Source organism: Oppia nitens, unplaced genomic scaffold (genome assembly GCF_028296485.1).
Source record: "Oppia nitens isolate AA-2021 unplaced genomic scaffold, nextdenovo-longstitch-racon4-pilon3 scaffold9_pilon_pilon_pilon, whole genome shotgun sequence".
Classification (NCBI taxonomy): Eukaryota; Metazoa; Arthropoda; class Arachnida; order Sarcoptiformes; family Oppiidae; genus Oppia; species Oppia nitens.
In genome coordinates this window covers 2,891,747-2,952,694 of record NW_026533253.1, presented here as the reverse complement: position 1 = coordinate 2,952,694, position 60,948 = coordinate 2,891,747, and the positions used below count along the sequence as shown (strand labels likewise).

The window sequence follows — 60,948 nt, the reverse complement described above, 5'->3', positions numbered from 1 at the left end:
TATCATAAATTATATTTATTCGTTGTAAAGATAAAAGTTTTTAAATAAAAGCAAATATATTTTATAATATTTGTGTTTTTACTAACGATCAGAGTATTATATATTTTTCTGAAATGTGAAAAAATAATAAAAACAATTTGTTCACTTAATAATTTTTACATTTTTTTTGAAAACTAATATATAAAACTAAATGTTAAACACTAAACGAATACATAATTAGTTTACTATTATTACAACCAACAAAATATGTTATATTTATATTTAATATTAAATATCACTATATATTTGTATTGTTATTATATATTATTTAATTCTTAGTTTTCAAATTATTCCGTCGCGTCAGACAATTAAAAAAAAAGAAGAGAAGAAAACACAGTTGGGATTCATATAGTGGTAAGTCGTCTATAATTTTATTATATTATAGTTAAAATTATTTTAAAAACAATTTTTCTTATATCAAACTAATGTTACAATTTATGCGCTTTTTATGACTATTTTTCTATGTTTGCATTTTATCTAAATAATGATTATCAATTCTTCAATTAACAAAAATAACAATAATCATGAACTGTATGATAGATTTATGGATATAATTAACAAAGCAATTAATTTGTTACCTAAATATATACTGTAGTATATCATTATTATGTACCGGTAATGTAATTTTTGTGACTCGCTTTGCAAACAAATACAAAATTTGTCAATAATTCAAACAAAATAATTTTAGTATAAATACAAAGTATAGCGAAATCCAATTCTTAAAGAATATTCTTTGGGAAATAATATATATATATATATATATATATATATATACTTATAATAATCTTATTTATAAATATATTCTTCAAATATTTCATTAGTATTTCATTACAGATTCATTTTATGTTTCTGTGTTTGGATTTTCCTTTTTATTCAATCTATATATTATATATAAATAATATAAGAGTCAAAAAATCCATTTTGCTTATTATATTTGAAAATTATATAAAAATATTTTATTATTGTATAAATACAGTGAACAAGTTTTATATTATCCAATTTAATTTATCAAATTGTTGCAAAGCATTCAAATATTTACTGTATAATATAACAATATATATAAACAGACTTTTAATTTTATTGTAATTTATATTTTTAATGATACTTTTATAATATTGCTAATAATTAACTGAATCTTTATTAATAATTAGTTTTATAATTGTTTGCCATTTACTAAAAAAGATTTACTTTATTTTAATTAAAAATTTTCATTTGAATATTTACTGCATATGTCAAATAAATTAATATTGGATAAAATGCATATAATTTCTACTAAATACAGTAATATTTGATATAAATTATTGATTCATTTGTAATCAAAAATGCATTGTAATAATAAATGAAATACTCATAAATATGAAAATAAGCATTTCATAAAAAAGATATCGTATATGAATTTGCATTATATTAATGTTAACATATAAATATAATTTGTTAATCAGTCATTTTTTAGGCACAAAAACGATTTATTTAAATGATTTTTCTCGTCAATCGATATATAATCGGTATAAATATAATTCCTTATTATTATTGATTATTATTACAATAATCAGTGGTTAACATATTTTTTAGAAAATATCAATAAATATTGTAAAAATGAAAAATAATGAAAAAATCAATCATTTAAACTATAATGTGAACCAAAAAAAACGTATGAATTTTGTGTAAAAATAAAAATATATATGAAATCATTTGAAATACTATAAAATAGTCAGCATTACATATATTTGTTATATTAATACTTTTATTGGTAAATCATTTTTTATATAAAATTTCATTTTTGAGAGATTGAGGCAATTGATGTTATGAGTATTTATTATTATTGTCTAAACATCTTTTAGGTCAAAGGTCAAGTAAAAAATGCTTATATTAGTGAAATGGGTTCTTATAATAAATATATGCTCTTCTAATAAAAATAATTAAACTAAAATATAAATTCATTTATAAAATATACTTATATAATATAAGTATACAAATACAATATATAATATTGTATAAAAATTTTAAATTAATTATATAATCATTGAAATTATATGCATGACTTGTCTTTTATATTATATCTATATTTTGTTATCTTATATATGCATATTCAGTATAATACCACAAAAAATGCAACCTTTTTTATACTAATTTTGCACAAATAGCACATAATAAACTTTGAATGTATTGTAATTTTATAATTTGTATACTATTTCTCGCTAACTATATATTAGATTAATTATAAGATATAATCTATAAAACAGTACGACTTTAGTAACTTCACTATAACTATAATACACTAATCAATAGTTCATTGGTGTAAAAGTTCAGTTGTCTCGCAATCTTTATCTCAATCTTTACTCTTAACTATACAGTTGTGTTGATGTCATTGCTATTAATTGATGCTATTTCGGTGACTCTCTCTCTCTCTCTCTCTCTCTCTCTCTCTCTCTCTCTCTCAAGATTTTATATATTGCAGAGCTTGAAAAAACTACACAAATATATAGACACTTCACATATATTATGAGACACAAGCATATTGTTTGTGTGTTTGTTAGACATATAAAAAGCAAAACAAGAGAAAAATAATGAAATGATTACAAATCTATTAAATCAGTTGATTGGCGACAACAAACTGGTCGACACATATAATGTTTGCCAATAAATCAATTCTTTGTTTTATTCTTTCATCTAATCATTTCTCACATTTCACTGATTTTTTATTTTTTTGCTACAAATATTAAACCATTAATATATGTGAGTATTTTTATATAATATATTTATAGTTATAAATGATTATTAATAATAAATAACATTAAAATTGTTTCCCACTATTGGAACTATTAGTAACTCAAAACAAAATAATATAAAACAATATGTGTTGATATTTATATAAAATATATACTACTAATAATAATAATATACTTAAAATATGCATATTACATATTATTAAACTAATAAGTATTTTTATTGTTGAAAAATGATAAAAAGTGTTGTATAATCCTTGATTATAATGTTTATTGTTTCAAATGTTTATATAATTAAAATGTATCTTGTACTTTTTACGTAATTAAAAACTTAGTCAATTTTTTACACATAGTCTAAACCTAATTACAAAATAGTTGACTACTTTTTTTTACTAATAAATTATAAAATAATGCTTAATTTTATATTGTAGATTAAAATTTATAAGATAAATGTTTTTTTGTACAATTTTAGCAGTTTCAATTAATTTTGCCAATAAGATTTAGATTTAAAAAATTAAATTTAAATTGTTATAATTTATTTTAATTATTATTATATTTTTGCATTAGTGATATAAACTCTAAATTTTTGTTTAACAATCTTTTCTATTTAACTTAAACTAAAACAATTACAATACAAACAATTACAATAGATTAGTTTAAACAAATTTGATATAACTACTAGTCTTAAACATTTTTACACAGTTTTGTCCTCAAATACTATTGTTATAATTAAATTAATTTTCATAAATGTTTTGAAGAAATTTTGTAATTTCATAATAAAACTCGACAAATACTTTATAAAATATTATCAAAAAAATGTTTTAACTGTTTTACAATTAGATCTTTATTGGATCAATAACACAGTTTTATTTTTAAAATCAATCATAAATATGTCATTTATGGGAATTTTAAAACAACATATATATTGTTTTATGGATTATTATCATATATAAGCTCATATAAAGAGGATCTTTATATTACAAAATGACATTTAAGGCAATACTTGAGTCGCCTATGGTTTCGATTGGCTTTTCCTTATTATTATTATTATTTGATACCAATTAATTATTATTAAATTTAATGATAAACTATATGTAATATAAAACAAGATTGAAGTATTTAAACGACAATTTATTGTTGATAATATTTATGTATTTATCTCAATAATTTTCTTTATACATTTAAACAAAAATGATAATTAAGTATTTAATTACTTCTCTCACTTTACTCTCTATCTCTCTTTCTTTCTTTCTTTCTTTCTTTTCTATCTCATACACACATATCTAATGAACTGAAATTAATTTTATGACTACTGTAAACAAAAAACACATAATAATTAACCAAAAGTATTATTTATACTATTGTATATAAAATATTATTCAGTACTGTATAATATTATTCCATATATATATATATACTGTTCATAATTTTGTAAATTTTTTTAGCATAACAATAAGTTTAAATAGACATTTCCTTTAAAATGACAAACATAAGTACTATTATATATATATATACATTTAGTCAATAAATTATATTTTCTATGATTAATATGTGGTGTAATTTGCATATAAATTGGTTGATACCAAATGATAGGAAAATAGACGTTTATTTCTTAAGTTATATAAAATATAGACTAATCTAAGGAATATGACTTAACAATTGTTTGCGTTTTTTGTGCATTTTGTTGAATGTCTCAAATTAATTGTTTTTGTCTCATAACTCATAGGAGCAAACATTAACAATAAGTTAATGTCTTTAAATGATTGCATTGAGTTAGTCAGTGAAAGTAGTGGCAAAACACATAACTGTCTTTCTCTTCCAACAAATAATAATTTTTATTAGACATTATTATATTAAGTTAGAATTGATTTTTTTCTTTTAATAGATAAATATAAATATAAAAAGTAAAAACATATGATTTGTTTCATTTCAATGCTTTTGTTGTTTTTATATCCTATATAAATATTTAACACATAAATAGCATGAATTGGCAAATGTGAATTCAAGTGTTATAGAAATGGTACATAAGTTATTGAAAATTGTAAAAATTGTATAATTTTTATATGTATTAATGTCTTGAAGGGACATATATTTCATGACAATATTGTTGCAAATATTTCAATTTGAAATAATTTCCAAAAAATACATTAAAACTAACGTCTTATGTAATATATGCTCTAATATGAAAAATAAAGCACTTTTATTTAACTTTACAATAATTCAGACTTTACAGAAATTTATGCTTAAAAACCTCACTTGACTTATATATCATTGCTATACTAATATATACAGTAATTTGTAGACATAATTTTATAATGTTATATAACTATTGTACACAATATTGTACTGTATTTTACAGTATATATGCCGGCAGTGAATGAAAAGAGAAACGATTGCAATGCTATACTATTTTTATTTAATAAAAAGTGCATTTATTTCTAGAAACTTAATTCAATGTTTTTACTGAATACTCAACTAAATTACTGTTAAAATTGCAATAAAAAGTGAAAACATAAGGAGAGAATGAAAGTGCTTTTGTAATACTAAAGGAGTTATACAAACACAACACAATCTCTCTCTCTTTCTTTCTTTCTCTCTCTCTATCTCTCTCTCTCTCTCTCTCTCTCTCTCTCTCTCTCTCTCTCTCTCTCTCTCTCTCTCTCTCTCTCTCTCTCTCTCTCTCTCTCTCTCTCTATCCCTATCTTTATATACACACATATATTTATATTTATTGAAATCTCTATCTATTTATTTCAATGGCAGTGTATTATATAAATAGTAGCGAGAATTAAGTTGTTGTTCATCAATATAAACAATACAATAGACAAACACAATACACAAACATCAATATATATTGAAAAAAAATTGTAAAGATTTTGAAACAAAAGTAAAGAAGAAGAGATGGTTTACTTCTTGTAGTTGTGTTTCATGTGTTTCATGTGTTTCATGTGTTGTACAATCAAATTATGTCAATACTCGGATCGTGTGCTCTAAATAAATAACTAGTCTTTCACTAAACACTTTCACTTAAACATTACAACCATCTCTATTGAGCTACCAGTGCTACTACTGGTCAACACTGGACAACCATTCATTGTATTTTATAATAAATTTAAGTAACTCTATATACTATTATATACAATATATGAGATATTTTTTTTTTATTTATTTCACCTCATTTTTTCTTTTATTAAATGCTCCAAACATATGAAAGCAATTATTTTATGTACACTGTTATGCCATTTAATATACTGTACATAAAGTATTATATTGTATTATACATTATAAATATATATTTCTATAACTACAGTTGTATTTACTTGATTTTTTGGTTATATATTTTATCCATTATATCTGTATAATGTAATTACATATATATATATATATATATATATATATATACAGTATATATATATGTTTGTATTTTATGTACATTATAATCTCAATCTTATTTTCTATTAAGCAAAAATAAATTATAAGTAATTTTTTTAATTTATAATTAAAAACATTATAAACTAATAAAGATATTAACATATATACTGTATATCAAATGTAACGATCAAAATTAAGCAACATTTTGTTGGTTATTAATATTTCCTATTACTATATTACTACTTTTGTTTGTTTGTTTATATTTTTATAATATTATATTATTTTAAAATCGTAATTTATATTATATTTTAAATATTTATATCAAGTATATTTAACTATATTTAAATATATTAATTATTGATGATATTTAAAAATATAATTTAGTATATTTTAAGATACAAATCGTTTGTCTTTTATAAGTTAAACATTTATGCATATCATAACAGAATAATATCAATAATATCATTACAAATAGTGAAAAGTTTCTAAAATTTATTTATAATAATATTCTATTAATATAAGAATTATAATTATTTATAAAATTTATATACAGTATGTATAAAACGTAAAACTTAATATTTTTATAAATATGTAAAAAATAATTCAAGATTTAAAATATTAAATTATTAATACATTATATAATTATAAGTAATATTTGTGGTTAAACTATCTATCATAAAATTAATATTTGAATTTATGTAATACAATAATTATTGTTATTTGTATGTTTATAGATTATTAGAATCACAAAGTCTGCTACATTAGTTTATATAAATTTTTTTTATTAATTTTATTAATGATTTAAAATGTTTGTTTACTTAATGTACATTATATACTATATATATATATATATATTAAGTGTTACACATCACTGCCCATAAATACATGAATGAGTCCACTCTATAAGCCCTTAGATTCTCTACCTTTAGTTTATAATTATTAATGCATTGAATTGAAAGCAAAATAATTGCTTTACTTTAGATTTTATTTTTATAATCTTTTTAAATTTTTTATGACATATTTTATATTATATTTTTATACTTTTAAAAAATATATTATTGTAAAAATTTAATTTAATTTTTTTTCTATACTTCAAATATATAAAACTACAAAAAATATGATCCAATATATAGTGTATATTAAATAAATTTAGAGTAAATTAAAAGCATTTTTATTTAATACAAAACACAAAAAATGTAATTTTTATATCACTTTAATAACAAAGAGTTGTGTATAAAGTGTTGGCAAAAAAAGAAAAATTTCTAAAATAATAAAGAAATTTCTAGAAATTTGTTAAAAAGAAATTTCTGTTTATATAATGACCATTTAATTTTTGTACTCTCAATATTTGTCATACATTATAATCACAAATAATAACTAAATATTATTAATAGTAATTTAATAATATTGAAAGTAAAAAAATAATCTATTACATTAAACTAAAAATATAACTAATTGATAAATAAAATTTAAAAAACAAAAATTATTATTAATATTATAGTTATAGTAATTTTATATATAGGTATCCCATACGTATAGTAAAGTAGTGTATAATATATCATGTTTTATTAATACTGTAGTATTACAATAGCTATAAATATGGAGATCCCATAGTATAATAATAAGATAAAATTACTATAGAAAATTATTCCTGAGAAATTTACTAATTTTTTTATGGAAATTTATTAGAAATTTCTATTTACCCATCTCTAGTGTCTAGTAGCCCAACTACTGTATAAATTTTCTCAACAAAACTTTTAAAATAATGTTTTTAAAACAAAGTTATTCACTATCAGTGATATATTTAACATAAAGTAAACATATTTATTTAATAGTAAACATTATAAAGTATAAAACTAACAAAAATTAAAAATTTAGTACGTTTTACATAAACTGAAATTGATTAACTTATTTGATGTTCAGTACTAAACAATTAATATATAATACTATACTCTAGTTTATTGGTATAAATGAATAAATTATTTCTTATAGATTTATTTGTTATATTTAAAATAACCAATAAATTGTGATTTTTATTAAATTTATTTAATCAATGTCAAATATTTGTCCAATCATTAGACATATTATTAATACGTTATTTTGTATTATTCTAAAACTACAGTATTATATTCAATACTAATTTTTAAAAATGTGTAAATTAACGTTTATAGGTAACAATGTTATATTTGCATTCAAATTTTTGATCTAACCGATAATATAACAAAATGTATTTTATTATTTATTTTTAGAAAATTAGTATCCTGCTCTAATTTTTTAATTTTCATTATTTATTATTATTATTTATTATTTAAATTATAACGTTAATTAAAAAATGATTATAATTAAATTTATTTCATTTAACTACTACACAAAGTATTTTTATTATTTAAATATAAATATAATTAATTAATTAATTGTATAAAGCTATTTATAATTTACTGGAAATAATATATATATTTATATAAATTAAAATTTTTATAAATGCAATTAAGAGTTTATATGCATATAAATCATTATTTTATTAAAAGGACATTTAATTAACTATAATTTATATTGAGTTATATCAGCTTATATTTAGTAAATTTTGAGAATTAACAGGTTAAATGATAAATACAGTTTAGTATTGTAAATATTATCTTATAATTATAAAATTTATTAAGCTTATTATTTTATAATAAGTTTAAAAACAAAATATAGTAATCTATATTAAATAACTATGCCTTTGATAAAATCTTAATGATTACATTTTATTCTTATAATAAAACGTATAAAAATTGCGATTATTATACAGTAGTGAACAGCATTTTGTTATATTTATACTGTATTTACAAAAAACTTTTTAAAAACGGAAAACAACAAACAATATTTTAAAAAGCAAATCTCAACAAATAAATAATGTAATAAAATAAAAGTTTATTTCTTAAATGTCAAATATAAAGACTTTTTTCTACATATAATAAAGTAAAAGTCAGTTATATTATGTGGTGATGTAATATATGGATACATTTGTCGCACATACTATAAGGTTATATAATTAAGTTTATGCCAACAATTATTGAGGAAAGAAATAAAAATGTTATTATTTTTGCGGATATCCCTCAAGGCTTAAGAGGTGGCAAAATGATGGTGTCATCACTAAACACATTCATATTATTTTCACATAAAAATAGGAGTCGACTATAATTAGATCTACGCTTTTATTTATATATTAAGACATCACTGGAAATACATGTCTCGTTCAAACCACAACAGCATACATATCATTGATTATCACATCTATTATTATATAAGTTATAACCGTTTAGATACACATATAATACATGTATTGTCAGTCAGTTTTAATGGCAGAAATACACACATTTTATGAGACACACTGGCCGTCAAAATTGGATTATTTGGTCTATAGATTAAAACATGTTTAATAAGCAGTGATGCAAACAAATAATTCAAACACTAAAATACTATATAATAAAACTGTTTTCTATAGTATCTCCACTACAACCAGTGTTTTTGGCAATTATATTATAAATATAATAATATTAACATTTAATAATTATTTAATAATTTGTAATTACAGCAATATAATCAATATTAAAATATAAATTTAACACATCAGTAAAAATTAAAAATTAATAACTTTATAAACGTATTCATAATTAACAATGTTTTATTTATCAAATTTTAAATGCTTCCATAAAATAATAATAATAATAATGAAATTTCTTTGGAAATATTACTCATGAAAATATTTTTTACAATATTTAACTATAACTATAACTAAATTTATAATTACAATAAAATTAATACAGTATAAACATAAATTGCATATTAACAGTTGCATTGAATAGTTGAATATAAATCATATACTGAACATTAATTCATTGACTAGTATTTGAATATTAATAAAATGCAAACATTCGTTAATAAAAATATTATGCAATTAAATGCTTTGCAATGAAAAAATAATAATTAATTATTCAAAAAATGCTTAATACTTAATATACATACCAAATATATATCTATTACTTTTTACATAAAGTGTTTTATGGAAAATGATATGTTAATGAATGATAAAGTCTCTCTCTTTTTCATTATGAAAATAAACTTAAGTATATTATATTAAATGTGATTTCTATAGCTTCGACGATGTTATTGTTATTATTACGGTATTATTATTATTATTATTATTGTTGGAAATGATTGTCTCGTTTTAGCGAATCAACAGAATCTTCACTCAAGAATTTAATGGATTTCTTTACTCTAAGAGATTTGCATTGAAGTGAACGCTAAGAACTCTTCCATTATTGTCATTGTTATTGTAATTGTCATCAAAGTTGTTGAGTAGACGTTGAGTTATATCGTTGTTATCGTTATTATATAGTTATTGGCCTCAAAATCTTTGGCATTTTACTCATCAATCTGTGTATTAGTCTATTTACAGTTGTTTTGGTGATTCAATTCATTTACTGTTTACTGATTCAAATACTTATAAATCCAATTCATATACGAGAAAACATTGGAGTATAATCCAGGCATTAGTGGTCGGGCACAGCCTATTGTCAATGAAATTTAATATAAAATCATTGAATAAACATATAATTATATAATAATATACTGCATATAAAAGTATACATTATATAAATCATCAAACATATACAACATATACAACAAATGCTAAATATAAAATATTTAAGATCTCAGTGTTATCAATTATTAATGTTAAATAATGGTTATTAAATTCTCTCTCTCTCTCTCTCTCTCTCTCTCTTTCTCTCACTTTCTCTCACTCACTCATTTACTTAACAAATAGTATCTTAATTTCAAACAATATGACTAACAGTATATTAAAATAATTAATTATATGACAAACCGATTCCCGTCGATACGATTCCGGCAACAAAATAATATTCCTGTCCTCCTGAAGCTGTAATATACATGTCTATATGTTTTTAAATTTATTATAACTACTCACTACTACTATATATTATATTATTAAAGTCTGATAAATTAATTATTGTCATTAATTAATTTTTTGCAATTAGTTAACAAAATTAGCAGAAAAATGTAAAAAGACATAAAATTATAAAACTTACGGCTTTGATGTTTGAGAAGTAGAGGTCCACCTGAATCTCCGTGACAGGCGTCGCGACCGCCAACCTTATAACCGGCACATATGAGTCGATCGTGTATTTGCATATCCCTACCGGCCATACGGAACCATTGTTCACATATTTTGTTGTCAATAATAGACAGTTTGACTTTTTGCAATTTGTCACTATAATTATCACTTTTCTCTGTCTTTTTGCCCCAACCAACTACTATACCTTCCCGACCGGCCAGTGATTGGACATCAGTGGGCGGGAAGCATACGGGCCACGCGTACTCATTCCAGTGAATGTCTCCGTGTGTTTTCAGTAATGCTATGTCAGCGTTGTTAATGTTTGCACTTTTGAAGCCTGAATTACGACTGTAATTGTCGTGTATAACAATCCTCTCAACGGTGTAGTCACGTGTGTTGTGGTCGGCCCGGTGCAGGTCATACTCGCCGATGCGGACAATAAAATTGGTGCTCAGCTGACTTTGGACACAGTGGGCGGCTGTTAATATCCAGCGCTGGCCTATTATGACACCTCCACACTAAATATTAAATTCAAGTTTAAAAAGTTAATAATAGGCCAGAAAAACATTTCATAAAATATGTTAGAAATATAAGATAGATATAAGTAAAAATGACTGTATGACAACCCATTAAATTAATAAAAAAAACGTGTAAAGTTAGTGAGTAAGAGAGAGAGAGAGAGAGAGAGAGAGAGAGAGAGAGAGAGAGAGAGAGAGAGAGAGAGAGAGAGAGAGAGTTAATGAAGAAAAGTAAAACAGAGAAAAAAGAAGAGAAACGTTAGTGTTTTAAGTAGTGGTAATAATGACAGACGTGATGATTGCCGTTTCTGCGTATGGATACAGTCCACGGGAACTCTCCATCATAGCTATGATTACCACCGACTACTTTGGATGTCCTTATGATTTGTTGTTTACCACATCCCGACGCTCTTGTGTCGACTCCTATGCTATTTAATGAATATATGAGAAGCACTAATAAGACGAAGAGCATCCTTATTATTAGTGAAACAAATGATTTTCATTATTATCATTGAAAGGTTCAAACTATTTATACAACAAAAATGATTATAATATATATGGTGTAAATGTCTTATTTTACTGAGTTTAAGGGCTGTCAGCCCCTGAATAAAAAGCATTGGTGTTGTCGTGTTGTCGTAAGTCAAGTCCCACTAACCTCATTATAACCTCATTCCCCTCTCTGCGATCAATCAATCAATCTATATATAGAAAATTACTAAATTATAGTCATAATAAAAGTGATATTTTATAAATAAAATTGAAGTTTTCATTATTACCTTTAATAAAACCATTTAATTTTAGAAAGTCTAACACAAATATTAAGTTTATTATTAAAAAAATGTTTGTGTATTTAAAAAGTTAGCTGAACTTAGAAATTATAAGAGTGTTTAGAAATTGTTTGAGAAATATCATACAAACATATGTAGAGAGAGTTAATTTTAAATGTTGTTTATAATCGCCAATAAAACTACAAACAAATACAAAAATTATTTTTATAATTATCCGGTATATTACAAAATATATTATTTATAAAATACTATATGATATTATTTTAGCTATTTATTGTAATAGATTTAATTATATTGCGAAAGTCATTTTGGATTTTACAAATATCTAATAATATAATTAAAGTAAATATAATTGTTATTTATTTATTTGCTATTTGATACTATATAAAAATTACACCATTTTTATGGATTATTTAAAAATTGTTTTTACAGACATTATAAAACTCTCAAGTTTTTATATTTGATGCGAAAGGCAACAAATGCTTTAAAAATAGTGATTGAAATGTCAAAAAACTTTTCAATATTGTTATTTTGTTTTTTCTAAATAACTTATTGATAATAATAATAATATATGATATTTCTGTGTTTGTCGACCCAATATAAACGATATCTAAATTGATTTGTTTGGTAGTTAAACGGCAATAAGGGCTGTCATCTTATAGACCGCCTTTCAGTGTAAAGTATTATTATATAATATTAAACCTAAAATCATATTTTTAAAGTTCATTGTGTGTCTCTTTTTTTGTCTTTATGTAAACGTAAAGATTTATATATAAATCTATATATTACAAGATGTATAGTAGAGTATATATTATATATAAAAAATAAAGTGTCTCTCTATTGTCAATAAGTTTTCAATTTTGACTGAATTTTGTATTTTGTCTTTTATTGCTTATAACATATTATTTGTTTTTATGCTTTACTTAAATCTAATATACTGTATATTGTTTTTATATTGTTTTAACACTTAGATATGAATATTTTGAATGATTTATTAATAAAAGTGCTATTATATTACTAATATATAACTATATCATATCAAAAAGATACTTGTGTATTATATATATATATATATATATAATATTTCTATTTCTAACTATATTATTATTTTTGCTTTTAATATATATTGTTATTAATCTTATTTTATTAGGTTTATATATTAATATTAGATTGAATAATATGCAAAAATTAAATTTTTAAAAATCTGCATTATATTTACAATATCTTTTACATATGAATTGGTATTTTTATTTTATTTACTATTTATATGATATTATATTATGAATAGTATATTTTGTAAAGTTCAGAGGTAACAGTGCACTACACTCGTGGTGATGACTGCACTACTGTTTGTATGCCTGTGTTGTGTTCAACAGCCTAAACAACGTTAGGCATGTCTGACCTAAATAGGAGACAAACATTTTTAATATACCATATACTGTATAATATTATAGTATATAAATTTATATATAGTATAGCTATATTATTATCCATATAATAAACATTTATAAGAAAATTTCTCTTATTTTTATGTGAATTTATTAAACAAACAAATTTATAATATTATATAACATTTTTAATGCAATAAACCTAAACATTGACTATATTTATGACATCCGTTCCTTTTTTCTAAGGCTTAACACTTTCATATGATTTAATGTTTTATGCATTTCTAATGTTTTCACTGAAATTTTACGCATTCGTGTGATTTTATGGTTAAAATTTTCTCTCGCTCTCTATTTCTATAATATAAGACTTTATCTAAATTGAAGACTCAGTCATCTATAACCAACAATTTTGAATTATTTTTCATATATATATATAAGCTTTTTTAAAGCTATTTATTAAATATTATAATATATTAATAGTATCACATAAAACTTATTAAATGACATTAATAATTAAATTCGTGAGTTATTCTATGATTTGCACAAAACATTAATAAAAATATTTATTTATATTTATTATTTTTTCTATAGTTAAAATTGTAAATCCTTATTTTACTGTTAAGTTTTTATTATATAATAAAATGATTCAATATATGTAATTATTTTATGAATAAATTTTATGCTATTACTGTTTTTTATAAAAATAGAATAATTTTAAAAATATATTAAATTAAATCAAATATAAAAAACTTTCAGAAAATCTCATCATTTAATTTCTAGTGTAAACTCAACGATGAAATCTCTCTTTTATTTCCTTTTATTTATATAAGAATTGATGTCTTTTGTATACATATTACACACAAATATTTGTTTCATTTGTCATTTCAATTCATTCAACGATTTTTATTCATTCACTGATTATTATTTTATCAAATATTCTGACTAAATATCAATGTTTAATATAATAATAAATTATATAAACAAAAAAAAAATCTATATAGATTGAAATATATAAATTAGATCATTATTATTATATTATTTTTTTTAGATAAATTAATTTATTTTATATTAATAAATTTAGTATTTATAGTTTTATGTATCATATGTATAATATTTATCCTATATTGTATTAACAGCAAAATCAAAATATTTAAAACAAAAAGAAAAATGATATTAATTTTGTAATAAATATTTATATAGATATAATGGATTATTATGAATATAAGATTTTTATGTATAAAAATATCATTTATTATTCAATACATGTATATAAATATTTAAAGCTTTGTGTTGTTGGAAAGTATATACGATATATAATATATTTTATTATTGTATTCTACAGTATATATATGCGTTAATTACTACTTTTCATTATAATACAGTACTTTAATTAATATGTAATAACATATTAAACTTAACAAAAAATTATTTATTGGTATTAATTAATTAAATGTTATATAAGATCTTAAAATGTCTATATAAAACTAATCAATACATATTAAATTATGATTTAAGTCCAAATAACAAATCATAAAAAATAGTCAAAACATTAGCAATCAGTGATACAGACATCAAAATTATGTATTTTTGTTTGAATATAAAGTAATGCATTTGTCAGACAAATATATTTTACAAAAAAGCATTTTTAAAGATTGATTGCCAAAGCAAACAATTTTGTATTTTTATTATATATTTATCATTCATTGGATTCAAACAATGTCTGTATCAGTATATTATAAATATATATCTGCATTTTATATATTTTATACATATTGTATAAATAATATGGGTTTGTTATATAAATTATAGCTTAAAAAATAAAGTGGATTTTGATTTGACTCATTTTTTGTAAACTTATATCATATGTTATTATATTATATTTAAATTATATATGCATAAATATAAATTTACAAACATTACTTTTTATGTTATTGTTATTTATTAAAAAGTTGTTTTAGAAAAATGATATATATATATATAAAGTTAGTTTATTTGAATTTTCTTATTTTTTACCAAATACACTATTTCAAATGATAAATAACTATAATATAGTCTATCAAGAAAATTAATAAATTGTTTAAAAATAAAAAATATATTTACTATAATTAATATTTCTAAAAACAATTAAAAATATATTTTAATACAATGCATGACCATAAATATATTGATTAAATGTTTTAAATTATAGTTGTCAAATATTATTTAATTGTGAATATAATGCTAAATTTAGAAATCAAACATAAAAATAATATCAAATAACTTTCAGGTGTTACCTGTGTTTACAATAATCTCTAACTAAGCATTGATTGATAATGTTTATAAAAAACAAGTATTCACATAGTTTTTAAACATTATTTTTAAAAATCCAATTTGTTTCAATAAAATCTAATTTTTAGAGTATTATTTGTTTATTTTATCAATTAACATATTCAGTGCATATCAGAACATATTATTTATTTATAAAAAAATTTTACAGTAAATAAATTTAAATTGTTAAATAATTTTATTTTAATGGTTAATACATGTAATAATTAAGAATATATTCTATAAAATGTTTATAATTAAATTCAGTGTTGCTAAAGGTTTTCAAACCCAAATGGTAGTCAAATGGCATAAATCTTGGGGTATAATGGGGTGTAGTTTTTATTAAATTTTAATAAATTCACTAAAAAAGAAAAAATATTACAAATTTAATTGTTTAATACTCGCAAAATATTTTCTTATACTAATAACATTTTTTTACAAAAGATTAGAAAATAATGAATAGTTTTGCATAAAAATATTTAAAAAGTTAAAAATGAATTATAATAATTATTTATTTTTAAATTTGAAAATTATAATAGTTAATTAAATATATAATGAACATCTGATACTTAAAAAATTACAATGATGGTAATAATGATTAAATAATAATAATGTTAAAAATAATATTGTATTTATTATTAAACCAGTTGAGAATGCTTCAAAAGCATTTCCATACGAATTCCTTAACTTAAAAAAGAAAAAGAATCAAAAAAAAGTTTTTGACACTATTTTCTCTATGTTCCTAATAAAATAAACTTAAAAAAATTTCAAAAAATCAAAAATTTTTTAGTTAATTATTGGACACCATTTTCTTGAAAAATAAACTTAAAAAATCACAAAAAAAATGTGTAGCTGAATGTGGATTCGAACCTATGTCCTCGTGGGACAGACAGACAGACAGACAGACTTATAGAATGCATATACGTATTCCTTTCAGGAATTCGTGAAAAAGAAATTAGTACAATAATAATATACTAATAAAAATTTCAATTAAATTATTAATATAAATAAATAATTTGGGAATATAATGTATAATATATCATATATAAAATATTAAATATTAAAGTACATATATCAAATTGTCTATTGAGTAGTGTAAAAAATTTTACAACTATACATTATAATAAAATTTATGCTAAAAATGTGAGTTTTTGACTTATTTATTGAATTATGATATAACGATCTGAAAAAAGAAAATAAAATATTTGCTTTATTTTCCGGGAAAATTCAATGGAATTATTTGGAGTTTAGGAAACTTTATTTTGAAGTTTTTCCCAAACTCTATATATAAAATATTTTTTAATATAATAAGTATTATTACTTTAAAAACATATTTTACGTTAATTAATAAATAAAATTTATTTTTATGTTTTATACAATTAATTTATTTTATATTGTTTTTATTTATTCATTTACTTAAAATAATGTTATATTGATGTAATCATTTTTTGAGTATTTAACTACTTTTAATTTATTTATATTAAAAATCATTAGGATTATAATTTTATTGTTTAACCCCCCCCCCCTCAAAAAAACTCGATCTAATTTTTGTAAGATGGCTTACCCTCTATTCCCCTGTATTTTAATTAGCAACCCTGATTAAATTATACATTATTAATATTTTGATTTCTTAAACTTTTAAAACATGTATCATATATGCATTCATACAATTTTAGTATTTTTTAGATTTATTTAATGAATTTTGTTTAATTATTAATGTCTAAATCTAAACACTAAAGTCGTATGAATAATACTTTTGAATACTTAAGTTACACTAAATGCATAAAAGGATAAAAATTAATTGATTTTTGAATATAAAAGTTTAATTAATTTGATTTCTATTAGTTTTTAAAAAATGTTTACACGTTTAAGTAAATAATATAAAAATAAAATTTCGTAATTCGTAAAAATATTATTTCGTCTATAATTTTTAAATAATGCAATGCAAATTCCATACAATAATATTTTTATTAAAAATAAAATTTCAATCAATAATATGATATACTTGATATACACTAAGTGTCAGTAATGGGTTTATACTGTAAATACCAATATATTTAGTAAATGCTATACAATTTTTTTTTTATTATAATAATATTAGTATTATTATTATATAAATATTTGCAACTTCAATAAAAGCTTTAAAATTATTTAATAGTTATTTAATACATTTAATGTAAATAAAAATAAATATATAAATATTGTTACAAAATTAAAAAAATTAAATTAATAAAAAATAAAATACAATAATTTTGTTTATATGATAGTTATTCGACCCATTAATATAAGTGCTGATGAATTGGTTTCAATGATCATATAAATGAAGGGTCGGTTTGCTATGAATTCTGATTCTATGGAAACTTGTTTTTCACTTCCTGTCGATTCTGTGTTTATCGAGCCGTGAAATATAGGGTTATTATTATTAGGTCTTTTGAATTCAAAGTACGACTCGTGATATATACGATTAATATACAGGTTTTCGGCGGTTAATTTGGTCAGTTGACTGGTCTCTGATTGAAACACTGATTTAACACCAATATGTGGTAATATGCGGTCCAATCTGAGACAATTGCTTACTATAAACGATTGCGGTATCATTGCATTGACTACCCGTGCCGTCATATTATTTAACTCATTAAACAGTATGTTAGGTGTAGAAAATATCTGTCTTTCGGTTGACTCTAAGCTATGATTATGGTTGGGTAGTACTATAATTAGCTCAAATTTCTTGTTAACCGTAACCGTATCCGACTGGAGAGGTATTTTCAGTATTGAGCTGTTGAGGCGCGCACTGGTGGTTATATTGGCTAACTTTGTCCATTGAATGTACTCTGTTTTTATAGGACGCCAACCAAATGCGAAAAAATCACTTTTGATGAATAAACCATTGCTAAAGTCAATGGCATTCATGTATAGATTGCTCATTACTAGCATAGCTGTGTCTTCACGAAGGGGGTCTAACCTAATCTTATGACTTATTAGCTGCGATCGGGTACTGTTTTCCAACCATTTGGCCAATTTCTGGTCAGTTATGTTTCGGGCCAATCGGAAATTGATTGCTTTGATTTTAGCTGCAAAATACTTGTCTGCGTCAGACATGAAGTTAGTGATGATTTTAGTGCCATCTCTTAAACAGATTCTGTTATTTAACTTCAATTCATTGTTGGCCATCGATTCTGTAGCTATTGGTGTCTGCAAATAGTTTAGGACATTCTCAACGCATTCCTCCAGTTCTTGTATGTTATCAATACTATGATAACTGACATTTAATTGTAAGACATCGTGTATTTCATTGTATGACTGACCAGACGATGTTCGCAATAGTAATGCCATCATTACTGATATACTTATCGGTGAAAATAAAAAGTTTGGATAGACTTCGCACATAAACTGATATAACTTTAATCCAAACCCATTACTCATGTCTACAAAAGCTTTAATTCTAGTATAGATGCGATGAATCTTATTTATGCCTATTAAATGGTCAAATGTACCAGTACCATTAACAATTGTATGGTTATTATCATCACTAGTACTACTATTATAGATATTATCACTACTATTATTTGATAAGAGATCCAATTTACTATTCATTAAGTTTGATGATGACATTAATTGTGTATTATTAGTGCCATTACGTGAACCAACATAACTACCGTTTTCAGTGTTCATCTCATGTTTACTATCACTACCAATAATAGTGTCATTTACTGAACAATTTATATTCAATATTTGGCTAACATTCTGCAGCACCGTTTGATTTTCCAATTTATTACCTAAATATTACATATATTTATAATTTATAGATTATTATATTGTTTTTTAGTTAACTAATATCATAATTTTTTTTCAAAAAAAACATGAAAAATAATATTAGATTAATATTAAAAATTCTATTTAAACTTAACAAATTGTAATAATATTTATACAAACACATATATAAACTACCGTAATTATAAATATTAATTATATTGTTTAAAACATTTCATTAATCTAAGTATATATTAAATATTTGAACAATTTAAAATAATATTAATTTGCACATATAGTTTACCACTAAAATAGCTTCGCATTTATATATATATACAGTATATAGTTTATTTGACTACATTTTTTGATAAGCAAATTAAAATAACTGAATGAATATCATAATTGAAAGCCAACTGCTGACCCATTATTATCTCTTTAATGTCCATTTCGTGTGCATTTTTACTGCAAAGTCTGCTTTTGTTGACAAAATAATAAGTGTTTTAACCCATTATAAAGAGGTATTCACTATTAAAACACATCAGATATACTATTTTATTATATGACTAAATTCTGTGTATTATTCAATTCAATGCACTTTTAGTATTTGTAATGAATTTTTCTCAATTGATTCTTACAAAAAAAGTCCGCAATTTTTTTATACTCGATTGACTTTCATTACAATTTAAGCGACAAATTGTTTGGCTTTGCATTCAATTATTGCAGTTTCATATTTTATTATATATTGTGTATATATATATAGAAATGCGGTAGAAATTTATAAAACACCAACAAAAGCAATTATTGCTAAAATTAATTACTAACAAAATGAGTTTCAATAATAATATTGTTGTATTATTAAAAATTAATTTCCCAAATTTAGTGAAATGTTTATTGAAAATCTCTATTACTTACTGACTATAATTTTTAAATATAAAAAACTTAATTTTATATTTAATTGTTTCACTCATTTAATTAATATTTAATATACATGTATTAAAAATAATAATAAATATACCGAATGTTTGGATGCCATTAGTTTTATTGATAAAATTGGTATTATTTACCAAATTGTATGTATGGTTGTTGTTGTTTTCAAATACATGTAATATTGTAACTAAATTTAAATTATTTATACAAATTATAATTAGATTTTTAGCATTTATATAATTTTAATGAAATATTTTTTAATAAATATCTTACAATTATTAGATGTTGTATTAGATGTTGTGCTAGAATTTGAACCAATAGTTTGATTTATGGTCGATAAACAAATTAATGTTTGCAAATACATGTATTTTATAATTACAATTACGGCAATAGTTTTTAATATATTTATTAATGCCATTGATGATGGGTATCAAATAACAATATGATTGGGAAATCAATATTTTTTTAATCAATTAACAATTCAAAAAAATAATATATTATATTTTATTAATAATATTTTATTAAAATTTATATTTAATAAAAACCATAATTAATAAAATAATAATTTGTTATTATGTAATTATCGTTTCAATTTTTATTATCATATTATTAAAATATACATTTTTAGTTAACAATAATAAGAGTAAATTAAATGATATTGATAATTTTACTAATATTATTTATTTAAACTCAATTTTACACATTTATAATTTATAATCAAATATACAGTAGAAGTTATAAGTATGCATTAAATTACGTTTAAAGTATAACATTTGGTTTAAGTGACAGTAATTATTATTATACTTTAATAATAATATTATAAAATGTTTATTTAAGTTTTATATCAAATGATATTGATGTTTTTAAATGCCAAGTTTAATAAATTTTTTTATTAATCATTAATTTTAAATTACAAGTTAAACATTGAAACTTAGATATTTATATGAATTTTTAAAAATAACTTATAACTTATGATTTAGATATACAGTCATCTGATAACTATTGTTATTATACAACAAATTAGATATTTGATTCAAATAAAATACCAGTATATGAATGTTAATTATTTTATTATGCTTAAATTGACAAAATTAAGTGTATAATATGAAAGCATACGAAAATGGTTTAATTTAAAATTTTCTCATACGGATTATTTAAATATTAAAGTTTATTGCTATTATCAATACTATTATAATCCTTATTTAATGTTGTTTAATATATATATATATATATAAATCATTATTCTGGACAATTGTCAACCATATTATAAAGCCGATATACTGTACACACAAACATTATTTACATTAATTTAACATTTTTTTCAATTAGACTTAACTAAATTGTCTTACAATATATACTATAATTATGTTGTCAATGATTTAGAGATCATAATGCTAATATAATAATATATTTATATATTTAATTTCCCATTGGATTAATTATTAATGGTCACAAACAACTAACTTTATAGTGCCCTTGCTAGTTTATTTTCAGTTAAATTAGTGTAAACTTATATCATTGCTTTAATTACAATTATTTATGTTAGAGATAGAAATTAAAAAAATCTGTTATTACTTAAAATAAAAAAAAACCAAAGTATTGTTTTGCATTTTTGTTAGCATAACATAACTCTTTTGTTTGTCATATAATAAATTGTTATTAAAATCATTTGAATAAATTGCAAATGACAGCTAAATCGATAAAAAAAATCTCATTTAATGAGTAGTAATAATTTGAATTTGAGAAATTTTCTTATGAAATTTTTTAGAAATTTCTATTTTCTCATCTTTGATCATATTTTGTATTAAATGTTTGTAATATTTTTGATTAAATCTAATAAATACATTTTATTCATAATTAAATACTCTTAAATATATATCTTAATATTGTATACGTTTTATGTATGACATTAATTTGCATTACAATTAACATGGAAAATATACTAAAAGGTCGTCCAAAATTCTAATTGATTTTTGATATATTTTTGTATATAAAGGTGTTATTTAATATTATTTATAGAACGTCTAAATAGTGTTTCCATATTTTTTTAATTCTGATTTATTATAAAAAAATATATCAGTAAAAATGTTTCAAACAAAATATAAATAATATTTAATAGCGTGGCTTAACGTAATTAAAAATTTAATATTAAAATTGCATATATAGTACTTAATGAACGATTTTAAGCATAAAATAATACCTATTTTACATATTTTTATGGTTTTATATAAGACATAAATATTTATTGTACTTAATAGTAAAAATTTATGTGTATGATTTAATGATTATTAGTGTTTTAACTTTCACATTTTGAAATTAACACAAAATATTTATATTTATATGTGTTAATTGTAATATGAATTAATCTATATTAATAATAATTAATAATAATAGAGCAAATTTGTTTCTATGATTTAATTAATTTATATATTATAAATTTATATGGTATGAAAATTATTTACCATTTTTCTAAAATGTTAATCACTTAATGGATAATTTATGTTTTTATATTATAGTATAATAAAATATAAAAAATTATTTATGTGTTTATAATAAATAAATTTATTTAAACTATATATGTAATTGACTAATGTCAAAATTTATGTTATTATTATGTTTTTTAATTTTAATCATTATAAAAGTTTAATTTGAATGTCATAATAATTTAATTATATATTTAATTTATATGTTATATTAAATTTAGATGAACAATGTATGTGTTTATTAAAGATATTACATTACGGTTTACTCTAATTTATATTTTGCATCTTATATAAACAGTATAATTGTAACAATAATTAAATTTTTATTAATTCCAGTTTAGTTGATTCAAATAGATTTTACTTTAAAAAACATTTAATTAATAAAAATAATTATTTTTTAATAAAGAAATTTTATTTTTAAGCGAAAATATGTGCAAATTGTTAGCCAATTTATAATTAGTTGTTGTTATAACAACAAATTTTATGTCAATTTTATTTGTTTTGATCGCATTTAAGTAATTTTTGCACTGAAAGCCTTCACCAAAAATTCTACAAAACTCTTATAATAATAACAATAAAGAATATTCTCTATCATTCAATACTGACACTCAAAATCTAAAGCGCTTCTCCAAACAATTTGTTGGGAAAACTGTAGTTATTAGAGCACTGTTAGCGCAGGTCTTAACCACTATAATTGTTAGGGTCTTCTGGGAGTCATGTCTGTAGTCATTGTTATGATCAACGGCATCGGTGATGGTATATGTGTGCAACAGGCGGACATAAATGTATGACAGTGTACTGTCATTTAGCACTGTTAGATGAATCAGTTTATAAGGCACTACCAGTGCTGTCATTTTATCCAACCAACTCTTCTGTCATTATCGCACATACTTGAGAAACATATTTCATAAGTGAAAGTTAAAATTATTACTAAAAAAATTGTCAAACATTTTATTTATTAGTGTTATAAACGCAGAAATCAATTTAATTAAAAAATACATAAAAATGTGTATTTCACATAATTTTTTATAACAACTTTAATAACAATTGACATATTTTCTTTCTCTCTCTTTCTCTCTAATGCTTCCAATTTGTTGCTTATAATTACAATTGTTTTTGATGACTATTTGTTGTCTAATTTTGTGACTTTTTATGATTAATATTTTTAAACTAATGTATTGCCATTTTAAGAGTAACAACATTTTTGTATTAATTTTTTTATCAACTATACTCCATAATTGTATTTAAAAATGTAAAGTGTTTTATAAAGCTACTGTGCTTTAATAAAACTTTGTAAGCATTTTTTAATATTATCAAATATTAAAATAATATTGGTTTACAATGTTATTCATAAATGTTCAAAACTTTAATACAAAATGATTGTTAATAAATAAAAATGTTACTGACATTTAATGTTTATTTAACTGATTAACAATTAAAACATTTTGTTGTGTTTGCCAAACCCTTGATAACAAATAAGTTATGTTGTGTTTAATGAACACATATTTGCTTATTAACTGATTAGACAAAAATGAATAATAAGAAATCAATACTAATAAGGGATGGCCTTTGACTCTAATCATAGACACGGACTGACAAAATAATGTCACGAGAAAAGAGACTAAACACAAGACCCTGTGTTTGTAAATTTGTTTTTAACAGTTAACCAACAAAACAGTTGATTGTCATAATGTATAGCGGAATGACATCAACACTGTCTTCGGGTCGCAAACTGCGGCACCGGTCAGACACTCAGTCCTGTCGACAATCTGCAGGACAACACAGCAAACTATTAACACAAAGTGTGATTAAAACTAGAGAAAAATCAGTGACACGTCGGGTAATGGCCTACTTGAAGGAGGCCTGGAATGGACCCATAGAGGAGGGTAAGAGTCCTTCACTTCCACTCATATGTTTCAACAATTTTTTAAATAATTAAATCATTTCTTTTCATAACAATATTTTTTGTATTGTATTTAAATACATGTAATTATTATCATATTATTTTTTAAAGATAATTATTAAACAACAATGTTAATATTTTTATTATTGTAAATTATGGTAAAAGTTGTTATCATGAGTAAGACAATAGCCATAATTATAAATTTACATAAATTGTATTATATTTAAAATAAAAATATTAATAATAATTTTTAGTAACTCTTATTTACTTATTTTAGTAAATACATACAAACATAATTTAGTTGATATTTGATTTATATAATTTTATTGTTATAGCATTTTCTCGAAATAATGATTTATTTAAGTAAAATTATTATAAAACATTTGTGTCTTTAATTGACTTTCTATTTCTAAATTTCTTTTATTTTTATAATAATTTCTATTTCGTGTATTGGATAATATAATAAAAGCACAAATGTATAGTTTTTATTTATGGTCAAATGGTAAGTCCCTTTACTAACAGGAAATATAATCAAAATCATAATCAATTTTCTATAAGAAATTAATATAATGCCATTAGTTTCAAGTTTCCCAAACATGAAATCGGTTGTGCAGTAAATCAATTTGATTAGATTATTGAATACATTATAATATAATACAGTATATAATATGTAACTTTATTATGAAACAGATTGTATTAATTTATGTTATTGATATATATAAACTATTATTAATGTTATATTTTTACTGTATTTTAAATGTATTAGTTATTACGATATTTGCATTATAATTATAGTCAGTATTAATGTAAATCTAAATGATTGCAGTGTTTCTCAAAGAAACAAAAATTAATAACTAATTGATTTAGTAAATAAATTAAAAGTAATAGAAAAAAATGTTGATAAATAGTTAATACTTTTATTGATAATTTTTATGCTACTATTACCAGTGTTGGCAGAGACTAAATGTTTGCATAATACAAAGCGTATTATACAGTATAATACATAACCAATTTGACTTACAAAAAAATTAGCGTCACCTAGTGCTAAAAGCATTGAGTAAAGCAAAGCAAATCATGTTTTATAATAAATATAGATTTAATATTATTTTTTTATTGAATTTCATTTTTTATATTAAATTATTTGATTATTATAACTTAGAAACGACGATAATAATGAATTTCTARCAATTATTTTTTACTAAATATTTTAAAGTGATTTTTTAAGTATATTCACTTTTTAAAGTGATATTAGTTTTAAAACTTGTATAATACATACAGTATTATATTTTACTGTATTATACAAAGTAAAAATTCAAAACTTTGTATTTTTCCAACCCTGACTATTACTATTATTATTGCTAATAATACTACTACTACTGTACTTTATATAGTGTACACTATATTATAAACTATAAAATTATATTACTGTATAACTTGATTTATAATTGTAAAAGAAACAAAACAAAATTATTTTTATTAATAAACAGTAAGTTTTTCTTAGATTTAGTTAACTGAGAAATTGAAAGAATTATTTCCAAAACTTTATTTTTATTATGACTGTAACATCCAATTGGGAAAAATCAACTAATTTATAGCATAAAACTTGTTTTTCAGTGACTAATACAAAAACATTGAATAATAATAATAATAATAATACAAAATAAAAGAATCAAAATATTTAATGAAAATATAAACTGAAAATTTCATTCACTGTTTATTCTTTTAAGTATTTTCTATACAATAATAATCTCTATTGTGTTGTTACAAAAAAAAACTTTTTTCTCTTATTTCATTTTTTCACAAAAAAACTTAAATCCATTTTTAAGGATTACTTCTACTGTTTGTTGTCCTAAAAGTTTGACGAATTAGATCTTTCTTATTAACGTTTAGACAATATTTAGTTTGTATAATATATAATATAAATAATATATTTCATTATGTACTCAAAAACACAATGTTTTATAGTCAAAATCTAAAGTATCTAAAAAATAATATATAGCATAAAGTAGATATCTAATTTCCACTAAAATAAAAGCCACATTTGATGCAAAAATGCATGATATGTATACAAAAAATAGATTAAGATATATCTCTTTGTATTTGTAGTTTATATCACAAACTATAACCAAACAAATATTAAAAATTTTAGTGATCTATAAAATTGGTGATACATTGAAATCTAATACAACATTTTATAACAAAATACAACGACAACTAATAAATATATGTATATATTTATAAAGTTTCGAAACAAATTGAATTTTTTATATTTTTCTGTTTTTATGGTTGACTTATTTTGATGTTTTCTTTTGCTTAAATATAAAATACAGCATTTATTTACTGTTATATATATATATATATATATTATATATATATAGTTTTGCCAATATATATACAGTATATATATATATATATATTTAACTTAACTTACAGTACAAAAACGTTATTAAAAGGAATATTAAAAATATATATTTTATTATTTATTGTTTTATAATTGTTTATAATTAATAGTTATTTATTTATTTTAACATTTATTTATAATAATAGTTTTTTAAATTAAAAAATTATCATCATTTAAAATTAAATAATATTCAATAATATAACATATGCAGCATTTTTTAAGTAAAATATATTTTTTATTTATTGGTGTCGTAAGCACTCAAATAATGCATAATTTATAAGACTTAATACAATACAATCCAAGTTTTGATAATCACACCCTTAATATTATTAATATTTTTGATGATTAAATATATTAAATTTATAGGCAATGATCATATAAAGTTTATAATTAAAGGTTATATAATATGTACATATAAATATTATTATATTTAATATTTATTACTATTATGATAAATATTATAATAATATGTATTATAGATTAACAATTCAGTCATTTATATATATAACTCGGTTTTCCTGAATTTCACTTTCTCTATATTATTAACCCTTTTTAGTCTTTTTGAATCTAATTAATAGATATAATTATTGCATAATATTAATGAAATTTAAACAAAGATGTGATGCTTTTGTTTACAAAATTTTGAGACTTTCTATGACTTCATACGGAAAATAACAAAAAATATCTTTTCTATTGAAATGTAAAAATATAAGATTTCTCTCTTGTTTTGTTGACCATATTATATCAGTTATATAACAAACATTATATTTATGAAAGTTTTTCAAACCCTTATTGTTTTATTTATGAAATAAACGACAAAATTCATGTTTATATTTGAAATTTTATAATTATATTTTTCTTGTTTTAAACTCAATGGTTATCATACAGTATTCAGTTTATATGTTGTACAGAATGTAAATTTATAGTCAGCTATCACTGCATATATTTATTTGTTGCAAAAATGTTAATTTAAAAGGATGTCAGTTATCATTTGCAATCATTACGACAATCCGTTTAACTTGTATTATAAGATTTGTTGTTTTAAAAATATAAATGAAAACTTAATTTTATAAAATTTTGCTGATTTCTAATGCCTTAAATATAAATAGTGATAATAGTAATAACGTATATTACAATAAATATTTTAGTTATTTAAAACAATAAAATAAATTTTTATAGCAAAAAATTCATTAAAAACAAACGTACTGCATAATAATATTAAATAATATATATTATTGTTTATATTTGCTAATTTAAATTAAGGTGATTTAAATTGTATTTGTTAATACATATTTACAGTATATTTCATCATACAGTATAGTATGTACAATATATATTAAAATTTCTTAAAATGAAAAATATATATTTTTTAAATTTGTTGTCATGGAATCAATTTTTATCTTTAATATTTTTATTTTGTATATTATTATTATTTGTGTAGAATTTTTTCAATGGCTTCTAGGCTTTCCGTTTTTTGAGAGTTTATAAACATATATTTATATCCAGTATTTCATTACAATACAGTATATATACAGTACTGTAATATATATTATGCTTATATTTTATTATTAGTGTTGACAAAAAAGATAAATTTCTAAAATAGCTGAAAAATTTCTAGAAAGTTTTAAAAGAAATTTCTGTTTATAGAATGCACAAATTGATTTTGTTTTTCGATATTCTTGTAACAATTCATAGTTATTACATAATACATAATAATTATAATTGTTATTAAATATTATTTTTAGAATTTTAGTTAACAAATAGAGTAAACATTAAACTTAAAATATAATTAAATAATGAATAAAATCTTATTATAATTATACTGTAATTGTTTTATATATAGGGATCTAATTTGTATAGTAAGTAGTTTATAGTAAAGGTATATAAGACTATACGACTTCAAAAGTGTATTGCGGCAAATGGCGACCGAATTAATTATTGATTTTTTAAAAATTAATTATATTATTATAATTATTATATTTTTTATTTTTAATAATAAATTATTAAATAAATTTAGTTATAAATAATTATATTTAATTGAAATCTCATTTTATCTGAAACTAAGTTTACAGTATGTTATATGTCTCACTTATATAGTATTAAAATAGCTTTAGATATGGGGATTCCATAGTACATTAATAAAACAAAATTTCTATAAAAATTTATTATTGAGCAATTTACTAGAAATTTTCTCATGGAAATTTATTAGAAATTTCTATTTGCCAATTTATACTTATTATACATTAAGTATAAATACTTATTCCATCAAAATATAAATATTTTTAGTATTGTTGTATCGATTCTATGTATTTGAAAATTTGTTGTAATTTATAAAAGTAATATTATTGACAAAATATATAATTAATATAATATAATATATTGATAATTAATATTATATTAATAGTCTATTATAGACATTTAATAAAATTTAGAGTTTTGTTTTCTACTTTAAAATAAAATTTTAAGTTAATAATTAAAATTTTCATCATATAATTTCATCATGAGTCATATAATCACTTATAATTTAATTTTCACGAATTCCTGAAAGGAATACGTATATGAATTCTATAAGTCGGTCTGTCGGTCTGTCTGTCCCATTCGAATCCAGGCTCAGCTACGCATTTTTTTGTTTTTTTTTATTTTTTTTATTTATTAAGTTTATTTTTAAGCAAAAAAACAAAATGGTGTCCAATAATTAATAATAAAAAAACTTTTTTGAATTTTTTTGAATTTTTTTTAAATTTTTTTAAAGTTTATTTTATCAAGAACATAGAGAAAATTGTGTTAAAATTTTTAAGTTTAGATTTTTGTAAATTACTAATTAAAATTAAAAAAGTAAGTAAATTTCATATATTTTAAATGTTTATTTTAAATAATAATGTTAAATAAATTAAAAAAAGTACTTGTTTAAAATGAACAATTTTATTAAATTAATTAGTATAGAATTATTTGAAAAATTAAAAATTGAGTTATAAAAAATAATATCTTGCTAGTACTTTCCATAAACTCTGACGTAATAGTAAGTGTAGTACGTTTATAGTAATTTTCCATGAACTTTGATGTCATAGTAATTGTCGTAATTTTCTTGTCACGAATTCCTGAAAGGAATCCGTATATGCATTCTATAAGTCGGTCTGTCGGTCTGTCTGTCCCACGAGGACATAGGTTGGAATCCAGGCTCAGCTACGATTTTTTTTGTTTTTTTTTATTTTTTTTATTTTTTAAGTTTATTTTTAAGCAAAAAAACAAAATGGTGTCCAATAATTAATAATAATAAAAAATTTAAAACTTTTGAATTTTTTTAAATTTTTTTTTAAATTTTTTTAAAGTTTATTTTATTAGGAACATAGAGAAAATTGTGTGAAAAAATTTTTTTTTTGATTTTTTCTTTTTTAAGTTAAGGAATTCGTATGGAAATGCTTTTGAAGCATTCTCAACTGGTTTATAATACTTTTTTATAATATATTTTACTAATAATATTATTAAAGTTACACTTATTAACAAATAATTACTATTTTTATAAAATTAATGTATGAACACAATGCAACAAAATATATTAAAACATTTTATATAAAATTCCATATGTTTTGTATTTTATAAAGTATGTTATATACAATTACATAATAAAATTTATATTTATATTACTAATATAATATTAAACTGATAACTGTGCACAAATTTTTATCATCAAATAACATATATATAGTATTATTTGAAAACTTTAAATAAAGTTTTTCAAAAATTGAATTGAATTGAATACACTATACTATATATAAGTCAAATATATTAAATCCATACAATTTATTATAACTTTATAACATTTTTTATATATAGCTTTTCAAAACTAGTATTAAATTCATACATTTTATCAAAAATTGTAATAAAATTTCAAAATGCGTTTTATTATGAAGTTGACAACAAATAATTGAGAAATTTCTAAATAAATTAATATAATAATCATTATATTATTATATTTTATAATACTGTCAAGTAATATATGTCGATTTGGTTTGGTTTCTCAAAATGATTGGTTCCGGTATCTAATGGAAATTAATTTGTATAAAACAATTTTTAATCTTTAATATTATTAAGTTAATATGATTAACATTTGGTTTGATTAACATATATTAATAATAATTTAAATGTAACTTTATGTACAATTTATGTTTTATTTGTGCCAAACATTTATAGAAATATTTTACTTTAGTTACTAATGTTTAGTAGATTTAATTATTAAAAATTAGTAACAAAAAACATAAAAATACGTCAAACAACTAGTGATAAATATATGGCATATATTATATGCCATTTAAATAAATAAAAACTGTTTTATTAGAATCTAATTATAATTATATTAAGCGCATTCTCATTATATACATCTTAGTATATATTTAATAGAGTTTACGATTTACATCATAAAAGTTACCATTTTATATGTACTCTATGTTATAATGGGAAAAAAATTGAGAGTTTGACAACTATTTAGGATTAAAACAACTTTATAACTGATGTAAACTTTGAAGAGAGAGAGAGAGAGAGAGAGAGAGAGAGAGAGAGAGAGAGAGAGAGAGAGAGAGAGAGAGACTGTGTGGTCTCAAAATAGTTACACCAAATTTAATAGTATTATTATAATTATTATAAAGCAATCTATTTGTTGTGACTTATATTAAAAACGGTTACTTTTTTTCTCTCTCTTTTCTCATCACAACTCGTTAGTAAGGAGTTCTCTCACAGGAAAAACAGTTACAATATTAACTAATTAAGTGATATAAACTAATCATTACATTAGTTACAACTATATTATATTAAATTTGTGTTTTGGGGTTTTCAAAATTGTGTAAAAATTTTTTATTGGACAACAAATCAAATGTGTTTTTTTTAATTTTGCTGACAATTGCCAAACAATGCAAAGCGTTCGCTGTAATGTCGGATCAAATATTAAGTCAAAAGAGAGAAAGAAAAACGATTCGTCTGATAACTCATTACTGAGTATTTAATTACAATTAATTGCTAATTATATATATATATATATATATATATATATATATATATATATATATATATATACTGTATATATTATTATTTAGATAATTATAAAAGTTGTTAATAATATAATTTTGTCATATTATTAAATTCATTTAGGCTGTAAATATTGAATATATATTAATTAATTTTTATATTTATATATTTAAACAGACAGTGATTTTGAGGACTTGGATGGCCAACACACCCATTTCCGACCCGAAGCAATAGACACATTATGTCAAATGACCAAGTTCAATAAACGAGAGCTTCAATTAATGTATAGAGGATTTAAACAGGTATGTTATGTTTATAAAGCTATTAGTAATTTAATGTTTGTATTGGCTATAATTTTATCATCACATTAATTATATCACTATTGGATATTATAAAATCCAATTGGCATTTATGTCTGGATGAAATATTGATGTTAACTATAATATGTTAAATGAGATAAACTACACAAAAATCATTATTCATTTAAGCTATTTATATACAATATTTTCATTAAAATGTTGTTTAAATAAAAAAGTTTTGGTCATAAATATTGTTTAGTTGGCCCACATATTGCAATCTACTTAACAACACTTTCGTAGCGATCTATCAATAAATTCAAATAATTAAAGCAATAAACAGTAGTGAAACTATCAACAAAATACATTATTTATCAAATTATAAATTATGATTAATATTATATTTATCTGAAAATATTTAATGAAACCTTTTAATGGATACTGTTTGTGATTAATGATGAATTGTTGCTAATTTTATAGAAAATTTATTAAGTAATGATAAATTTGTCAATATTTTTTAAAAGTATGATAATTTAAATAATGAACATTAGTTATTGAGTTAATATTTTGTAAGTATTAAGTATATTAATTATTTATAAGCTTATAATATTAAAATAAATTACTCACTATATAGTTAGTACTATATTTACAAGTTATTCAATTAATTTTGATTCAATATATTTTTTAATTTATAATCAAAAAATTTTTGAACTTTTATATCATCAATTTATTAGCATTTAATAAACACAAACTTCAATAAAGATTAAATAAATGCCAAATAATTATATTGCTAAGCATTTAGTTGATAGTATTTTTACTTTTCAATTACTTTATCGTTTAATATAATTTTATAAAAAGTCTTTAAAAATACTGTTTTTATATTTTTTAAAAGACAAATCCATTAAAACTAATCGAAAACTAAAATTTTATAATAATCACTATATTATGTCTCTATAGTACAGATATACCGATATATATATTTTTCTTAACATTTTCAATAACGTTAACAACAGATGCAATAGTAAAGCAATTTTTAAGGCATTGATTTTTCAGTGAATATTATTTATACTCTCGGGATATAATCTATGCTCTCAATTACCGGCACTCAAAAGCATATCAAATAATTGCAACTCATAAACATAATTGAGACGACACCGAGATTTTCTTATGAGTGAGTGAGTGAGTGAGTGAGTGAGTGAGTGAGTGAGTGAGTGAGTGAGTGAGTGAGTGAGTGAGTGAGTGAGTGAGTGAGTGAGTGAGTGAGTGAGTGAGTGAGTGAGTGAGTGACTAACTGACTGACTGACTGAGTGTTAGCGCATAAGGAAACTGATAAGAACCGGGAGTTTATTAAAATTTATCGCAAAAATACTATATATTATTATATCAATAGTAGCTGTTGTTGTTGTTGTCATTTTTTTAACTTTATATATATATAAAATGCATCCAACTTTGAATATCAAAATAAAGTTATACTAATAAAAAACTTGTGTTTAGTAATATAACTAATAATAATGTATGATATATACAGTACAGTATATAAATAATATATAATTAATACAAACAAAAACAGTGGTTTTAGGTTATATCGTCATTATTATTGTTATATCTTGTGGCAGATTATTATTTGTATAACAAAATTTTTATGATGTATAAAACTTTTAAGACTACTATTAACGCATAATTTTGTAATTTATATTCATAATAAATTTGTCTTCAATTAATATAAATATGTTTAATTAAAATGTGTTACAATAATATAAAAAACTATTTTATTTATTAATTTTATTTCTAGTTTTGAGTTCGATTTATATATAATTGTTGTTTTGTTTTATTATTTAGTATAAAGTTTTTTTTGAAAAATTAGAAAAGAAAAAATAATAATTTTAAAAAACTTTTATATACATGTCTCAAATTATATTTATTGCTTGCATTGAAATTAATTTATAAATAATTCAAATCTTGAAATTTTGTACTGTTTATGAATTCCGCTATATTTTTTTAATGGCAATAGTTTTTATTTGCATAATATTGTGTGTATATTATTCAATGCACATACATTTAGAGATTATTATAAGTATAATATTTTATTGGCGATGAGTTAGTTATGTTGAAAAATTGTCTTTACTTTTACACAAAACTATTACAGAATATAATAATATAAATAATCATATAATAAATGCTTAATGGTTTATCACATAAAATAATTTTTATGTTTTTTATTTTTTATTTAGAAATCTAGTCTTTTAATCAATAATAAAATAGTTATCAAATTACAGTATAGTACTATTACTTGATTTTTTAAAATTTATTCCCGAAAAATTAAAAAATAAATGTTGTTTTAAACATTAAATTAATTTTTGGTTAAAAATAATATTAACAAAAAATTATATATAAAAAGAATTTTTTAAAATTATAATAAAAAATTATGTATAATTCATTAAATCCTGTGTAAAATTGATGAATTTATTTGTTTTTCAAATATTTCCAATGATTTTCATATTCTTTATATTTCTATTGCAAACATAGTTATAACATATTAAGCTAAATATTAGTATTAAGCTAAACATAGTCTACACAATTGAATTTAAATTGATTTTTCAAGTTTGAAAATAAATTTAAGAAAATAATATATTCTGTACTCAAGTTAACTACAAATTTAGTGGAAATTTATATTCAATTCAGTCATTTGCAGTATTTTGTTAGTTTATATATATGTATAATACAGTTTTCAAAAAATTCAATAACAATTTCTAGTCAATAATATAAAAGATAAATTGTGTGTAAAAAAGTAATTAAAGAGTCAAACTCAATATCCGAGAAATTTATAGCCATTAATTATTTACACAAAAAAAAGAAATTTGCAATTATTATATATGAGACTTAATCAAAACACTGGATTATTGTTAACTAAAACAGGAGGCGCCCAGTGGTGTAGTCCGTGAGGAGACGTTTAAGTTAATATATGCACAATTCTTCCCGAAGGGTGCGGACACCACCCAATACGCTCATTACGTGTTCCAGACCTTCGATCCCGACCACACCGGAGCCATCACTTTCACCGTTAGTTTTGTCAATAATATTATCACATTTTTCTAAAATCATTAATCAATTTATAACAATATATTTTAATTAAACCGATTATTAATGATTTTAGAGTTAATAGTTTACCCGATCTCTTGTTTTGTTAGGATTTTGTGATAGGACTGTCAGTATTAGCGAGAGGTACCATAAAAGACAAACTTCGCTGGACTTTCAGTCTCTACGATATCAATAACGACGGAATGATCACTAAAGACGAATTGTCGCGAATTGTTTCATCCATTTATGATTTGATGGGAAAGTCAGTCGAGCCTATGATTGAAGAACAAACATCCAAAGATCACGTCGAAAGAGTATTTCAAGTATATATTGAAATGGCATTCCTTTTCTACTACCCGTCCCTTTCCCTCCCATTTCTATCTAATCTCTCATTCCTTTCCAATACGTATTCATTTTCTTTAGTCAAAAAAAACTTTTTTTATTACAACAAATCAACTTTCATTTTTGGTCAAAGATTTTCATTTTATGAATGACATGTTTTATACACATATGTTGTTATTGTTGTTGTTATTATCGATGATATATTTAATATATTAATTCGTGTATTTTTTTCGAGGAAATGACTTCTTTTGATGTCATGAATCTCAAGAATTTATAGCCATTTATAATATACAGTATATATTCAATAACAGATTTATTTATAATAACTTAAAATTAAAATACTAAAAAATTATTTATTGAAAGTTGATTTATTTTTATTTTTATAAAAAAGTGTATAATTATTTCCACATAATATTTGTTAACCACATACTATTAAATTAATGTTATTATTGTTTGTATTACAGAAATTAGATATCAATAATGATGGATTCGTAACAGTCGATCAATTTCTTGACTATTGTCTTAAAGTGAGTGCATTTTAATTTATTGTGATTGTCTTTTTTAAATTTATTTATAGTTAAACAAGTTTATATTTTCATAATATGATATAAAATGGCAACATTATTAAAAATATTGTTGAATTAATTTTTTATACAATGATATACACTATATAAATGTATATGATTAAGTATCAAAATAAATTTACTTTTTTTAGATTTTTATGTGTATCAAAATATATTTAATTTGTTTAGCCAGTGTCTGAAGTAGTTTTATTTTAATTTAAAAGTAAACTATTTGTGAACTTATATGACTGCAAATATAAATATTTGAAACAATTAGTTAAAAATCTTTCAGTTTATTACAAATAATTTTACTAACCCTTCCGTTTGTCTTTTTACCCGACTCGCCAACTCCTAGTCCACTCAATTTACTCCAATCACCCCAACCTAACCTAACCTTAATAAATAAATATATAATAACTATACATACTTTCCAACTAACTGTACAATATAACAATATTAATAGTTATAAAATTAGTGAATTTATTGACGCTTGAAAGTACAATAATCTATGAATAGAAAATATCAAAATTATATCAAATATTTTTTGTATTTAATTACAATTAAAGTATAAATAATAATTATTAAATTTGTCTTATTTATTGCATTAAAGTATTTTTATTAACACAGACAAAAAATCAATTACAGACATAAACAACATAAAATTATTATTGTATTATTAGCGAAAAATACATTTCATTTTACAATACTTGTAATTAAATTTATAATACGTTTATTTTCATGTAATATATACTTTAATATTTAATTAAAAACATATTTTCAAAAAATAAATTTATTTGAATTTCCAACTACTGATATTCAGAAATATAAAAAACAAACTAAAAACTAGTAATTATAGTAATTGTTATATTAATTATAGTCTATTATATCATTTGATAGGACGAGACGATAACGCGTTCACTGGAGGTATTCAATACAATGCTGTGATTAATTGGGAGTCAAAAAAACTATAGACTAAATAAATGGATCGCAAATAACTTACTGCCGGTTCTGTGATGCGATCACATCATTATCGTAGAGGAAAATTGCTTTATGTTTTAGAGATGCGATGATTTGTCCGATAATATTAATAAACTTATGAATATAAGTAATATATGGACTGTTTTTATGATCTAAATATTAATGGATTTGCTCACAGAATCGTATAGATATATCATATAATTTTTATTATAAAAATGATAAGAAATACTACTATTTTTTTCTTTTATGTATCGACACTAATATTGTTGTATAATTAAAACAATTTCCATGTGAATGATTTAGTTGAATCAACAAATTAATACACAAAACAATAGTGTTTAAAATAAAGTTTAATTTCTGTTATGATCTGATTATAATGACAATACATAACAATTAATGATTGTATTAATTGGAAAAAGTTATGCAAACTTTTGATGTATTAAAAACAAGTTTGATATTCAAGTTTTAAAAAGTAATTGTTTATCGAAACAACAATTTTGTCGCAATCTGACGATGAATTTGATGACATACGATACATAACCATTGGACCAAACAATTGAATAATACTCTACAATAAAATGCTATTTGATATAAATATAAAAATCATGAGATTTAATAAAATTAAACCATAAGACAATCTAATCCAATGGGTTATATGACTATCAATATAACTGAACCATTCAATGCGCTATTTAAAGATTTTATGATTGGATCCGACGATGCGACTGACTGTCCATTTCTCACATAATACATGCGGTCATTAGTTTCGGACCATCGATTCGGCAACCAATTGGCTATAGTTTTCAAGTGATCCAAAACAAACAATAAGACAACTAATTTTATTTTTTTTTTGCTAAATAAAATTTTTAAAAACTCAAATTTATAAACATTGAGAAAATTTGTTTTAAATATATACATTAATAAATTATAATTTATATCAATAATAAATCAATCAGTTAATCATATTACCAAATAACGTGTTCACTGAGACCAATACAGTATTGTATATAAATTGCAATTTATTTCAATATTGAATTAATTACAGTATTTCCAGCCTAGAATTGATCTATTTTATTGTGATTTCAAACTACTCTGGGATCGAACTCCGGTCCTTTGATCACAATAACAATTGATGCTATATTAGCATTAATTTATCAGCCAATTAAATCAATCATTGAGTTAAATAGAAATAATGCTAACATTTAACAAAATGTTTTAATCTACAAATGCTTCAATTAAATCAAATTGTTATAATAATAATAATATTTAAATAATTGTATTTAAAAAAAATTCTCTCATTGCCATTATATATATATCATTAAAAATTAATTAACTAATAAATAATGTTAAATATTTAAAATTTTCATTTATTTTTACATCATTGTTATATAAATTATTGATTCTTATTTTTCTTTTTTTTATTTAATGGTTTAATTAAATAAATTATTGATATTATTACTATATTATTTTTGTACGCAATTTAAATAATAAAATTTAACAAAAATTGAATTAATTTTAGCATTAATATATATATATATATATATAACTGTATATAAATTATATTACAATATTTGTAAATAGTTAAATTTATATTTAGAAAAAAATTATTGTCATTATTTATATTATTTGTTGTTAAATATATACAAATTATATAATATAAATAAATAATAATTTGATTAAAACTTAAATTATTATCAAATTATTAGATAATACGCAAAGTAATACAAAGTACTGTATAAAGTAGTTTTAATAATGTTATTATTATAATTATAGATTATTAAACCTAAAATCAACTTGGATAATTTTTACTCACTAGTAATTATTAATATAAGTTGTTTTGCTTTATAATTTAATTAAAAATAAAAATATATATTAAATTAAATATTAAAAATATTGCTTTATTTTTTATTCACTAAATGATAATTGAATCAAAATAATTTAGTATAAAGTATAAAAACCTGAAATTTTAAATTAAATCTAAATTAAATGAAATGAAATATATTGAAAAGTATTTTACATATTATTAGAAATATTAGGTAATTATATAGTAGTTTAGCACAATTTAGGTAACTTTTAAAATTACTCTTAATCTAAACATTTATTTTAATTAACAATAATATCTATTAATTTTTAAATAGAGCTAAAATAGATTACAGTATTTAACAATTTTATAAATATAGAAAAAATATTTGAATTACTAATAAACAACAAATTTTAATTGTCATTTGTGTTAATAATTTATTTAAAATAGCATAAAAAGACTGTCACTTCTGGAGATACAGAAGCTATGACACTGACATGTCATTACATATCCGATTACATACAAACATGTATTATATTTGCTGTATTTGCAAATAAATTGATACATTTTATACAAAATGTTTATCAATAAAATTATTAATACTGTATATCAATTATATAGCTTAACAAAACATATAATCACACAATAGAGATAATTTATTTTTAAAAAATCATTATTAAAATTTTATATAAAGTCAATAAACTGAAAATTATTTGAAAATATAGTATATATTTTTGATGTTTTAGTGTAATGTTTATTATAAAAAAATTGTGGGCGGACTCAATATTGCATCCATAAAGATATATCACATGAGATTGACTTTACTTTTAGTGAAGTGACTCTTAACTTAGTTTCTCTCTCTTTCTTTTTCTCTTTCTTTCTCTCTCTCTCCCTCACACACACACACACACACACACACACACACACACACACACACACACACACACACACACACACACACACACACACACACACACACACACATAGTCACAGACATACATCACTATTTGTCCCTTATTTTTGATATATTTTGATTCACTCCTTACTTTACAGAGTTTTGACTCACAGAGTGATGAGTTTTAGAGGAAATGCTTTTTGTGGACTCAAAGCACTAGTTTTTGAATATAATTTTAGATTTGTTGCCAAACTTTTTGTTTGCATCAAATCTTATGCTTATTTCATATCTCCGTCACTCTCTGTCTCTATCGTTAAGTGAGTTTCACAACTAAATTATTTAGTTATTTTGTGACTTTGTTATACATTTACTATTTAAACTATATTATAATTGTTGTGTATTTCATATAAGAGTTGAAATAGTTATTATTTTGTGCTCAAAATAATTTTTATAAAATAATAATTATTATGTATTTATTTATATGAATCTCATTATGTATACTGCCTTTTATACAAATATGTGATACTAAATAAGTGGATAATATATTTTTCGGGTCAACTCAAATGCCTTATTGGTAGTGTCTTATAATTAATTGGCAAAATGCCGTCTCAATCAACCAGATTATCCTATTTAGCGGCCACACCGGGAACGGGATTCAGTCGGGAAAATATATGGCTCAACCGTGATTATGGCACTGAAAAGGTATGGGTCCTCAATCCCATGCATATCGTGTCGTTGAGCTCAGAGACAAAGTCCAAGTTTGTCAAAATTATCGAAAGTTTTAAACAGTTTAGTGAAAAATGGTTTTCACACGTCTTATTACTCATATTTCTTATACTTTACGGCTTTATCGGTGCCTATGTTTTTGTGACACTCGAGGGTCCCAATGAAATCAGTATTAAAGTATTTATTATTTTATTTTATTATATAAAAACATGAACTTAATTTCAATTAAGTTTTTATTGGTTATAGACATCGGTCAGTAATATGAGAGAAAATATCATACGTGAGCTTTGGTGGAGTTCCCAAAAGTTTACTAAAGGCTGGTGGGATAAGTTGGCTAAGATTAGGATGAAGGAGTTTGAAAGACAACTACATGAGGCCTGTATTGCTGAACAAACTACCGATTCTGAGAAAAGTAGGCATTTTTTAAGACTATTATCTTTGAAATAATCCACATCTCTTATCAAAGAAATAAATTGAAAAAATTGGCACAAAATTAACTTTTCTAAGTAATCAAAAGTGTGATACAATACGATTTTATTTATACAGTTATAAAATTAATAAATTCAATTTAATTTACAATAATATTTATTATCAGTTAAGTAACTCAACAAAAAATAGTTTTTTAGGTTAGGCTTTCTTAAAATATAGCAAAACACTTATTTAAATAATAAATAAATAAGTGTTCATAAACTTAATTCATTTAAATGATCAATTGAATGATCTAACATGAATAACAATGTAATGAATAATAGTAATATACAATATAAATAAATAGATAAACTTTGTAGTATTTTGATGTTTCTTATTTTTTTATTCATTAATATATTTTTTAAAGTATCGATAAATATGTACTGTATATCTAAATAATTAGTTTAAAATGATTTTAGAAATTAACTAAATTATACTATTTGTAGTACAGGTATAAATTTATTGTTTGTATATATTGTATAATAGAATATTATATTGTTTATGTATTTTATATATATTAATGAACCAAATGAATCCAATTAATTATTTGATAGATTTTGTTATTTCAAAAAAATAAAATAATAATAATATGATAACATAGAGCTCATTAAAGATATATTGTAATGATATATAATATAAATAAATTGTAATAAAATGTAAAAACAGGTGACTGGACCTTCTGGCACGCGCTCTTCTTCAGCTCGACTATCTTCACCACTATTGGTATGTTTTATTAATATATGTTTAATAATAATATTATTATTTATTAAATCTATGTCAGTAAGGATATGTTGTTATTGTTATTAAAAAATTATTTATAGATTATTGATGTACTGTATAATAGAAGTAATACAGAATTAACTATTTTGTATTATATATAATAATATAGTTTCAATGCTACTGTGATCTATAAATAGTAACAGATTTAAACTTAAAATATACTTTTATAATATAATATTTTTATAATTAAACATTTATAATAATAATGATAATATATTATATTTATAATTTGTTACCAATTGTGTGTTAATGTTGGTGTTAAGCCAAAAATAAATTATTGAATGCTATTTGCTGATTGACAAAAATAACTTTTCTTAATGTTACTTTTTAATTTAATGTTATTTTTCAAACATAAAAAAATTTATACATATAAATACTGAAAATATTATAAATTTATGTAAATATTATGCTATTTATTATTATTATTATTGAAATCGTCTCATGAATTCTGGGTTTTTAGATTTTCCAGTGTTTCTATCTCTGGTTTTTATTAAAATCTTTCTAAACATATATTATATAATTTATATGTAGTTTTATTATTAATATTGTTTAATACAAAAAAATTTTTGTATAATTTATAATTTTGCAAATTTAAGCAAATATAATTAAACAAATATAAGAAACATTTTTTAATTTTTTTAAATAATTTATTAATATATGAAAATTAATTTTTTATATAAAGTATATATCAATAAAAATAAATAGGTTTAGACTTTGTTTCTTTAATGACACACAGATTCTTAGGCTTTAAATACTGAATGTTTGGCATAACTTTCAAGAATTGTGTCAAACCTAACGCCAGTAATGAATTTATAAATTATATGACAATTGCATTAATATTACGAGAATTTCATTTCCGTTCAATTAATCTTTTAATTAGTTAACTGTCAGTTAAATTTGATTTTTTAAAACAATTTCAATATTTATAATGTAAAAAACTTTGTTAGTTTATTAATTATTATTATAATAAAGTATAATATTTAAAAAATAATTAATAATTTTATTGACATTTCAAAGGCTATGGACATGTGGTCCCCAAAACAGATGCGGGAAGAGTGGCCACAATTATCTATGCATTTATTGGTATTCCCTTATTATTGATGGTATTAACAGATTTGGGAAAACTGTTTACCAGAGGAATCAAAGTAGTGTTTAAATACTGCCGAATGATATACTATGCAAAACACTTGCGAAAAGTGAGATCAGTCGGAAAGAAAGCCACTCAAAGACTTCCCACTCAAGTGTGCTATTAATTGATTAATATAATTACAATTTTAACATTAATTAAATTACTTGTAAATAACAGTTACTTATTTTCTGTATGTAGTATATGAGCGTTGCCTTAGAAAAGATGACACAACTTCCTCATTCTCTGACCAACGAAAAGGATAAGGACAGTGATGGCGGACACTTGAAACCAGAGGATAGAAGACAAAGTAAAAGTCGCTCAAGAAGTCAATCGCCACCCAAACAGAGTCGACCGGTCTCTGTGAACGAGTCAGTGCCGAGTGTGTCGACCGCAGCCGTCGGCGATGAGACTGCAAGTACTCTAATGGAAGATCCGAAAGAGTATGAAGTGGACGATGAGTTTAATTTACCGATTAGTGTGGCCGTCATTTTGTTGCTCCTATATATGATGATCGGCGCCGCTGTGTTTACCGTAAATAATAACAACAAAAAATATTTTTTAATTTAAAAATTATTTAATAATTTGTTTTTATTTAAATTATCAGATATGGGAGGACTGGTCTTTTTTCGAGTCATTTTATTTTGTATACATATCTCTATCAACCATTGGTTTTGGCGATTATGTGCCAAAACATCCCATATTTATGATGTGCACATTTATCTACCTGTTGTTTGGTTTGGCACTGACCTCAATGTGCATTAATGTGGTTCAGGAGAAGCTGAGCGCTACCTTTCAAAAGGCAAAATTAAGAATCGGCGCTACAATGGGTTTAGATGTACAACAACTCATGGCTGAGGACTTGGCGATGGAGTCTAAAGAGGAGAGTATAGAAAAAGACGTCAAAGTCGTCGATCAGAAAGAAGATGACAATAATTTTAAGCTTAAAAATACTGAAATCGGAAAAACACTTAAAGAAAGACGAGAAAAAAAGAGAGACAGATCTCGTTCACCAAAACCAGAGGGCAAGAGTGGTAACGATAATGAAGATCGACTGTCGAAGGGATCTGAGCGCAGAAGTGTTGGATTCATTGACGATTAGATATGACTATTGGGTGCAACTTATGCTTAGGTTTAATAATACATATATTATTTATCAATAATTTTAAATAAAAAATTACTTTAGTTGAAAATATTTTGTAATTCAATATACATATATATATAATATCAATAATTACAAAGTCTTTTATACTAAAGTGAAACTTTTGTTAAAATTATATAATATAATATGTATGAAACCAAAGTGTCAAATAATACACAAATTATATTATTTCAATTATATTACTAAAATATAAATAATTATACTAAGAAGTTAATAAAATTTATATTATGTTATAAATTGTTTAAATATATACTGTATTATATTATAATATATAATAATTCTCTATATTTTCAATTCGTAAATATTGGGAAAATATTGAAAATAATTTAATAAATTTTAACAAACTTTACAATTAAGAGAAATATTATTTTAAATGACATCAAATTGTGATTAACTTAGAAAATATTATTAATAAAACTTTTTTCAAACAAATAATTAATTTAAATTCTAATATTAAATCAAAAGCATTATTTAAATAAAATATAAAACTATTTAGGCTTAAAGATAATCATTAATTTTATTACTGTATTAATAATTAATTATAAATTATCTAATTGATTATACGGTACAATATTAGAATTCATTAAATTAAAATATAAAATTATAATCAAATAATTGAGAAATTATAATTGAAATAGTTTTATTAATAATTAGTATTATATTATTTATATTATTAGTAGTTAATCGACAAATGGCTAAATATGAATGAAAGCTTGGCTTACAAGACAGTCAATCCAATGGATTATTTATTAAATATTTTAAACTAATTTATAATAACTAATTAATTAAAATACTTAAAAAATAATAGCTAAATATTATACAAATTTTAATACTTTTAGTTTTAATTTGTCAAACTGCGAGTCAAATAACGTAATTATATTGAATAGTTAATTACCAATTGATGACACCTCCAGCTGTAGCTCTAGTGCTATTAATACTGGGATTAACACTTCATTAACTATATTGCAATCACTAAACATAGGTTTCAATAAATAAAGCTCTCAAACATTTAGTCGTAAAAATAAATTAACTCATTCTTACATTTATTTTCATATACTGTAGTCAAACAATTTTGATGATTACTTACGATAAAAATTCACATTTAACATCATCTAATATAATTAGTTTTAAAAAATCTAAAATGCACCTGTTTAAATATAATGCTATTACTTGTCATAAAATTGTCATTACATGTATTACTAAATATTCATACAATATGTACATTCAAATTAATTTATAATATAATTAAGTTATCAAACTTTATATATTTTATATATTTTTATAAAATAAAATTTCAATTTTTAACTATTGAAAATTAGTTCATATGTTTAATTATATTGATTATTGATAATTAAATATCAATAGTATATGACGTAAATAGGATTCTAACAAATTCCTTTGTCCGGCTCAGTGGCCGAAATGGCTAAGACGTCGGATGTTTGCATTGTTGCCTAAGAAACAACACATTTGGTACTACGTCCGGGGTTCGATCCCTGATGAGTCACAGTTGTTTATTGGCATTTCAAACAAAGTAACACTGTATTTTGAGTTGTATTAACAGTAGTTGACATAGTAAATTTATCATTAAGCTTATTAAAGTTAAATATATTTTTTGCAAAATATTTAAGTTTTGGTACTATTTATTGTAATAATATAAAATATATTTCCCTTTCTAACAATGAAGGGAGGGAATATAAAATATTTTTCGCGAAAATTGGAGGGATTTTATTTGGGAACTTCCTCCATGGAAAATTTCTCGGACTTTACACGTAAGTTAAAACAACATAAAGTAATAGATTGTGAGCCGGATTTTATAATAATTTTTTTAAAAAAAAGTCAAATCCAAAAATATACAAAATGTGAATTCAGTCAATAAATTTCAGTGATTTAATTATATGTACTTTACGTAAATACAAACATTATAATAACATTTGAATGTCTTTTAATCTAATGAAAAGCAAAACATATGGAAAAATATTGACATAATTTGTTTGTCAATTTGTAAGCAAAGAAAATCACGTATTTCTCAATTTTCAAATTAATAAACATATAATGTCTGTAAAACTTCACAAACTTTAGTCACAAATGATTTAATATTATTTTAAAGTTCTTAAAAAAAATTATTAAATGAATTTATTTATATTTAATTATATTATATTATATTTATATTTTAACATTTTTCAAACATTTTATTTATTTTGCTTAACTAATTAAAACCAAATTAGTTTAATACAATCATGAGAGTAAAATATGTTTTATGTAATATAAATATAAAACTGATTTTTATGTTTAAAACAAATAATAATTTAAAATATTTAAATTAAAACTAAAATTGATAAAATTGTAAATTCCTTAGAATATACTGTTAGGCATTTTCCCGATATTATTAACACAAAATTTCTATTACTATACAGGATTTACAAATATAATTGTTGGCATATTATTAAATATATTGTATAACCTATTTTTACCGGATTCATAAAAATTAAATATTAATGCTTGAAAATCCGGCACATTTTTATTGATCTGAAAACAATATTGACCAATGTCCATACCAAACATACAATTTTTTATCATAAAATGTAGTTTATATTTAGTTTATATAAAATAAAATTACAACACTGTTATTAACTAAAGACACATAAAAAGTTTTATATATTATATTACTATATTATTAACTATGATTGAAAGCAAGTCCATCAAAATTCAATAAAAAAAACTTGTAGTGAAATGCTCACCTGGATATAGCATAACCATCCTATGATATACTGTATATTATATAGCTTTTTATTGAAAACTAAATTTATAAGAAATAAAAAAGGTGTGTATATACTATACTGTATAGTATATTATATACAGTACATGCAAGTAATGTATGTGTTTTTGTGTGTATTTGTAATGTATGTGATGTGAAGATTATATATAAATATTCTGATGGTATTTATACCGTAAATCCAAATAATATGAGTGCGCGCGCCATATGATAGCCATACGGATCGATAGTACATACCGTTAAACTTGGTATAAGTATACAGTTATACACTATCAGTGTTTATATACTATATGTGTTAACCGGTTTGTAGACATCGAAATCTATATATTATTATAATTCCTATAAACACTATTATATAAGTAATTTAATTGTTTGAAGTATACATACCAGTGCTGGTGACGGCTTATCATTTGTGCTCATATACTGTATATATATATATATATATTAAATAGTTTGTGGTCTAAAACTCGACAGTCTGTTCAGTGACTGATTACTTTGAACAACAAAATTGTGCAAAACTTTGTTGTTGTAGTTGTTGTCATTGTTTAAGTACTTAATGTTTTAGTTTATGTTTAAGTGCCGTAACTTTTTATTTTCGTTCAAACTATTTATTCATTGATAAGATCGTACTGTAAGTATTCAATTAAAAAAGTTTTAAAAAACTTTTATATTTACACATTTTTACTTAACTTATCGGATACTCAGTTTCAGTATATCTCAATAATTATATTATCAATTTAAAAGTAGTAATTTTAAAAATAGGCCTTTTCTATAAAAAAAAAGTTACAAAAAAGTCCAATTTATTTATTGCTAATATTTGAGTAATTGCTTAGTATTTTGAGTGGACTAATCAATAAATAAGTAATACTTTAAGATTATGTCATAAAAAATCACGTGCACTTATTATTATATTAATCACGAAGTTTATAACTTTATATTGTATTAACATAGAGCTTATGATATTATATAACTGGACAGGGGTCAATCCTGATTATTATATAATAAGTAGGCAATACCTCAAGTCCATGAACAAAATGACATGTTATTGGTGTAGTTATATACCCACACATTACTAGTATTGTACTGACAACACATATATTATTTTGCTATCTTGTTGTACACAATTTGTATTAACACACACACACACATACACGCAATGGTTTGTACGATCACTTTAGTAGATTAGTTTCCAAACATTAGATATACAATATAACCAGTGAATTGTTTGAAAAAATTCTGTAAATTGAATTGATTTTTTACTAAATGTTTAAAATCTAATAAATATTTCCATAATATTATATACTGTATATAGGATTTATTTCGACTACTATTACTACTAGCACTGGTGTCAAAAAATTTGAGATTATATAAGGAAATATGTTTGGCGGCAGCGGCAAGAAAAAAGGTATTGTATATGATTTTTTATAGCTATTTTATCAATTTTATTTTTTTTGTGTCATATAGTTTTGATGTAAAACATATACATTTATTTTAATAAAATAATTAATAACATTTTTCTTGTTATTATAACAATGTTTTCTAGTGAATAAAAAAATAAATATGATGTCTTGTATGTTAATAAATTAGATGTTCAAAAATATATTAATACAGAACATAATTTTGATTAATTTATATCAAAAATTCATGTAAAATAAAAGCGTTTGAGTTGTAGTCGTAATAATAATAATAATATTTTAAATAATGAATAGTTTGGGCGCATAATTTGGCACATATTCTCAAGCCTTTTTACTATTAGCAGGCGATTATAATTTATCAAAATTTTTCATATTTTCAATTTGGCTTTTGGCTAACATAATGTATTAAACTTAAGCGTAACATATTTTATATTTTTTATTTATAATTTTTGAATATATATATATAATTCTGGACTCAATTTTAGTCCAACAATTTTTTGCTATTGCTTTCATTTGCTATTTATATCATAATAATAGTGTAATTATGAAAAATTCCTTAATTTTATAAAGCGTTTAACATTTCACTTATTATTTTTTCTGGGCGCTAATCCTCGGTAATTATATGCTAACATTAGATTGTATATACAGTACTAACTTTATTGTTTGCAAAATAAGTTACATTAGAAATAATAATACTTTATGTGTAAATACCGTATGTATGAAATGACAGTTAATAAAGTTACTGTATATATAAAATTATTCAAAAAACTATTGACTCGTTTCTTGTAATAAAAGTATCCAAAAACTTAGATTAAACTTCCATATAATATATGATATGTAATACAATTATCATTGAATATATTTTTTATTTATATCAATATAATTTACAAATGAAAATATGATATTTTACTTATACTTTCAATAGTCAAATACACTTTTGAAAGAAATGCTGAAACATGAAACAAATGAATTTTTATTGTCATAATATTGTGACATTTTCTCATAAATGATAATTTTATTGTAATTATTACAAAGAAAAACCATAATTACAAATATTTATATTCAATTTACTCACAGAGAAATATTAATTCTTAAAAACTATTGCCACCTATTTTGTCACTAATATAACACATAAAACTGTATATGTATTATAAGTATATTTGTATATTTACTAATAAAATAAAGGGAATTCTATAAATCATTTCCTAAAAACTCAAATTTATTTAAATTATTAATTTTTTATATTATTGTCATTTTGTTTAAAAACATTAAACCTTTTAATATAAAAATCTGAATTTTTTCGAAGAGGTTCGGCAGATATAAATACTTTGTAGATATTACTTGTATTTTCATAAAATTTCTTATTAAGATTTTTTTAAAAATTAAAACCAATCGTAGTTTTAAAGAACAATAACTGCAGAATGAAAAAAATAAAATAGAAAATAATATTTAAAATTATTGTTAAATTAAAATTATTTAACCTAAATATGAGGTCAAATTCTCACATTTGTAAAGTTAAAAAACTAAAACTAAATTTATAAATTTTGCTGTTTTTCATTAAATATTTTATTAATATAATTGGATATAACCATGATATTTTCTATAAATAATGTTTGTTATATATTTTCTTTTCTAAATTTTTTTAGACCATTGTGGGAATAGACTTATAATTTTGAATATTTTATTTAATGTTATAAAAAAATACATATTAATAATTGTGATGTTAGTAACATAAATGCTTAGCATATACTGTATTATGCAATGGGGGCTAACGATAGATAGTATCTAGTATGATATATTAAAGGGATAAAAAAATAAAAATAAAAATTTAAGTTAAAAAACATTTATTTAAAAACTATGGGACAAGTGATCACATTATTACAGACAACACAATGATAATAATTAAATTAAAGTTACAATTTATATATCTTAATAAATGCTATGAAATATTTCTAGAAATAGTTATTAATATTAAAACACATATTATATTAAGTTATTTCTTTGAAGTAATAAACAATTAATATTATATATCTATAAACAAAATATAATATTTAAAATTCATATTAAAAATATTGAATTTTGATAAATATATAAATAAATAATTTTATGTAGAAATATGTTTCTACACCATTATTAAAAGGTGATCACATTTTAATCACTTTACTAATTATTGATAAATTTTTAATTAAAAAAAATATATTTTACTTTTGTGAAAATGTGTTAATTACAGTGTATATCAAAATTTTCTATTATTGATTAGTTTTAGATAAATATACATTTTTATTACATTTTTTATAAATTCGAATAAAATCCAGTTATATATACAGAATATATATGTATTTATTTCGTATTATTTGTTATCATATTTGATCACAAATATAGTTAAAAGTAATTAATGTTTTTTAATTGTAAATTTGATAAATTTATCAGAATTAACGTTAAAATATAGCGTTTTAATTGGGAAATGACTTAAAGAAATCCCTTATATGAGAAAAATTTCAACATTTATAAGTAGCCATTCTTTGGAAAGATTTGTAATGAATACTAAACTAATTGTCTGACACTTTCTTTTACTTTGAAAACCATTTGTCAATTATAGTATAATATATACTATTTATGTAAATATTATTCAACAAATTGTCAAATATTATGAAAAAACGATTATTTATTTGAATTTATTTGTGAATTTATTACATTTTATGATATTTTCTAAATGTTTGTTATATTATATGGTAATTATACATTTTTAACAATACAAAATCTATAATATAATTATTTAAATTGGTTTAAAATATTTTAATTTTAGATTTTTAATAGCGTAAAAATCTATTTTACTAATAATATTTTCTAATATGATGTTAAATTATAGTATATTTTGTGAGAATTCAACATTATTTGGTTAATAAAAGTATTTCTGAAATTTCTTTACAATTATAACTTTCTTTATGTCTTTCAATTTTACTTTACTATTCACTGTATTTATTACAGAATAAAATGCATTCAAAAAACATTATTTTATATTTTACGATAAAAACTTTTTTATTTGTATATAATATATATATAATAATAATAAAGAAGTCTTGCATTTAATACCCGAATTTAGATCATTTGACTGTTATATTGCAAACATAGAACATATACTGTATATTATAATACATTTACAATACTATCATATATTCAAAACATATATACTGTGAGCTATATTCCGACTATACATTAGTTTTATCTCAAAACAGTTCATTTTTCATATAAACTAACTGTTAGGTCACCACAAAATATATACTATAGACTTGCAGTTTGTTTTTAGTACTGTATATAAAACATTATATACAATACATTAGAAATTTCTTTGTTGTATTCATTGTAAATATTAATATTATTAATAAACTTTATTTTATTATCAAATACTCTACAGAATATATATATAAATTAAAATTATTATTAAAAATAAACAAATGTTATTTTAAGCAAAAAATATTTATGTATTAATATTTCAATTTTAGTTAAATACTAAATATATATATTCTTTTAGTTATATTACTCTATAATTCTTATTTATTATGAAAGTTAATCAAAATGACAAATAAAATAATGTAATTTAAAATATAAGTTAATAAAACATTTGTTTTGATTTAATATAACATTTATTTTGATTTAATAAAAATTATTATTATATTAATATAAATGTAATTTATTCAATTTACTATAATATCAATTCATTGGCTAATTTTATGGTATAGTAATTTTGTTGAATATTTATAATATAAAGAAACTGATATTACAACAAATACATTACAAATGTTTTATTAAATAACTTTATATAACGAGTTAATGCATTTTAGTCCTTAATCTCACAAATTTCTGTCAGATATATTTAGGACTGTAATATTGGGTGTATATAATGTTTTCAAAAATAAAATAGCATTTCTAGAAATTTTCCCAAAACAATATAAGAAATAAAAGATTAACTTGTAAAATAATAAAGTAATTAAAAAATGTAATATTATAATTAAAATGAACTTTAAATATAATTACAGAATTTTTATATCAGAAATTCATATAAAGTTATAAACAACTAAAATAACAACTAATGTTAATGAGTTTTACTAATACACGACTATTGCATACTTTAATAAAGAAAATAATTTAACTTTAAAGCAGAATATCTTGAAATTTATTATTATATTTTATTAATCATATTTTTACTTAAATAAACATTTAATCAATTGTAATACATAATAAAATTTACAAGGTTTACATATATAATGAAAAAATTTATAGAAAAATTCTAACTGGAAATTTCTAATACATTTATATTTGTTAACCATTAGTTATATCGTTTTATATTACAGTATATTATCTTTTATTATAATCAATGAGACAAATACTGTAACTTGTATTTCGTGTATTAAAGTCATTCATATTCACTTGAAATCGATATTATTTTCTATTTTGATTTTCATATATAATATTATTGATAACATTGAACCATCAAAATTGGTCTTTATTTGTCATTGATTAGATGTTGCAAATAAATCACTACATTTGCAATGATAAGACCCAATCTTTAATTAAATTGATTAACTATTATAAATGGCTAACTTTTTGAATAATTCAAACAAATTATTTATAACAACCAGAGTATATATAGTACAGTATTTATAAAAATATGTTGTATTAAGTAATAAATAATTTAATTTAAAATAATTTATTATATTAACTTATAATATAATTACTAAGCATTTTATAAAATTTATAATAATGTATACATAATATAATCATATTTTTTGTTTGCTTTTAGATAAATATCTAATTACAATACACGATAAACTAATAAATCTACATTAAATTAGTTAAAAATAACTTTCAATAAATAAACTAAATAAACATTCACACATATTGTTTGTTTAAATTTAAATTATGTTTATTCAATCATTTTAAGAGACTATGGATAACACATTTTTACATACTATAGTATAGGAAGTCATTATACAAAAGGGTATTCAATTATAATACAGTATTATTAATATAACATATATTTATTAATGTTATCGAAAATAGACAGAAGAGTATATTAATTGTTATTATGAAAAATAATATAAAACTTAAGAATATATTAATGTTATTTAATTTAAATAAATAAATAAAAGTAACTTATATTATACTAATGATACATTATTATTGAAATATTCACACTTTCAAAAAATTTAAATAATATAAAACAATATACTAGAATTTGATTGTATTGATTTTTGTTTTTTACAAATAAAACTAACAATCATTARAACCATATCAATTGCAACACATTTTGTTTGAAAAATTTACATCAAATTTAGTATAATAAATGCTATAATATATTTTATTATACCAGTATATCATTTTATATTATGATATATCCCTCAAATCTAATGTAGAATTTTTTCCATTTTAAAATTTATATCAAATTTATAATTCGTTAGTTTTTTTTATTTTAAAATATGTTAATATTTATAAAAATACCACTAACATTTATTGATAAATTTAAATGAAATAAAAATTAATAAACTGTTATTAGTAATTTATTTAAAAAATTAATATTTTTATTTCAACACGTTATTGAGAAAAAAATAAAATGTCATTATAATAACAAAAATAATTTGTTTATTCAAAAATAAACAAATTATAGTAAATAATAATGTAAAGAAATGTCAATTGTTTTTAATATAAACATCAAACATTGAACAGAAAATTCTAATTATATACTTGAAAACATTAATTAATATTTAATTCAATTTTAATTATGTATTTATACATTTAATTATAATAAATTTGTAAGTATAATTTTGTTATTTTTTCAATTACTTTTATAGATTGTATTGTACAGTGAAAATCATCCCTATGTATTAAAAAATAATAAATTTATAAAGTAAAAATATATTGTAGATATTATATGTTATAATATATTATATGTGACAAAATATTTCTTACGTCTATTGATATATGATTGAAAATATCCGATTTAAAAATATAATTCAAATTTTAAATTCAATTAAATTTTTATTAATACAAAACACGAACTAAATTTTAAAAGTAAAATATAAATAGTAGACAATATAATTTTGTTTATAAAAAATGTTAATAAGTTTAACAGTAAAACTATAATTATAAAAAGAAATTCATATAAAAATTTTCTAAAAAACTACCATCGTCAAATTTTTAGTTATGTTGTTAATTTCAGCAAATAAACAAAAAAAAATATATACTTTTACTTATCACTATTTAAACTGCAGTTTTAACTATGTGTGAAATTACAACAATCAATGTGTTATATATACAAAAGTATATACCAAAGTTGTTCTCAAAATTTATGCTAATTTATCAATTTTAAAAATTCAATACTGTTTTGATATTATTATGATATTATAAATGTATGTATTATAAATTTTGTGTTGCAAAAATGCAAAATAATTGAAAATCAATAACTTAATACTACATTAATAATGAATATAACTTTATTTTGCAATTAGTTTTGTGTGTATGATTCAAATATTGTATTTTATTAAACAGTATATATATATATTTAGAATTTTAAACTTTTCTTAATTTATAAATTGATATTTTAATTATTTTTACGATTGTAATGTCAGTATTTTTATAATAATGTTAAATTACATTCTAATATAAATAACTTATTTATTGGTTTGGAGTTATTATAATTGTAAATAATAAATATTGAGAATTAAGATCCCTTGGGCTAACAGTTTATTACTAACTTTGTGTAAATTTGCATAATTTTTATTAAAGTACTAAATTAAATAGTTTAACATTAGTTGAGTACTTAATATTCAATAATATATTTTGAAATGTGTTTTGTTATAGTAATGTGAGGACTGAGGGTATATTAGTATAGAACGGTGTCTACAGTATAATGATTTAGTGAATGTTTGGGCATATAGTATGTATAGATGAGTCAAATGTTTGTAAAGCGGTTAAGGTATGTAACGTTAGTAAACTGTATGACCACTGATTGATTGCATTTAATGACTACAGTATTGTATTAGTGTTGAGATCCGAACCACGGATAGACCAGAATTGCATTTATAAATAATAATAACATTAGAAACAAAATTATCATAACTTTCAATAAGAGAAAGAATTTAGAGTTTACATATAATTATTATAGAGTATATTATATATATATATATATATATATATATGAAAAATAAGAGTAGTTATAAATAATTTTAATAATTTATAATTTAAGGTATTATTACAAGTTAGATAAGACACAATGCGATATCTGATTCAACTGTAATATTGACTTAAACTTTAAAAAGATTTTTAAATAGTTATCAAATTAGGATCAATTCATCAATAATAAAATAATTACAATTTATTAATAATAGTTATATTATATGTTATTAAAAATATTACCTAAAAAATAAACAAATTATCTAAAATACAAATTAAACCTACATTTGAGCTGCTATGTTAAATAGATTATGTTGTTTAAAAATTTAAAAACTATTAAAAAATACATTATCATATTTATTTCATTAATCAAGACATTATTTAAAAATTATTTGTATCTAAACTTAATTTTTTATTACATTTTAAGCTAAACTTTAATAATGTACCGAAAATTTATTTTTTTATGGTTTTTCTCCAAAACATTATTCGGGAAAACAAAGCATTACTTTAATGTATATAATTTTTAAAATAAAATGTTTGCCTAAAACATTAAAACTAAAATTGCAAACATTTATAAATAATTTAAGTTAAATAAATATTTAATTCAATGTATTTTTCAATAACATGTAAAATTTGTAAACATTTTATGAATATAAATATAGGTGCTGAAAAATTATTTAAAGGTGAACTTATTGCTAAACATAAATTTAATATTATATCATTACATTTATTATATATCTAAATATTGATATAATATTGATATTATTTACATAAAATGTAAACTTTGTCAGTAACTGTATGATAAAGATTATTTTTTATTATATTTTTATTATTTATTATATTAAATAAATTTACGATATTCAGTTTTAAAACAAATGATACTAATATTAAATAAATATTATTATATTATCTATAATATCAAATAGCAATTAGGATGAAATATATATATGTCTATACAATTGTTATAAAAGTTGATTAAATTATATTAATTATTGTTATTTTAAAATAATGTAAATTATAAATACAAATAAGTTGTATGTCTAATGAGTTTGTAAATGTCTAAATAAGTTTAATGGATGTTAAAAATAAGACATAAAATATTTCAGAAAGCATTTATCAATACTTAAAGATAACAAGTTTTGTGTGTAATTATTAATAGTTAAAATTATTTATGTAATAAAAAAATATTATTATAAACACATTTTTTCAAATTGATATCTTCAACATTATCAATTAATCAATTATGTCTTATTTATAAATATAATTTGTAAATAAATTATAATATAAATTATTAGAATTAAAAGAAATTTAATATAAATATATAAATTAATTTAGATATTTGTACAATAGTTTAAAATTAATTGCTAATTAAATATATTAAAAATAGTTTTTTTTAATAACTATATAATTTTTATCATTTATATCATTAATATTTATTAAAGTAATTTTGATATTTTTCAATTAAAAATACTGTAAAATTTTAAAACTTACATAAAAGCAAGTAATTATAGTGTATCATTGTTGGTCTCGAAATATACAGTATATACTGTACACATATTTAATAAATTAATTAATACTTAATTAACAAACTGACTACAATCTAATTAAAAAATAAATAACAAATTGTTTGATTATCGTTATATCATATCTCAGTACAATAATATACAGTTTCCAATACTTTAATAGTTTTTTTTATAATAGGAATATTTGTATTTTGGATAAATTGAATTTATATTAATCTACTGAATTAGATATAAAAATTGCTTTAATACACCAAAATGTTAGCTACAATAATAAATTGTTTGATTAACAGAAAATATTTACTTGAAAGTCATATTATACAGTATATACTGTATAGTATATAATGTCATATTACTTTATAAAATATATACTTACAATCAAAACAATTTTATTTACATTTAATGTTTATTTTTTTTTAAACCAAAACCTAATCTTCGGATTGATTGGTATTTTACTTTTTTTTAAGTAATATTATATCTTAATATATGGTCAATATAATAAAGTCAATATAAAAATGTGATACATATCAATGATAAGATGACATACAATCAAAATAATTTAAAGCAATATCATAAAAACTTTGTAAAAGCTTTTATGGTATTATATAAAAATAAATAAATACAGTCGTCACACAAACTATCTTAATATTATATATTTTTTAAATATTAAACAGATTGGAATACAATATATTTTTAATTTTAAATAATTTATATCAATTTAAATTATTATTATTATTTAATTTATTTACATTAATTTATTTAAAAAATATTAATATTTATTTTTAATTAAATTAATAAACTGAGTTAATTTATTTATTTTATTAATTATATTATTTTTATTAGTCAATAAAATTTTAAGTATATTGTAAATCATAAAATTAATTAAATTATAGATTGACTTTAATTAATAATTTTTAATATATTGTATTGAAATTTGTCAAATGATATAATATTTAACAAATTAAATGTTGAATTGACACCAAATGCTATAATAGTATCCGTTAGGGTTATACAGTGTAAAGTTTTTTCAATATTTAAATACAATAAATATTTTTTAATTTATGAGTTTCAACAACATTTTGTAACCATCTTATGATCTTTTAGATGAAAATACATTATTTTATTGTTTCATTTTTCTTTTTATACAATTGTAATTTTATTTAATATAAAGATTCTTATATTTATGAAAAGTAGAATACATTAGTTTAATAAAAAAATATATACTTTATATATACTTAATATATATTTCTATTATTATAATTATTTAACATATAAAAAGCGCGTTTGTAATAAACTTTGAGATTTTCATAAACAAACAAAACAAAAATATTTTCACCTAATTGTATATATTATATAATATAAAATATTATTATTATTATTATTAAGTATAAAATATTATATTATAATAAAACAATTATATTATTTACAGAAAACGATTTAGAGGACGAACTGTTTATATTTACTCGCTATAAACCGGGAGGATTGGACTCACTCTGTAAAGGCAGTCATTTCAATAAAAAGGAGATTCGCCTAATGTATCAGGGATTCAAACAAGTAATCATTTTATATATATATTACAATAGTTATTATAATTATTATTATTGTTTAAATCTACAGTAATTAGCACATATAATATTTAATAGTAAATTTTTTATTTATTATTTTATTTATAATATTTTTTTATAATATTAGTTTCTATCGCTTGCGGAAAAATAATTGTATAAAAATGTAATTTTTATAACTTAAAAAAGATTTTTCTGTTATTTAATGAAATAGGAAACTTACTTTTAATATACATGTATTTTTATGTAAACACTTTTTTTTAATAATACATTATATTAAAACATATTGTATTAATAAAAGTACAGTACATACGACCCAAATTTGTTAGTTACCAGATATTTAATAACATCTAAAATTTAAATAAAATTTTATGTCTTTTTTAAGTAAGTCTTATATTTTACATATAATGCGATAGTAATTCGGAATTTTAATGAATTTTGTGGTTTTTAAAATAAACTATTAATTTAAATTATATATTAAAGTGAAAATTTCAATTTATTTTGTTTTTGCTATTTTAATAACATTTTTATTATTTAACATTTTTGTCTATTTGCTTATTTTTATTATTATTATTAGTGTTTAGATTTTGTAAAATAAAATTTTAAAAATTCTAACTTTAATATTAATATTTAATATTTTAATAGTTTCATATAATTATTTAATAAAAATAAATGAAGTATTTTATTTATATAATAAATATATTATAATCTTTAATTATTATACAATACTTACAGTTACTTATGTACTGTATTAATATTATCGTTAATTACTGTATAATAAATAAAACATGAAAATATATATAATTAAATATTTAGCATTTTATCTAAATATAATGCAATAATTTTCAAAAGTCTTTAAAAACAATGACTATATCTACAGTACTATAGTTATAATACGAGTATAAACAGTAAAAATAATTTAGTATTAAAAAATATGTTACTGGAAAAAATTATAAATTAATCCGATAATTAATTTCTAAATTACTTAAGCCGATGAATATTTTATACTTATTTTAAACAATAAATAACTAATTTTTGATATTAATTTAAAATATTACCAAGATAATTCATTGTACTTTAAATGCTATGCAAAATAAACTATAAATTTATAATATTTTTAAGATTTCCACAACAAATCGATGTTTTCTAAGTTATAAATAAATATTTTGGTAGTTTTTAGTAAATATTATCGAATTTATATTAAATATTTTTTAATTAATATAAATTAATTATTATTAATTTAAATCAATAATTATTCATTTATATAAATATTTTCAATAGCTCTAAGTTATTCATCGCATTGTTAGATAATAATTTTTATGTTTTGTATTGTATTGTATTGTTTAAATATATAAATTTATTTTTATCATAAAAATATAAATGAGAATATAATAAAATGTTTTATTTTATTTATATAAAGTATAAAAATTATATAAAAGTATTATATACAGTTGTAAACATAAGAAAATATTATTTTTTGTTATTACAGTAATAATATAATAGATATTTTGATTTATGAGCCAAATATAGTTTTTATATTTTATTATTATCATTAT

General features: G+C 20.7%; 5 protein-coding genes across 7 annotated transcripts in view; 3 read left to right on the top strand and 2 right to left on the bottom strand.

Moving 5' to 3' along the window:
* Positions 1–10,280: 10,280 nt before the first annotated feature.
* On the bottom strand, positions 10,281–12,434 carry LOC128964774 (brain-specific serine protease 4-like). Its single transcript, XM_054311411.1, has 5 exons — positions 12,430–12,434; positions 12,067–12,247; positions 11,231–11,774; positions 11,008–11,076; positions 10,281–10,690 (listed from the first exon to the last, which is right to left on the bottom strand). The coding sequence occupies exons 1-5, from the start codon at positions 12,432–12,434 to the stop codon at positions 10,608–10,610; spliced, it is 882 nt and encodes a 293-aa protein (XP_054167386.1). The 3' UTR covers positions 10,281–10,607.
* A 6,044-nt stretch (positions 12,435–18,478) lies between these two features.
* Positions 18,479–21,300, bottom strand: LOC128964594 (intracellular coagulation inhibitor 1-like). Of its 2 annotated transcripts, none has more exons than XM_054311220.1 (3): positions 21,205–21,300; positions 21,020–21,118; positions 18,479–20,030 (listed from the first exon to the last, which is right to left on the bottom strand). In XM_054311220.1, exons 1-3 carry the CDS (start codon positions 21,293–21,295, stop codon positions 18,511–18,513), a joined length of 1,710 nt encoding a protein of 569 aa, XP_054167195.1. In that variant the 5' UTR covers positions 21,296–21,300; the 3' UTR covers positions 18,479–18,510. The 2 variants fall into 2 exon arrangements, with proteins under 2 accessions (XP_054167195.1, XP_054167196.1); XM_054311221.1 differs by having other exon boundaries at positions 18,479–19,727.
* Positions 21,301–24,934: 3,634 nt separating this feature from the next.
* On the top strand, positions 24,935–38,079 carry LOC128964598 (Kv channel-interacting protein 1-like). The gene is made up of 6 exons (XM_054311227.1): positions 24,935–25,300; positions 32,915–33,039; positions 35,950–36,093; positions 36,222–36,434; positions 36,918–36,980; positions 37,914–38,079. The coding sequence occupies exons 1-6, from the start codon at positions 25,105–25,107 to the stop codon at positions 37,959–37,961; spliced, it is 789 nt and encodes a 262-aa protein (XP_054167202.1). The 5' UTR covers positions 24,935–25,104; the 3' UTR covers positions 37,962–38,079.
* A 3,150-nt stretch (positions 38,080–41,229) lies between these two features.
* On the top strand, positions 41,230–44,932 carry LOC128964595 (TWiK family of potassium channels protein 18-like). 2 transcript variants are annotated; one of them, XM_054311224.1, is made up of 7 exons: positions 41,230–41,593; positions 41,663–41,828; positions 42,551–42,607; positions 43,682–43,747; positions 43,778–43,905; positions 43,992–44,324; positions 44,398–44,932. In XM_054311224.1, the coding sequence occupies exons 1-7, from the start codon at positions 41,291–41,293 to the stop codon at positions 44,890–44,892; spliced, it is 1,548 nt and encodes a 515-aa protein (XP_054167199.1). In that variant the 5' UTR covers positions 41,230–41,290; the 3' UTR covers positions 44,893–44,932. The 2 variants fall into 2 exon arrangements, with proteins under 2 accessions (XP_054167199.1, XP_054167197.1); XM_054311222.1 differs by having other exon boundaries at positions 43,682–43,905.
* A 3,378-nt stretch (positions 44,933–48,310) lies between these two features.
* Positions 48,311–60,948, top strand: part of LOC128964599 (Kv channel-interacting protein 4-like) — a 16,710-nt gene continuing 4,072 nt past the window's right edge. The window contains exons 1-3 of the mRNA XM_054311228.1: positions 48,311–48,356; positions 49,038–49,130; positions 59,260–59,384. Coding sequence (XP_054167203.1) covers positions 49,103–49,130; positions 59,260–59,384 — 153 coding nt within the window. The 5' untranslated portion in view covers positions 48,311–48,356; positions 49,038–49,102. The remainder of the gene's footprint in view (positions 48,357–49,037; positions 49,131–59,259; positions 59,385–60,948) is intronic.

Bases quoted from the DNA above. Each gene is read 5' to 3' on its own strand.
- LOC128964598 (XM_054311227.1), top strand. From the start codon at position 25,105: ATGTATAGCGGAATGACATCAACACTGTCTTCGGGTCGCAAACTGCGG. The intron at 25,301-32,914 runs GTAAGAGTCCTT...ATATTTAAACAG, and splicing joins GAATGGACCCATAGAGGAGG to ACAGTGATTTTGAGGACTTG. The intron at 36,094-36,221 runs GTTAGTTTTGTC...TTGTTTTGTTAG, and splicing joins CCGGAGCCATCACTTTCACC to GATTTTGTGATAGGACTGTC.
- LOC128964774 (XM_054311411.1), bottom strand. The intron at 11,077-11,230 runs GTAAGTTTTATA...AAAAACATATAG, and splicing joins ACTTCTCAAACATCAAAGCC to ACATGTATATTACAGCTTCA. The intron at 10,691-11,007 runs GTTTGTCATATA...CATTGACAATAG, and splicing joins AATCGTATCGACGGGAATCG to GCTGTGCCCGACCACTAATG.
- LOC128964595 (XM_054311222.1), top strand. From the start codon at position 41,291: ATGCCGTCTCAATCAACCAGATTATCCTATTTAGCGGCCACACCGGGA. The intron at 41,594-41,662 runs GTATTTATTATT...TATTGGTTATAG, and splicing joins CCAATGAAATCAGTATTAAA to ACATCGGTCAGTAATATGAG. The intron at 43,906-43,991 runs GTGTGCTATTAA...TTCTGTATGTAG, and splicing joins CTCAAAGACTTCCCACTCAA to TATATGAGCGTTGCCTTAGA.
- LOC128964594 (XM_054311220.1), bottom strand. From the start codon at position 21,295: ATGTATTTGCAAACATTAATTTGTTTATCGACCATAAATCAAACTATT. The intron at 21,119-21,204 runs GTAAGATATTTA...ATTTAAATTTAG, and splicing joins TAATACAACATCTAATAATT to TTACAATATTACATGTATTT. The intron at 20,031-21,019 runs GTATATTTATTA...TGTAATATTTAG, and splicing joins TAATGGCATCCAAACATTCG to GTAATAAATTGGAAAATCAA.